Source organism: Durio zibethinus, chromosome 10 (assembly GCF_047325235.1).
Source record: "Durio zibethinus cultivar Kanyao isolate XHJ-2024 chromosome 10, ASM4732523v1, whole genome shotgun sequence".
Classification (NCBI taxonomy): domain Eukaryota; kingdom Viridiplantae; phylum Streptophyta; class Magnoliopsida; order Malvales; family Malvaceae; genus Durio; species Durio zibethinus.
The window spans coordinates 20,398,220-20,470,308 of record NC_143171.1 but is presented as its reverse complement, the minus strand read 5'-3'; the positions used below and the strand labels follow the sequence as shown (position 1 = coordinate 20,470,308).

The following is a 72,089-nucleotide window of genomic DNA, read 5'->3' as shown; positions in this document are numbered from 1 at the left end:
TTAATAGCGACTCATTTTTGTTTTTAAATTTATCTAATGGCCCTTAAAACTATTATAACATCTTGGCAACTCCCTTGGGGACATAATTTTTTAGAGAGTCAAGCCACAAATGAATTAGGTGTTATCCTTTACTTTGATTTAATGGTCTTAATTGGTATTTAATTTTAATTTTCTTAATTTTGATTTTGTTTTTACATAACAATAGTAATAAAAATTTACATGCATTTTATTTTAATTATGTCATTTTTTCATTATTTATTATTCGTAATAAATTATGGGGCATGTAGGATAGAGATTGTGATGTTATTTTCTCTCACACACATGATGACACATTTTATATCATGCTTGAGCTGTATACTTGGGCTTCATCCCTTTTAAGAGGAAGTAAAGTATCTATGCTCTTGTGATGTGATAATCTTCATAATGACAAGTGAAATACTCCCACTCAAATTGAACCATTTCTGTTCATAGCCTATAAAAGGTGAGGATCAGGATACCTTACTAGTCTTGTGTAGATGCCAGTAAAGAACAATTCAGGAACAATTCAGGAACCTTTAGATATATAAATCCTCACTCAATATATCGTGAACCTTAATGGACCAACCTTAGGTAGAACAATGCCAATCCTTTTTATAAAAAAAATTACCTGAATTAGGACATGAGAGAAACATTTCAATACAATCTGTATTTAGGTGTATGAAAAGTGTATATAAAACTAAACTAGTGTAAAAAAAAAGAGAAAAAATGAGAAATAAAAGAAAAATATTCTTTTAATAAATTGATATATAGTTTAATTCGACTAGTGCTTATTCAAAATTTGCATCTTCAAAAGATATTTTCTAAAGAAAAAGAAAAGAGTTTTTTATTTTCCAACAAACAAAAATACAAAAATAATTTTTTTTCAAAAAAAGGGTTTTTTATTATTTCTTTTTTATTAACCGAATAAAAAGTAAAAGCATAAGAAAAAAAGAAAAATTTCTTGAAGTATTGGTAATCTTATGTGCTAATTTTTTCATAGGAAATGTTTTCTTACATTATTATTATTTTTTTTCTTTAAAAAAAGCAAAAAAACAAAAAAAAAGTGTAAATGAAAAAAGAAAAGAAACATACAGAAAAAGGTTTTCTTAATTTCTTTGTTTGACTCATAAAAAACAAAAGCATGAAAAAAAGAGAGATTTTACCATTTTTATTTCATCCATAATTTTCTTTTGAATCTAGAATCAAGTTGTTCTGTATCTATTTTGGTTTTCTAGATCTTTTTTCTTTAACATTAAAAAAATAAAAAGCAAAGTTTTGAAACTGATTAAATTGTCTAGTGGGCCTTACAAAAAAAAACATTAATTTACTCTTTCGCATTGTATTTAAAAGTCTTCTTTTACTAGTTTTTCCTAAGTTTTTTGTGTTTGTTACATGCATCATTTTGGATATAAAGCTAAAAAAAGGTTCTTTATAAATAGTTTGTTAGTAAAGCCATGAATAAGACCTTCTGTTAATAAGTTATTCTTGGGAAGTCAAGGAATGGTCCAAAAATAAGAAATAGGTAGAAAAAGAATAAAAGGAAAAAATGAAAAGAATGGACAGAAGAAAAAAGAAAAAAATAGATAAAAAGATTCATCCAATAGATTTTATTTAGGGTATATTATTTTATTGGTTTAGTGTTTGCTCAAGATTTGCATTTATAGGTTTAAGAAAAAAAAAAAAGAGTTGTGATTTTGAATCCTTTTTTAAGATTATTTGAAAATAAAAAGTATAATATGCACTTCATCTCATACCCAAATGTTAGTGTCAATTTCATTGGATTTGAATTGTACATGCATTGTATCCCATGCATAAAATATGTTAGTGCATCTCATATAAGTATGTCTCATCAATCATATACATCCTCCCATTACTCATGTAGTTTGTCATCATATTTCATGCATGTACATTCATGAATGACATGATTTTATAAAGTGTGCATTATACAGATTGCATTTCATGAAAAACATCTTACCACCATTGTAATATGATGTTGCGTCACATACACATTTACATAGGTGGTATCATTTTGTTACTTAAGCATTGTATGTATGAAAATGTTTATCATCTAAGCATCTATGCAACTTAATAAAGCTTGACACCGCCCATGCATCCATGATCATGTTAGGCACATTCATCATCATGAAAACTAAAGTTAATCTTGTTTTTTTGAAGAATAAAGGTTCAATGCTACTGATTTCTTACTAAATCTTTTGAGCTGATTTAGTTTTGTTCACAACATGGGAGATCAAAAGACTAGAATAGAAAGGATTAAATAGGTTTAAGAAGAGATTAAGGGGAAAGTCATGGAAATACAGCAAGTATTGAAAGATAGTTAATGAATTTGAAATAGATCTTGTCAAGGCTCTTGAAAGGAAAGGGAATTGCTAAAACATCTAGGGTAAGAGAAGAAGTTGTTGTTAAGAAACTAGAGTACCCATCTAGGTTCACACATCCGCATGCTCAAAATCCTTATATTACAAACTTCTAGCCTTGCAATTATACTGTTACTAAACCATCCTTGGTTTAGATAGATGTCAATCTCAAGGCTACCCTTTATGATCCTATCATGATACCCAACTTGGATAATCCTAAAGAACAAAAAAAGCTTAAGAGAGTGCTAGAACCAGTTGAGAATAAGCAAGTACAATTTATTGGAAGAGAGACTTAGCACTATAGAAAGAAGTGATGTCTTTAAGAAAATTAATGCCCATGAGCATAACCAGTTCCTAACCTGGTTATCCCTATAAAGTTCAAGGTTCTAACCTTTGAAAAATATGATGAAAATAGATGCCTTAAGATACATTTGACTCAATATTGTAACAAAATGGTTGGGCATGCCCATACTGAACAATTACTTATTTACATATTTTAAGATAGTTTGATAGGGGTAACTACCAATTGGTATTATAGTTTGGAAAGAGACCAGATTTGTACTTGTAGGGATTTGTCTCGTGCATTTTTAAAACCCCAAATTGATTAACCTTCCGAAACATGAAAAAAAAGCCTTAACAAAAGCTACTAAGAATTTATCGCTAGATGGAAAGAGATAACATTACAATTATGACCACTCTTCACTAATAGGGAGTTGAATTCCCTATTTATGAATACTCTTGCTTTTCCCTACTATGATAGGTGATTGGTTGCGCATTTTCAAAATTTATAGATTTACTATTTACTATGAGTAGAATTATGAATGTGATAAAAAGGAAAGAATTATGGATGCCTGTGCAAAGATTCATAATAAAAGGAATAGAGGTATTTCTGGTAAACATGCTAAAGAAATAATCGTTGAAGGGTGAAATAAGAAAAACCTTAACATGATAATGAAGATTTGGTGGATGGCCATTGGTTACCACACTTGCCCTAACTTTTTTACAATTTGACATCTCAAGCTAATAACTTTTCTCAACCATTTCATCCTTATGTTCAAATGTCCTTTTTTCAAAATCCTTCATCATAGGTATGCACAAAACGAAAGATCAACTCAAGCCATCCATAAAGCCATAAAAGAAAAAGAGTCAAAACACACCATTTGCTTTCAATATCCTACACAGAGCTTTTTTTGTTGCTTGTCAGTAGTCATATGATTTTTCTTATCCCTATAAAGCCTAGAAAGCATCCTTACTGAAAAAGGTATGATCCTAGTGCTAAATATGAATACCATAACGGGGCTAAAACACATTCCATAGAAATTGCATTGCTTTCAAGGACATTGTTTAGTCTTTGATTAATGCAAATCCTGCAAAGTTTAAAGAGCTAGTTGGCAGCTTTGATAACTGATAACGGTGGAATTAAGGGTCAAGATTCTAATAGTTGAAGTGCCAAATAGAGGATTTTTAAGCTTGTATATCATTTTGAGAGCATTATTAAGAATATGAATTTTGAATCAGGCATGAATGTTTACATTGGATGATACGTTATGGTATATCATATTGTCTCATAAATTTATTGACATTGGAAACTTTTAATTCCTTTTCAAGTTTAAAATTTTAAGTTTTTTCAAAAAAATAGTAAATAAATAAAAAATTTTAATTGAATTTGAATCAATTCCTAAAAGTCATAAAAAGAGAAATGCCTTGAAAAAAGAAAAAATGGCTTTTAATTTTTAGATTTTTGTTGATTTGTAAATATTGTTTTCTAACTCTTGTGTGATATAAATTCAAAAGAATTGATTCGTAATTGTTTGAGAATAAAGTCCCATATAAGCGATTTTCGAGATCCTCAAAATTTTTGAAAAAAAAAAGGCTTTTCAAAGGGAAATATACGTTTTCTAAATGGTGAGAATCTCAAAATAATTGGTGATTACTATTAAAAAAAAAACTCATCCAATACCTTCACACATTTCTTGATCACTCCGATGTTTTAATCCTTTTGAATAATTTCATTCACCAATCATAATCTTTTAAGGGGCATGAACTTCAACTTGCGAGCCTTATCATTATTTGATATATTGAGATAATAATATTTTCTAAGACAATGAACAAAAAAGGCTAATTTTGAAATTTCATTTTAAATTTAAAAAGCCAAGCAAGATACTCTTTCAATTTTTTAATTGGTAATTCAATGTATCAAAATTTGCTAATATGATTGAATCATCCAAATTCTTTTAATGACCATAGACATGAAAAATGCCTAAACTTTTTTTCTCAAGTAACCATTGTTTCATGTCTTAAGGCACATTGACTAAAAAAAACAAAATTCCTTCTCACCAAAGACAATTTGTTGCTTGTCTTAATATCTTTTTTCTTCATTTTACCAAAAATACTAGACAATTTGGAATCAAAATAAGCCTTTTTGTGAACTGTGCAATCAAATTTGGGACATTTCATATAACCTGATTTTCACCGTTATAAGAACCTTAAGTAAGAAAATAAGATGGGGCATCAGTCACGTAAAAACAATTGATGGTTATAACACAACAATATCAAAAAAAAAAACAAAGAAAAGCATTTTATCTATTTCTTCAAATAAATTACTTTTCTAACTAAGTGATTGTGTTTGAAATGATGAATGACCATCTTTCTTTATCCTTTGTATATAGAAAAATTATCCACTTACTATTCATTTGAGCCTATTAATTTTTTTATTCCAAAACGAACCCCAACCAAGAATCATCTTTTACACTAGGGAACAAAATAAGAATATCTTTAAAAGACCAACTTTAAAAAAAGTGTTTGATATTGAGAGCACCTAACACGCACCTTGAAGATGAGAGCCTAGTTCAGAAAGTAAAGATTGCTTCAGTTGGAATCCCAATAATTCAAGAAAGTAGTTTGCTAAAGATGAAATCAAATGTTTTAAAAAAATGATAAAGAAAAAAAAAGCAAAGAAAAGAGATATACACCTCAGAGATGAGAGCCTTGGGCAAAAAGTAAATGAGGCTTTAGATGGAATCCTAAGAATTCAAAAAAGTAGTTTGCTAACGATGAAGTGAAATGTCAAGAAAAAAAAAAGAAAAAAAGCAAAGAAAGAAAAACATGCAACTCGGAGATGAGAATCTGGGGCAAAAAATGAATAAAGTTTCAATTAAAATCCTAAGTAAAACTTTAAGAAAATAGAATGCTAAAGTTGAAATCAGATGTTTTCAAAAAAAAAAAAGCAAAGAATACAAGCTCCTTGGAGATTAGAGCCTAGGGCAAAAAGTGAATGAAATAGTAGTTACAATATTAAGAACACAAAATTCAAGAAAAAATAATGTTAAAGTTAAAATAATATGTTAAAAAAAAGCAAAAAAAGAGTAAAGAAAAAAATATGGCTTTTTATTCAGAGAATGCTTCATAAGATCTTTAGCCTAATTACCCTGAATAATATATTTTGAGCCTATTTATCCATTCATTTAGAACCTTGAACCTTGGCTTATATTACATAACTTGAAAAGTTCATTTTTATAAAATGTAGACACTTGAATTGAAGAGCTTTGTCCTTGAAATTTTGTATATGCCTGTTATTTGGTAAGATGTTACCAAGTTCTTCATTGTTAGAAAATATAGCTCTAAGGTGAAAACTTAAAAAAGGCAATTTAGAGCTAAAGCCACTCTTGAAACCCTAAAAGAATTTTAGAGTTTCAAGCTTCTATCTAGAATAGAAAGTAACGATGTGGAACCTTTTAAAGACTTTGCATTTCACTAAATAGTAAAAATAAAAAACTAGCCTTTTTCTCTTCCCAATTCTTTTTTGAAAAATAATGATTAGTTTTGACGTATATTGAAGTATTGTGTTTTAAATAAAAGAAAAGTGTTTTAGAAAAATTATCTCTTTTATAAGCCCAAGAGAATTCATTGCAACCCTCATCGAGTCTTCCTTGAAATACGCCTTCTAGTGAAAAAATTGAATTGTTAATCACCCTATCCATAAGCATTCCAAATAGTAATCATCAATTTGCAAGAGATTCGAAAGTTATGTGTTTTTAATTTTTCTCATTGATGACGAAAACACTTTATACAGGGTAATTTTGTGATTACTTTGAAAAAGTTTGGAGATTAGTTGAACATTTTATACAAAATACCGAGATTATTTTTAGTAAAAAGTAAATATTGAAAATTTGAACAAATATCTTTTAAAAAAAATGGAAAAAAGGCATTTGCACCACTTGCATGTGCATCATGAGAAAGACATTTGATCTAAAAATTAAAAAAAAAAATGTATTTGCATCACTCGCATGTGCATCATGAAAAAGACATTCACATTCGTATCTACACAATGAAAAAGATATTCGTGTTTGCATTACTTACATGTGCATCATAAAAAAGACATTTGCATTTGCACTATAAGAAAGCAATTTGCATTTGCATCATCACATTTCTATCATAAAAAAAGTATTTGTAAAGGCATTTACATGAAAGGAACATTGGCATTTGCATTGTGAAAAAAGTCACCTATATTTGCATCAAGCATTTGCATTTTTGCATTCACATAGACATTTGCTTTCGTATCATTTTATGGAAATAGAAATTTGTATCATAATTTTATTTGTCAACTTTGTAAATATTAGAAAAAAAGAAAAGATAGGAAATAAAAATATTTTAAGTAGTGAAATGAAAAAAAAAGAAAAAAATTAGCAAAAAACAAAGGATAAAGAAGTCTATCATGAAAAAGATGAGAGAGAAATAAGAAAACGAAAATAGTTTAACAAAAAACCAAAATGTCTAGAAGATTTGAAGAGTTGAAAAAAATGACCTACAAAAAGTGGAGAGGTTATTAAAAAATATGAATGAAAAAAGATGAGATACGATATAAGATAAGATTTAAACCCAAAATAGCTAGCACCCAAGCCTAGATTGGCTAGCATTTTAAACCTAATTTAGCTGGCATTGTAGGCTCATACTAGCTGGCACTTTAACCCTAATTTAGCTATCATTATAAGCCTAGATTAGTTGATACCTTAAGCCTAGATTAGGTAGCACTGTATGCCTAAATTAGTTTGCACCTTAAGCCTAGATTAGCTGGCACTGTAAGCCAAAATTAGCTCGCACTATAAGCCTAGATTAGCTAGCATTATAAGCTTAGATTAGCTAGTACCTTAAGCCCAAATCAATTGGCACCTAAGCCCAGATTAGCTAACACTTAAGCCCATATCAATTGGTACCCAAGCCCAGTCCAGCTGGCACCCAGATCAAACTTAAAACCTCTAGGTAAAACATTTTAAAATTTTAAAATTTCAATGCCTTTGATTGGGAGGAGCATTTCAAGATATTGAGATTTATAATACCTCTAGGCATAATCTCCAAGACCTCTAGGCAAGATATTTTACAATTTTAAAGTTCTAAAGCCTTTGTTGGAGAGGAGCTGTTTTCAGACAAGATTTATTTCAAAAGTTTCAAGGCCTCTGATTAAAAAAGCTTTTACATGTTTCAAGATTTATAAGACCTCTGAGTATTTTCTCTAAAAACCTTTAGGCAAGTTATTTTACATTTTTAAAGTTCCAAATCCTTTAATAAGATGAGCATTTAAAGATCTTAAGATTTATAAGATCTCCGGGTATGATCTTGTATTTCATTTTCAAAAATTGTTGAGCATTTGTTTTAAAAAAAAAAAACAAAACAAATAAAAACAAAAACAAATAATAATAAAAAAACAAATAACAAACAACAAATAACAAATAAACAACAAATAAAAAAAATGAAAAATTAGAAAGGATTGACTTAGAAAACCTTATTATCATAATTTGGATACATCATATTGGTTTCAAAAAATACTAGCATCATATAAATTGCATTCATTACATTCATGAATTATATTTAATATTCTCTTCAAAAATATTTAAACTTTGAGATTTTTAAAGATGAATCATTCAAGCAAAAGACCGAGGTATGGGAAATGATTTCAAAACAAGCACAACTTGTAAGACCTTCAAGTCATAATGTCATGAGGCATTTTCAAACCAGATTTAAAAAAAAAAAAGTTTCAAGGCCTTTGTTTGAGAGAAGCAATTTTCAAATAAGATTTTTTCAAAAGTGTCAAAGTCTCCATTTAGGATGAGCCATTTTCATACAATATTTTTAAAGTCCTAGGGCCTCTGATTAGAGAAGTTTTCATACATGTTGAGATTTATAAGACCTCCGAACATAATTTCTAAGACCTTCAGGTAAAATATTTTAAATTTTAAAGTTTCATAGCTTTTGATTAAAGGGAGTCATTTTTAGAACAAGACATTTTAAAGTTTCAAAGACTCTATTTAGAGGGAGTCATTTTTAGACGAGATTTTTAAAGTCTCAGGACCTTTGATTAGAGGAGCTTTCATACATATTGAGATTTGTAAGACCTCTGGGTAAAATATTTTAAAATTTGGGGCAAGATTTTAAAGTTTCAAAGCCTTTGTTTAGGAGGGAGCCATTGTCAAACAAGAACTTTTAAAGTTTCAATGCCTTTTATTAGAGGAGCATTTAAAGATCTTGAGATGTGTAAGATCTCCATGTGTGATCTTGTATTTTATTTTCAAAAGTTGTTGAGCATTTATTTACAAATAGTCAAATTAAAAAAAAAAAGTTTCAAAAGCATCATCCGAACAAAATTATTTTTTATGTCTTTGCATTATTTTTTATTTTCAGAAATATACAAAGAAGGGTAACTGTAAACACCTAATTTTATCCAAAACGATCTGACATCATTAAACTAGGCTTGTTTTATGAAATACTTAAATGGAGATCAAAATGGATGATTTTAACAACCCATTTTCTAATCAAATTAAAAACCCAAGATAACCATCAAATAAGGCTTGAAATTGATTAAAAAAAAAAGGAAAAGTTGATTAGGGGCCTATTTGCAACTCGAGAGAAAATCTAGTTACAAACTTAATTCACAACCCAATTAAAAGCCCATTCAAGCCTAGGGGTTGGCCCATTTAGAGACCTTTTTACAAAGCCCAAATGGAACTTATAATGTAACTCGTTATTTAGCCCATTTTTAATCCGAAAAAGGTCCAAAGATAGCTCATTACATGCCCTAATTCATGGCCAAATATGGCCCACTTATACACCTAAAGCTATTTTTTTTTATGGACCATGTTCTAGTCATGTGAGAGGAGGGAAAACAAAAAGAGTTCCTTTTAAAATGGGGCAAAAGACAAAAAATAAAAGAAAGGAACTTTTTTTGGTTTGAAAAAAAAAAAGGCTGCGAGGAGAAAAGAAAAAGGGGAACGACCATAAACAAGAAGGATAGGGAGTTAAAAAAAAAAGATTTGAGGAAAAAAAATGGAGCTTGGATAAAAAGAAGGAAGTTGTTATCTTTATAAGATTTCAAAAGAAAAGTAGCTCTTTTATCCATTTCCCCGCCTTTTAAGTTCATGTATTATTCATATTGTTTCATTTATGTAATTTGTGGGGATGTTTGGGTAGTTTTCTCAAGATTTCTGTATGAAAAAGGTTTGATGCATTCTTTTTAAACATGAATGGTTCCCATTTAAGCTAAGAGAACCTAAAAGAAGCAATCTTTTTTAGTCTATCATAATAGAATCCTCAAAGCAATAGCAACTGTTCTTTTCTAAAAGAGTTGAAAAAAAAGGAAAAATGAAAGAACATTTTCTTCAGACATCAAACAAGGGAAAGGTTCATAGTTTTCAAAAGCATTTGAGCATTGTATGGGGTAGTACTTATGGCTTGGGCTTGCCATTTTCACCATGGAGTTCAAAAAATTGGTAACTTTGGTTTTAGTTTAGTGCATGGAAGTATAAAGCTTCCACCATTCACGTGCCACATACGAGGTATATGTTATAGTAATGCCACACCTTTCATGTTTTAATATGGTTCAAGAATAAAAAAAGGCCATGGGTAGAAAAAATACTAAAGCTGGGAAAAAAGCTATATAAAGAAGAAAACTAAGCTTTGTCTAAAAAGGGGTGGGGCTACACACGTTGCATGGTTCTTTTAGGATTGAATAATAAAAGAAATAAATAAGAAAAAAAACCATATGAAGAAGAAAACAAAGCTTTGTCTAAAAAGGTGTGGGGACCATGGTGATAGAATAATTGGATTTTATGTTTCCTTTTCACCCTAACATGATTAGAATAATAAAAGTGGAGTGGTAATTTTGAAAACCCCTTTTGTTGGAATTTTGTGATGAATAAAATCTTAAAAAATATTTAAGGCTTAAAGTTTGTTCCCAACAAGGTTTATTTTCACGTGTGTTAATCTTAATTTTATTTATATAATTTTTTTATGTAGTTTAAATTTTGATTACAAGTTTAATTTTATACATTATTAATTTCTTTATTGTTTAGATTCTTATACTCATATTAATTTAGTCTTTCTTATTTTAATTTATTTTTAGCATATTTTATTACACTTTAAATTTATGTTATTAATAATAAATAAAAATTTTTGATGACGAGATTTCAAGGAAATCTGAGTCGTGATTCTTTAAAATCTCTAGATGAGAATATTTTTTAAAAAATATTATCGAATAAATGAAGTATTTAGGAAAATATTCAATACATAAAAATTTTTATTCTTTTATCTTCCTAAAATTTTTTTAATTAAATGATTTTATAAAAGAAATGTATAATAATAATATGAAAAAAAAAAAATAAAGGACCTTAAAAATGTAGGTACTGGGATATATAGTTTTAAGACTTGTCAAAATCCCTTTTGTCATATTTTATGGCATTAAACAAAAATACGATGTTGATGTTGCCACAGAGGCATGAAGTTGGTTGCAAATTCGGTGGTGGAGAGCCATAGTTAAACGTGGGTAAGGGGACCATATCTTTTTTGTTGGCCTTGAATAGGTTAGGTCCAGGTTTTTGTTTTTAGTTGCAATTTTCTAAATGAATTTTTAAAATACGAGGCATAAAGTTGGCTCCTAATAAAGATTGATTTTCATGTATATTTAAGTTTAATCATGCCTATATGTATATTTTTATGTTGTTTTAATTTAATTGCATGTTTAATTTTATATATTGTTAATTTTCTTATTGTTTGGATACATATACTCATTTTATTTAATCTTGCATACTTTAATATATTTTTGGCATATTTTGTTACATTCTAAATAATAATAATAATAATAATAATAATAATAATAAATAAATAAATTTTCAAAGATGAGATTTGAAGAAAGTCCAAGTAGTGATTCTTTAAAACCTCTAAGTGAATGTATTTTTTTCAAATATACTACAAAAGTAATGAAGTATTTAGGAAAATATTCAATAGAAAAGAATTTTATTTATCTATTTTTCTAAAATATTGATAGATGTTAGTAATGATATATAATGACTCTTTTAGTAACAAAATTGATATACTTAAATATTTTCTAAAACTTAAAGAATAAAAATTAGAATTAAAAATTACGATAAATAATTAGATAAGAAAGGAAGAAGTAAATAAAATTTTCGAGGATGGGATTTTAAGGAAGTTTGAGTAGAGATTCTTAAAAAATCCCTAAGTGAAAAAATTGTTCTAAAATATTGTCAAAGTATCAGGATATTTAGAAAAATCTTCAATAAAAGATTTCATTTACTTGTTCCTTTCTAAAGTTTTCATGATAATTGTGTAATAATGAAAAATATTAAAACAAAATTAGGATGAGTAACGGAGATATAATATAAAGAAAATAATATTTTTCGTGTGCATATTCTATTTTATTGTTTACATTACATAATTCTGAAAGTAATGAGAATTTATTATGATGGAAATTCAAAAAATACGAGTAGTGATTCTCGATAATTTTGTAAGTGAGAAAATATTTTAAAAATTATCAAAGTATTGGAATATTTGAAAAAAAAAGTTCAATACAAAAAAGACTCAATATTATCTTTATTTTCTTGAATTTGAGAAGTCTTTTAGATAAAAATATGCTTTTTAAAATAAATTTATGAATAACAATATTGTTACATGTTTTTTTATATTAAAGCAAATAAAAAATCTCCGAGAATGAGATTCAAAAGAAATCCAAGTAGTGATTTTTTGAACTTTCTAGGCAATAAATTTTATTTAAAATACCGCCAATATATTTGAGCATTTAGACTAATTTTCTATAAAGGTTAATGACATAGAAATGAATTTTTAAAAATATTATTTTTTTAAATTATAGATATTATTACTTTATGGTTTTTTTTAAGTATAAAGATTGGAAATAAATATGAGCCATCGAGGATAGGATTTTAGAGAATTTCGGGTAATGATTCTTAAAACTTCTTTAAGTAAGATAGTCCCTCTTAATGTTGATAGAGTATTGAAATATTTTAAGGAATTTTTTAATATGTAAGGTTCTTATTTATTTTTCAAGCGTATTATTAGTATAATATGTTTTTAAAGAAAATTAAGAAAATTAGATTTTAAATTCAAATGTGTCAATTTTTTTATTGGGATTAAATTTTGGTTATCATGTTTTATTATATGCATTATAATTTGAAGATAAATATGAACCGTCGACGATAAGATTTTTGAAAATTCCAAGTAGAGATTCTTAAAAATTCTTTAGGGGAGAAAGTTCCTGTTAATATTGCTAAAGTATTAGAATATTTTTGAAAAATTTTCAATATGCAAGGTTCTTATTTATTTTTCAAAAATAAAAAAATACTAAAAAATAAATTTGTTTTTTACCATAAAGAAAATTAGGAAAATTATATTTTAAATACCAATTTTAAAACCATTTTAGTCATAATTAAAGGATAACACAGAATTAATTGGTACCATTTTAAACGAATGTTGTGGAAGTGCTAATCATTCCCCACGCGTAACCGACTTTCAAATTCAAACGATTTTGTAGACCCAAAAATTATCTTTTTGATAAAATTTTAATTAATTTTAAATTTTTTATTAAAAAGATAAGTTTAATAGGTGATCAATCACACTTAGCCAAAAAAGATTGGTAGCGACTTTTTTTTGTTTTAAAATTTATCTAATAGCCTTCAAAGCCGTTATTGACAATTATTTTAAAAAAAATCTCTTTCTTTTATCATTATATATATAATTTTTAAAAAATAATATGCAAATGAAAACCTTTTTATATTGAATATATTTATAAATACTCTAGTATGTTGGTAGCATTTTAGAAAAATATTCTCATCTAGAGATTTTAAAAAATCACTACTCGTATTTCCTTAATATCTCATCATCAGAAGATTTTCTCTTTCTTTTTTTTAAAGATTTTTTAACATATAGATTTATTTAAGAATTTAAAATTTAAATATGCATATATAAACAAAACTTAACAAAAATATTAAAAAATTTAAAAAATTACCTAAAAAAATTGGTCAAAATCAATCAATGGTTCAAAGATGGTTTAGTCCTATTCAAAAGAGGTTCAGCAAGTTCAAGCTATTTACAGATAGTTTAGCTAGTGATTCGGCAATTTTGAAGTAGTTCACGAGCGGTTCGTTCAGTTCACTAGTGATTCGGTTGGACTAGTCCAAGGCTAGGTTAGCAACAGTCAATGCCAGGTTGGGTGTGCGAACCTTGTGTCGGGTCGGGTCCACATGTAGGTTTTTTGGGTTTTTTTTTTTTAAATTATAAAAGCCTAAATTTTTTTTATAATCATTTCAAACATTTTCAAAAAAAAAAAAAACATTTCAACTCTTTCAAACTCTAAAAGGGTTGGTTATCTCAAACCCAAATTTTGATCGCCATCTTTGGCCTTTGGCTGTAGGTCGTCGACATCGATTGGAGCTAAAATTCCCACAAAAATTTCCTTTTTTCTTACTCTTTTTAGTTTTCCAACTAGTTTCCTCAAAATCAACCTTTATAGCTCTATATCTAAGCCAAAAACTGACGGTTTCAAAACCTAAAAAACCTATATTCCACCACTTCAAATGTCTTTCCCTTCTAGTGTTATAACATATTGATCTGAAAACTCGATTGCTAGATTTAAAAATTTTAAATTGTAAAAATATGAGAAGTCACCATTAATCTTTTTACAGGTGTTATTGCCAACCCAAAAATTTTATCTTTTTAATAAAACAATAAAATAGGTTTAAAGTTTATTAAAAAGATAATTTTGGTCTACGAAAATAGAATTGGGTTCAAAAATCGGTTACGTGTGGGGACAGATTAACACCCCTCACAACACCCATAAAAGTTGATACCAATTAATCATGCACTATCTGTAGTTTTGGATAAAAATTACTTTTATTTAGGATTTAATACTAATTCACGTTTTTTTTTTTCTTAAAGAAAGAAAACTAATTAAAAATCTTTGTTTAAGAATATTATGAAAATCTTTAGATTAAAGAAATATCTTAAATTCTTCAACATATAAGCAGAATTAAAGGGTAATCCTTTTTGTCCAAGATTCACCATAAATTCCTTTAAAAATAAAAAATAACATTCTTAGTAAAGGATAATTGTTGGTAGTACTCCAATATCTAGGGAAAGTACCAAAACTTATCTTCTCCATAATGTTATTTTAATTTTATTTATTTGAAACCAATTTTTTAAAAACTTTTTATGCAACAAAAAAAATGAAAATACTATAATTAACCATAAACATCAATAATAAATATATGTATATGCATAATGAGTGCAACCATTAATCTAAAATGAGATATATGTGAATGTATACCATAAATGATGATAAAATTCATTCAAATTTAAGATCAGGTCTTTAAATATAAAAAAAACATTTAGACTCCTCAATCTTTAGATAGAATATAGGTGCAACTTTTATATTTAAAATCTCATTTTACTTTTATTCTTTATTTAATTTTATTATTTTAAAATATGAAATTATAGGAAAATTCTTAATGAAATAAAATTTCCTAAATATCTTATCATCTAGGTAGTATTCAAGAACAAATTATTTTACCGAAAGTTTTCACATAAAATTTTAAATTTTGGGATGGTCTCGAGGTTTTGAATGGATTAAGATTTTGGACCTCACCTATGATTTAAGGTCTCACCTAAGATTTATGGTTTTATCTAAGGGTTTAGGATTTCATTTTAGGGTTTTACATTAAGGTTTCACATTAGGGTTTCAGGGTTTCACTTATATTTTAGGGTCTCATCTAAGGTTTCAGGGTTTTAGGAATTTACAAACTTTTTTAAAAATCTCCAACATCTAGGCAAACTTTTGGAGTAAGCTTGCTTTTTATGATTTTCAAAAATTAATTTTTATATGTTTTTTTTATATTTTCCTTTTTCATTAAAAAATTATTATTATTATTTATTAATCTTTTTATTATTTTTATTATTTAATAATTTCCTAACATCTAGGTGAAATTATTTTTTTAAACACAAAATTTGTTAATTTCCTCTAATAAATAGGCAGGGGTTTTTAAATTTTATTATTTATTATTGTTATATAGTTATTATTTACTTATTTAAATATAAATAACAATGGAAATAAATGAATATAATCAAAGACAATAAAAACATATCAACTAGTAACATAATATTTATGTAAAAGCATTGAACAAGCAAGATTAATCATAAGTTAAAATAATCATATATTAGTAACAACAATACTAATAAAAAATAATAACAATAACAATGCCAAAAACTATTCAAATATTAATATTATCTAAGTTTTTATCATTATTTGTAATTTGAATTCTTATATTTATTATTTATTTAGTCCCTAAACGCTGACTATTGTCTATTCCTACTCCTAGTTCACTGCTAATTCACTACCAATGGGCATGAACTAAACTGACTCTATTTTTTTTTACCACCCCACCAGTAAACATGTTCAAGCTTCCCATTTTCATTGTTTAGCATGGACATCAGTAGCACTTTAGGTTCCCTCATAGTTTTTCACTTTATGAGCTTTCACACCTTCATGAAGTTTTTTTTTTTTTAAAGAAAAAAAATACCATGCAAATAAAAACAACATCCGCCAATCAAACCCACAGCATGAAGCTTTGAACTTGTGCCAACTAAACTTGTTAGCTAGAACAAATGAAGCATGAAGCTTCCCATACTTTAAACACAAAATGAAACTACCATATGGTCTTTTGTTTTAAACTTCACCCAAACGACAAGATAATGATCTCATGTATACAATCAAATTGTGAGGAATAAAAAGAAGTTTACCTTTTTCTGCTTTCTCTTTTTTATTTTTCTTTGTTTTTTTACTGCTAGATTTTTTTTCTAACTTTTTTTTGTTTCTGTTTCAATTTTTTCGCTTTTCTTCCCTTTTTACCTTTTTACTATTGCTTCTTTCTTCTCGAAAACCTTTCTTTTCCTTTTTTTTTTCTTTTCCTGTTCCCCTCTTTTTTTTACCTCATGTCCTCTCTTATTTTCTGTTACTAGTCTAGTTCCACGAATGTCAGTTTTTGCTTTTTTTTGCTACCCGAAAACTCTCCCTCATTTTTCAGCTCTTTTTTTTTGTTCACATTTTTTAATTTATACTCAGTGTTTTTTTTGTTCATGTTCATGTCTTCTACCCTATTCCTTTGTTTTTGTTTACCGTGCCTCCTCTATTAATTTTTTTTTATTTTTTTTTTGCTTGTTGCCTTTTTGGTTTCTCACGAGCTTCATTTTTATTTTTGGTTTTTCTTTTTTCCTTGTAACTGGTCACTTCTCATCAGTTTTTTTTTTTTCAGTTTTTCCTCCTACAACTACCCTACGTCCCATACATGATTTTTCCTTTTATTTGGCAGTAGCTTTCTTATTTTTTTTGTTTTTTTTGGCACCAGCTTCTACACGTGTTTATGTTTTCATTCCTATGCAAAATTTACTTAGGCCAAATGGGCCTTCTAGTTAAGGGCTTTCAAGAATAACCTAAAGGCCTTGATTTTATTTGGGCTTAGTTTTATGCCATTTGGGTTCTTTTTTAATTATTTTAGATCTAGCTTTTATTTTTATTTGATTTTTTTATTATTTTTCATATTTTTAATGGCCAACAACGAGCCATTTTGGATATTCATTTGAGCCTATGCTATAAGCCTCTCTATAGGGCTCACATTGGGCCTTATCTTTAAGCATTTGAAAATAAACCATGTAATGAATCCAAAAAATTATGGTTAGGGTCCAATTGCAAAATCGAGCCCAAGTTAAAGTGATAAAATATCTCAAACAAAATTAGGTGTCTACATCTAACATGTTTCCCACCTAGCTTTAGCCTAAGTTTTCCTCAAAGATCCGAGCCCAAAGCCTTCTTAAAGTGAAAACTCTTTTTTTATTATTTTGTGTTATTTTCTGGCACTATGATCCCCATCTAAAGATGTGGTTTTTTTTCTTTTTTTGTGTATTTTTTTACGAGTTTTGATTTTTGGCAATATGGTCTATGAGTAAACTAAGATTTTTTTTAGGTAATGGTATGGTATGGGAGGGTTTTGGTTAGGATAGTGGTTTTTTTTTTCTTTGGATGTTATGGTTGGTGGAGATGTGTTTTGGAGTCTAAATAAGGGCAATTTAAAAGTGATGGTAATAGTTTTGGGGATTTTTTGGTTGCTTGACAATGGGGTCTGCAATGAGTTTCAACAAGGTTAAAAGGATGGGTTTTTTTTATAGCATTTTAGTTCAAAAATTAGCTTCTTTATGTTAAAAATTTCTTGGTCTTAAAAAAGCTTTTGGGAATGTAGGAAAAACTAATGAAACATGTAAAAGTCTCGTGGATAAGATGGAGTTTTGTTGGCAATTGATATTCAGTTGTTATGGTGGTTGTTTGAGGTAGTAAAGTGGCTTGGCATGGGTTGTCTAAGGTGGTAGGATGGTTGGGCACTAGTGGAGGCTCGTGGATGCTAGTGCAGAGGTATAGGGTAGCTCAACCTAAGTGGTGCCGTGTAAGGCACCACGTTGTAGTTATTTTTTTTTTTGTTAATTTTTAATTGAAAAAAAAAATTTTGAATTGGATTCCTTTTAGTTTGGGTAGTGCGTCTTGAAGCCCAAATGGCCTCCTCCAAGCTTTCAAGCTCGAATGACCCACATATTAGGCCTATATGGTCAAATTTAATCACAACTTAAATGGTTTAAAAAGGACTCAAATCAGATATAAAAATCGTGATTGATTTTAATTAACTTAAACAAAATTATGTGTCTACACTATATATATATAAACAAAATATATGTACATTTACCTAAATAATATGTACAATTATATTACAATTTATGTACATCGAAGGTCATAAAAGTAATTTTAATTAACTTTTTATTAATTTCACATATAAATTCATTTTACTAATTTTTTTTCATGATATCAAACAATAAATATTTTTATGTACATATAGTTTTAATAAATATAGTAAATAATAATAATTATTTATTAATAAAAAAGAAATGTCTATATATAAAATTAATAAAAAATTCTATATTTATATGGAAATTAATAAAAGGAAATTTCCATATAAATATCGATATTTACTTTTTTTATTAATTTTGCATATATACATTTATTTTTCACTAATTATTTTTTTTATCATAGTATCAAATAATTAATATTTTTTATTATTTTTCATATAAATATAGAAATTTTCTTTTTTATTAAATTTTCATATAGATATTTTTTATTAATAAATAACAATTTCATATATATGTTTCCTTTTTGCTAATTATTTTCGATTATGGTATCAAATAATTAATCTTTTTTATCAATTTTCATATAAATATAAACATTCATTTTTATTAATTTTATGTATTTTTATTTTTTAATAATTATTTCTAATCATAAAACTAATTAATAAAAATTTTTGTTAGATAACTTTTCCCAAAATTTTCTCATTTTTCATGTGAAAATTTTTACTATGTCATTGTCCACGTATCTTGAAATAGGCTAACAAGTCACTAATTTAATTATAAAAGAGCTTAGATAGAGAAAAATAAGTGTTAACGAACTTATTTATATGCAATCATAATATAAAAGATCAATTAAATTGTTTTAAAAATTTTGAAGGCTTTTTTCATATTTTAACCATAACAAAAGTTTTGCACAAAGTATGTTTTAAACCTTAAGCAATACTTTTAATCCACCTTAAACCATTTGATATATTAATGTAGTTAACCTTTTTTTTTTTTTTTTGGCTTCTAGAAGGCTTGTCACATTCAAACATTTAATAAAAAAAAAAAAGCAGTGTGCGCATATTGAATAATTTAATAGAAAATTAGGTTAATATCCTAAACAAGGAACCTTTTAGTTAAATCCATTATCAACAGAATCTCATTCTTTATTCAATTCAAAAGTCAATTTGATCTCACCTTACATTGTCTTGACTAAAATCATTCTTTTCCTTCCCTCAACAAAATTTGAAGGCAAAAAAAAAAAAAAAAGAAATAAGATTGAAAAAGCTATAGGATTTATAATTTAATTTTTTAATAAAATTTTAAATTTTGTTATTTTAAATATGATATAAAAATGATACGATTTAAAATTTTAATAAAATTATATATAAATTAAAAAAAAAAAATAATATGTTTCATCTTTGATATATTGATATAAATTATAACATAATATTTTTTGTGTTTCAGACATATTTTATACGAAATAAACACAACACACGTACACAAGTTATTAGATTTACAAATTTTTATAACATAACGTACTCTCACTAGTCTTATTGGATTAGGCTGTCCATCACGCTTGCTGTCTAACTTGATTTAGATGAGTCTTGATCACAATTTTTCAAATTCGGATTCAAAATACTATTTTATTAATTAAATTTTTTTATTATATTTTAATTGCAAATATATTCAAAATATTAATATAAAAATTGTTTTAAAAAACTAATATTTAACTAGATGAGTTGAGTCTAAGTCAATCATTCAAAGATGTTAAAGTTTGACTCAACACGTATGGACAGGACTATACCACCCATAATTACATAGTGCAATTAATTAATTATAGGGCAAAATATATTATTAGCCAATCAACTATGATTGTATTTTTAAAATGATAATTTAACTATTAAAATTTTAATTTAATTACTAAGTATATGCTTGAATTAAAGGGAAGGGAGGAAAAAAATAGAACACTGGGGAAAGAAAAAAAAAATTTTTCTCTTGTTTGGATATTATTTAAATTAAAATAAGGGAGGTGGATTGAGCGTCACTTCTTTTCCCTTAAATGCTCCATTTACAATTATCCCAAAGAGGAGAAAACGGATGAAAGAAAAGAGATAAAATTTTTTAAAACATGAAATGACATCTATGCCATTATTTTTTTTTTCAAATTTTAAAGAATATGTTAAAAGTTTGACGAATGATATTAATATTTACTTTTTATCATACCCAAACTCGTCCCTCTACCCTTTTTTTTTTCTTAGCCAATAGATAAATTTTATTATAAAAAGCATAGCAATGCTCTTAGCACATCTCCGTTGTAAGAGATTCCTAATGGTAAATCAACATCCACCGATTCAAACTTCTTACAAATCAAACCCCTAGAAGACCACAATCTGTGAAATACAGAGCTAAGACCTGTTTTACCATGAATACCACCAATAGAAAAATAAAGAACAATCAACCCCTATTTTTGCAAATGAATTAGCAATTACCTCCCTGTAAGTGTGAACAAAAACCACAACTCTATGTTCATCTCTAAGTCTATCAACTTCTACAAATATCTTCTAAAGATTTCAAGGCTGAGCTTCATTATCGCGGATCCAGGAAAAAGCCTCCTATAAATCAAATTCAACAACAAAAGGTTTCTTTTGAACCAAAGAGATCTTTCAAAATTTTCAAGCATCGTTTGATGGCACAAATTTCAGCTACATTTGAATCCAGTTCGTCCAACGGGTTATAGGAGAATTAACTCCTTTCGCATTTCTGGGGCCCCCTCCACAACCCGTAGGTCCTGGTTTACACCTCGCAGACCCATTGCCTTCGAACTTTAATACATCTCCACTCGGACAAGGCCGATGCACTCCCACCGTAGGATTCGAGATTACCCAGCACTAATTCAAATCATTGAATTTTAATACAGCCTTCAATTGTTTTGACCTAAATATTGTCCTTGATAAGATCAGAAATTTTTCTCACAAGCCCAGTCTTTCTCATTGAATCACCGATTCATTCCTAGCTAGCCATAATGTCCTAAAAGTTGCATCACACCTAGACAACTACTTTTTTCCAGACTATGGCAGATAGCCATTTCACATTGATACAACACCTCCTCCACCTTAATAAAAAACACCCATGTTAAATCCCCTCATCATAGAACATTGCACCAGACATTCACACAAAAATGTGTACATAGTGCTCCACCATCCATTTACACCAAATACACACAGTCTGTTCAACCTTAAATTTAACTTTAGGAGGGATACTATATTTGCAAGCAAGCCAAAGCAGCTTTTGCATTTTTGGAAGATTTCCACTACTATGATAAACAAATCTGATTGTCCGAATTGATATGCTGATTGTCCAGAAAGTTTACCAATTGTTTAACAGAGAATAGCCCCTTTTATCTGGTTCCCACAATCTTTTCTTCTCCTTTCCACACGGAACATATACATTCACCCTGCAGCGCTTAAAATAAGACCCGACCATATTCCTTTTGTAACAATGAATCTTACCTTGACCACCTCAGTGTTTTTACAAGGAACATTCTTTCTCCAATATTATCAAAAGACCACCAGATTTGCCCTTAGCATGGCAGAAATCACAACCAAATTACTAGGAGGCCAAATCCTCTTAATGATTCTAAAATCACAAGTCTTCAAATTGGTTTCTTGCAAGAGAACCATCTCAAGATTCAACATCCTGATCAGTCCTATCTCTTATACTCCGGAGCCTTACCACCAAAAGTACCTAAAAGAAAACTCTCATACACCAAATTTCCATGAGACTCAACTCAATTCATCAAATATAAACAGAGAAACAATGAGGATTCGAATTTACCTAGCCCTTGTTTGTCTGACATTACCTCTCGCTTCTTCCTCCATTTTCCACCTTCTAATTATCTCTTCATCATTCCCCACTTCCCAAGTCGCCTAAGCTTCCTTCAACAAATCCATTTCTTTTTCTTCTTCACATATTACCCTGAACCGATTTTGAAAATCCCCATCCGAGATTGATCCATTTTGCAATCGGTGATCCCCCATCCATCCTTTTACTTTTTCGAGTTCCTTTCATACTTTTCTTCACGATATTTTTTCCTCTGTTATTAACTTTGCCTAGTAGCTGATCTTCTATGTACTCATAGAACCTCCATTTTATCTCTTTACTCTCAGTTGCACCCACTCTTTTCCCCTGTTCGTGATCATCTGTTTCAGCCACAAAAGAGGTTGTATTATCAGCCTCTGTATTGGGCCCTATCACCCCATTTGTCCATGCCCAAAACCCTATTTTTATGACTTTTGAAAGCCCGCTCCACTTCATTAATCTTAAAGCCATTACCCATCACTGTACATCCTATTTCTTCATTTAAACTCTCTTTGTCAAAGATTGGGAGTACCCTCCAGTCTCATTTGACCTCCTTTCATTCCTTACGGCGGCTTCGCATTCTCCTAAACTTATTCTCTTCCCAGTATCTTTACCCATTATTTTAGTTGTTCTTCCATTAATGTCTCCTACAGCCTCTTTTCTTTCTTCTAAGTCAGCTTTTTCATTGCTAGTACTTGTCTGTTCAGCTTTTACAACTTCATCTTCCTCGTCCAAGGCTTTTTTGCTACTGGCGTCGTCTAATACCTGATTCTGTATGCTTTCCCATGGATGTAAATGCTTAACTTTTGGCTCAATTTCTGATACTTTAACTAGGTGCAAAATATCTCCAACCTGTAACTGGACAATCTCTTCAATTTTCTCCATAAAGTTAGTCATAATCCGAATATACCTTTCGTCTCCCTACTTATTTTATTTTATTATAACTTTCATTAACTTTTTATAATATGGTCACCAAATTTATTTTTATGAAATTTTTTTGTATGTATATTGTTTTTATTTTTTCTTTCTTTAAGTATATATATATATATATATTCTTTTATTCATTTATATAAAAATAAATTTGAAATTATTATTGATTTAGGTAATCAGCCATTGTTCATAATAAAAAGTAATCATATCCTTTATTTTTTAATTTATACTAGTGCCTTATATCTTTTCTATATTTTATTATTATTTCACAAATTTGAGGAAAAAAAAAACATGTACATGAAAAAACACACAATTGGAATATGTCTATTTTTAATGAGCTTGTTAAATTTATAAGAAAATATTAATATAAGTTTATAATTAATTTTATATATTAAGAAATATATAAATTTTTGAATTTTTTCATTAAAATTAATTTTAAAAAAATATAAATGCGTGGAAATAATTCTGAACATATATTTTTTATGGATTACTAAATATTTTTCTCTTTTATTTAATTTAAAATATAATGTCATGTTAGATATCAAGCGTCACGTGGCATCATATATTCAACTAACAAAGTAATAGTGATATCGCGGCTGCTATTTAGCAGAATCAGCATTCACCGTCACTGTTATTTAACCAATATTGGGTGTGAAAAAAATTCACGTCTTTAACGGTTCATTGTGGTCGTAAAAAAATAGCATAGCAACTAATAGTGGCAATAACGGGCCGCAAATGATGCTATTTCTGTTTTTTTTTAGAATAAATGAGGAATCGACTTGATGGAGGAGTTTATACTCAATAGATGGGTAAAAAGAATAAACTTGCTGCTGTGGATCTTGGTGGCAGTGTAATCACTGGTATCCATGCTAATCATCTCGGAGTTTTGACTAGGAAACTTTTTATTCCACTTCATAAGGTCCGAGATAATAACTTTTTATATAAACTTGATGGGGCACCTGTCAACAAGGAAACCGATTCTAGGATTGAAATAATCTTTAACAAGTTGCTTGGCAAAGTCATGGAAATGAGAAAAACATAGGTGGACTTGCAAATCATATTTCTCTAGGATCAGTTCTAGAAAAGCTCTGGCAATTGTATGCTTCAGCTAAAGTACAGAGAAAAGGCAACTTCTAGAATGACATCTTGCTAATTTGGAATATGCAAATGCAGGATGTCTTTCTGACTTATCAGTTGCCTATTGGGATTAGGATGATCCTTATGAGAAGTGTAGAGACCATTTTTTTTTTTAGGAAATTAAAGATTGATAGAAGCATTATGTGATGGATTTTTTTCATCATCAAGCATTAAAATTTCAAAATTTCAATGAAGATTAACAAAGTAAAGCCCTAAAAATAAAAAATAAAAAAAATCCTAGATTTACAATGACTCAGTAAAAAAAAGGTTCAATAAAAAATCAAGAAAAAGTTATTGAAATCAAATAATAATAAAACACTTAAACTTACCTTTTCTTCCTTATTTAAGTGTTTGCAATTTTGTTTTGTATAGAACTTAGAAAAACTTAGATTGAGATTTTGTTTGAAACTTTAAAATCTAAAAAACCCATCTATGAGTACTTTGTGGGCCTGGGTTTGGGACTATGTTGGTTGGATCAAAGAAGAAATCAAATGAGTCATAACATTGATTAGGTGGAAAGTTGGAGGCTGGTTGGCTGCCATGGCTGGTGGATGATAAGCGGGAATGGTAGAAAACAGAGGTTGAGAAAAAAATGAAAAAAGTTTGAATGGAAAAATTTGAAGAATTTTGCATTTTTAATTGAAATAAATATTTGAGTGTATCGGAGAGTTTGGTGGGCATTAAGTTTGGTAAATGCTTGATCAAACAAAAATTAGATTATTTTTTATTTTTTATTTCTTATAAATTTAGAGACAATTGGTTAAAATTGAAAAGTTTTGAGAATTAAATTTGACTGAAAAATTTGAGATGAAAGAGTTTAATGTAAATTTGAAGAGTATATTATATTATAATTTAGATGAAAAAATAAAATATAAAAATGATTAATATATTAATTTGATTTTATTTCTATTTTTATTTGGATTTTATTAATGATTTTATTGTTTTAATATTTGTATGTTAATTTTCTAAATGCGAATATTTTATTATAATATTAAAAAATTGTAAATAATTTTTTATATAAATAAAATAAGATAAGGTGTCATTAATTACTTTAAAAATTATGAAATTTTTTTTATGAGTATAATTATAATTATTATGTTTTATAACAAGTTGTACAAATTTAAAAAAAAAATCACGACTGCAATAACCGTAATGATCATGATGATATTCGTTATATCCGTAATTACGATAAACATAACGTGACTTAAAATGTGTCCACAACTGCAATTTAAATTCCTGTGTGGCATTACAATGTCATCCAATATGCAATATGAAATTATTAATGTAACATTATAAATATTGATAAAAATTAAATTTTGTTAACGCGATAATGTAACTTGACACTTGATAGTTGATATGATATTATTATTATTATCATATTAGCATATTGTTAGAGATTAACAATTAAATGATAAAAAAATAATTATTCAAATTTTAATAATGAAATTAAAAATTTTAATAATTTAATAATTATTCGGAAAATATGATTATAATTAAGTAACTAATGGAGTAATTTACTTTTAATTGTAATTCATTATTATATAGGGTTCATAAAAAATTATGTACAATTCATACTTGTAAAGGATGAACTTTTTCATAATTTTTATTAATTAATTGTAAAATTATAATAAAAAATTATAAATGAAATTACATCTGAACTCAAACTTTTTGAAAAGAAAAAAAAAAAAAGGAAAATAAAGCAGTAATATTACAGGTGCATAACAAAAGTATGAGATCGCCCTCACAAGAACTTTCAGCTTCACCACGTTCCTGATTCTCTGTCTGTCGGTGACAATAGTGAAAAAGTGAAGGCGATATCCGTAATTTCACAATGAAACGAAGCCCCATTCTGAAAACTACCACTAAAATAATCAGTCATACTGTCACGGTGTTACTCTGTTTATAATTCCAATCTATCAATCACTCCGTAATACTTCCCGCGGCTTTGAACGCGGCTTCAGTTTTGGCTTTTTGCTTTTCATTATTATATCTAATCGCAATCTTTTGCGCCCTTCCGAAAATCCAAAATACTTTTATTATTATTTATTAATTAATTTATTTTTGTTTTAGGAATCTGAAATTACAAGAATCAGCTCGTGACTGTTTTCACTTGTTAGTACAGTACACTACCAGTGCCAAGGTTAGTATAAATAATGCGTCCAATCCTTCTTTTTGGTTGCTTTGTCAAATTTTTTATCTTTTTTCTGAATTTAATTAAAAATCTTCATTCTTCTCAAGATTTCAATGCTAGTGTTCAGCAATGATTGAGTGGATCTTGTTTGCTTAGATGGAAGTGGGGAGAAAGTGGAGGGAAGTGACGGAATATGATGAAGTTCCACATATCAACAACAGGGATAAAGAGGGTTAAGATATCCAACTCGAGCGGAGGAGGAGGTAGTAAGGGAGCGACGGTAGCTGCAACAGGGGCCGCGGCGTTGCGTGGACGGTTATCAAGCCGGAAGCTATTGCTGGTGATGTTGGTTTTGGGGATCGCGTTGCCTTTTCTTTTCGTTAGAATTGCCTTCTTGGTTCTTGAATCTGCTTCTTTGTCTTCTTGTTCTTCTCCTATCGGTAATTTCCTATTATTTGCTCACTCCAAATTCGTTTCATGTAAAAATTAAAATAAAATAATTTATTTATTAATTAAAATTATTTATTAAAAGTTTATATTATTTAAATTATTAATATAATTTTAAGAATATAATAAAATATGTAAATTTAATTTTGTGAATTAAACATAATTTTTTTATTTAAAAAAATTGAATTATTTTACATTAAGAGAATAATAATTTTTTTTTATAATTCTATCATTTTAATTATATATAAATTAAATATAATATAAAATAATTATATTATTATTTTATTTAACATTTATACATAAAATATTATATTAATTATTACCTTTTATAGTAGAATTCACTCTGCCCCTCCTTTTAACCACCGAAATGTTAATGTGATAGGAAATTTCAAAGAGAAATAAGCTGAATCTTATTATATTTCACGTTAAAATTTTAATTGTTGATTTTAATGGCATTTGCAGAATGCATGGGATGGAGACTTTTCAGCGGGGCTGACACATCTCAGGTTAGTGTCATTAGTATCAAACTTTATAATGATCAATATGCCCTTTATCAATTACATTTTTCATTCTCATTTACTTTGGATTGAATTTTTTTAAAAATTTTGAGAAAATAGTAATAATGCAAAAAGCAAAGAAAATTGACGTAATCTGAATCAATAATGCTAGGTTGTATAAGCAACTTCTAGTTAGATCTAATAATTTTAAACATAATATGATAATACGATATAAAAATAATACAAAAAAATTATATATGAGTTTAATGTCATCGTGTTTTATATCTTAAATTTGTCGACATGATTAAGACATAATATTATTGGTGTCGTATTTGTGTCAAACAATAATAAAACTTTTAAGACACGATACTATTTAAAACATAAAAAAATTTAAAAAACTATTTTAATTTTTTTTAAAAATAAATTAATAATTGTATTTATTATATCATTTTGATGTTTAAATTAATTTTTAATTTTTTTAAAATACTAATTTAAGTGATATTTTTGCTTAAATAAATGGATTAATCGCGTATATATTCGTGTTAATCGTAAAATGTTATTTGGGTAATTAATCGTATCTAATTGTGTTATTTATATATAATTATGTTAATCGTGTCGTATTATTTGAGTATAAATTAATTTTAATTGTATTAATTATATCGTATCGTGTATAATACATATATTAAACATGTCGTATTCGTATTTAAATTATTCATGTTATTTAAGTATTTATGTTGTGTTCATATTAAAATTATTCATTTTGTGTTTAAAATCGTGTTTTATATAAAATATAACATGATAACACGAATTGTCAGATTTACTTCAAATGATAGATTGCCAAGTGTATAATGGAGGCAAGATTGGAATTTGGTGGGCTTTGTGGTTTCTAGCATTGGGGAACATTTTGTTGTCATTGTCTATACATTCTGATAAATAGAAAGTCCTACAGCAGTGTATGGGTTGCTTGTTTAGCTATGGCTTATTGCCTCCTTATAAACAATTGGTGACTCTGGAATCTTCAAAATTAAAAAAATAAAAAAGAACACAAATCCAATTTTTAAAAATTGGACAATGGGACAAAGAACTATAAATTTTGCCTTTTTTTTTTTTTTTGTCGTTTCTAGCCCATTGCCTGACAAGCACCCTAATTAATCTATATTTTCTTGAACACGAACCAAATTTTGTCTATGTTTAATTTTTGGATAAAATTCAAATCTTAGTCATCAATTTGCAAAATTATGCCAAAAATATGTCGAAGTTTTATGGTGACACATTACCTCTTCTTATTTTGGTGGCACAAGTTGCTCTATACCCACTTCGTGATTTTCAGAATTGGCTTTTTACATTTCCGATTTATCAATTTCATCTTCTTAAGAGGGTATCCAATTATTCATTTAATCTTGCATAAAGGAGGGGGATACATTAAATAGTGATATGTACTTTTATAGGAGACAATATTACGGTTTGATCCAAGATCTTAACTTCAAGTTACCATCTCTTAAATATTTTTTTTCTTTTTGGTATGATAGGAAATATTTTAATTTAAAATCATATTTGGTGTATAGGGTGATGAATAAGATAGGATAATAATCATCATATATTATATTTAGTTTTTATCTAAAGAAAGTGATAAAATTATAAAGAAAATTAATTATCCTTTTAATATAAAATGATTTAATTTTTTTGAAGTGAAGAGAATTATTTTTAATTTATGAGATTGAACGTACATGTACTATTAATAATTTAAATTATGTAAACTTTGAAGAAGGATAATTTGATCAATAAATAAATTATCATATCTTAATCTTTATATATATCAAACATAATATAAAATGACATTATTTAATTTAATCCTATTTATAATACCTTTTTATCTTATCTTACCATAATTTTGTATACCGAACACATTCAAAACTTACTATATATCTATTCAAATTTCATTTTATTTGTCATTTTCTTTTTCATACACCATGAAATATTGCGATTTGATTTTAACAACATCTATATTCAAATTTCATTCCACTCTTGCTACTAGTTTTTTGGTGAAACCACTCTTGCTACTTGAATTAGGTTTAATATATATATATATATATATATATAGAGAGAGAGAGAGAGAGAGAGAGAGATATATATATATATATATATATTAAATTGCTTCTACAACACTTGGATTTAAGACTTCAATGACTTGAAGTTTGAATTTTATACTATTAAAATGTTTTATGTTTCTAATCAACTAAAACAATTAAGAGGTTTTATATATATTTATATATAATATAATATACGAATTTTAGATACGTGCATGATATGCGTTTAATTCTTATCTCTAAAATTCATCTTAATAAATAATTTTTTGATATAATAATAATAATAATAATAATAATAATTTTGATTTTGATATAAGTAAAATTAAATAACTCTTGATATACTTTTGATAAATTATAACAATTTAATTTCTATTTTTTATATTACAAATAAAATTTGCTAACTTTTGATATAATTTTGATTTTATAACCTTTGATAAAATTTTGGTAATCTTCGATACAATTTTGGTAACTTTTGATATTAGTTTGATTACTTGTGATATAATTTTAGTAGCCATTGATAAATTTTTATAATTTTTAATAAAATTTTGGTAACCTCTTGATGTAATTTTAGTAATCTTTTGATCACTTATGACGTACTTTTAGTAATTATTGATAAAATTTATGTTATCATATATTTAACAATGAATTCCAGCAAGAAAACGATTTTTGAATTTTAGTATGAGATAATTTTCTTTTTATATAATAACTTTATTATTTTATTTAAATTATAATTTTTTCACTAATTTTTTTATTTAATAGATTAATGGTAAATTTATCCTAGCCTTCCAGGATAAAATTTGTAGCTTTGTTTTTGGTAGTAATGAAAATTCAATTCTAGACAACTTTAAGTATAAAAAATCTATCAATGATTAATAATTATGTTATCATTAATTTAATATTATTTTATTAGTGATTAATTGTTAAGTTATTAATGATATACTACTAAATTATCAATAATTTATTATTAAATTAGCATTAAAGTACTACTAAACTATGAATGATTTATTAATAAATTATTGATGATTTATTATTAAGTTACTGATGATTTATTATAAGTTATAACTAATTTATTATTAATTTATCGATATTTTATTATAAAGTTATCAATGATTAACTAATTTATTACAAAATTATCATCGATTTACAATTAATTATTGATTTACTATTAAGTTATTAATAATTTATATTTAAATTATCAATAAATTACTATTATGTTATTATGCACTTACTACTATGTGATCACTTATTTACTACTATTATGTTATTAGGCATTTGATTTACTATTAAATTATTATTAATTTACTATTAAATTATCATTAATTTATTATTAAGATATTGGTAATTAACTATTAAGTTATTTTTTTTTTTTGTTAACCTATCATTAATTGACTAATATGTTATGCATTTACAATTATAAAATATAGAATTTAAAAATTAATATATGAGATAATTTTTTTATATAATAACATTATTATTTTATTCAAATTTAGAATTTTTTACTTATTTTTTTATTAAATAGGTTCATTGTAGGTTTATTCTAACTCCAAAATAAAAGTATTGATTTCATTTTTGCTAATAACTAAAATTTAATCCTTGACAACTTCAAGTATAAAAAAAAGTTATCAATTATTGGTAATTAAGTTATTGATGATTTATTATCAAGTTATTAATAATATACTACTAAATTATTAATGATTTACTACTAATTTACGAGTGATTTTCTATGAAGTTATTAGTAATTGCCATTAAGTTATTAATGATTTCTATTAAATTGTTGTTGATTTACCCTTAAGTTGTTGATGATTTATTATAAATTTATAATTAATTTACTACTAATTATTGATGATTTACTAAAAATTATCAATAATTAACTAATTTCTTATTAAATTAGCACTGATTTACAATTAAGTTATTAATAATTTACTATTAAGTTATTAGTAATTTACTATTAAATTATTAATTTGTTACTAAATTATCAATGATTTATTATTATATTTTTATATATTTACTACTTGACTTTTTATTATTTACTACAAAATTATCACTAATTTATTACTAAATTATCTATGATTAACTATCACATTATTATTGATTTATATTAAATAATGCATTATTTACTATTAAATTATAAATTATTTAGCATTAAATTATCATTAATTTACAACTAAGTTATTTATGATTTACTACTATCAGTTAATTACTATTAAGTTGAAATTGATTTACTAATAAATTATTGCTAATTTATTATTAAGTTATAGTTGATTTATTACCAAGTTATCAATAATTAACTATTAAGTTATTAATTATTTTTTGTTAAGTTATCTTTGATTTAGCATTATGTTATTATGCATTTACAATTATATTATAATTGTTTTACTATTAAGGTATTATGCATTTATTATATTATTACTGATTTACTAAAAAGTTATCAATTATTAACTATTAAATTATCATTAATCTACAATTAAGTTATCACTAATTTATTATTAAGTTATCGGTAATTATTATTAAATTATACTGATTACATTTAAATTTTTAATTATTAATTGCTAAATTATGAATTATCTACTACTATGTTATTATTGATTTGTGTATATATAAAAAAAAGGTGACCATAACGTATGTTAGATGATGTAATTTGTATAGTAGAGAAAGTAATAAAAAGTTTAAATGTAAACAACTTGAGAGACATGAGCAAATGATCTTAATTTATTATTCATAGTTTAACACGTAATAATAAGTGAAAATTATAATTTTTTATACTAATGCAATAATCAAAACTAAATTATACAATATATATTAAGTTAATCTTTTTAAGATATTCTTCAACTTTTTTAGTTCATGTTAAAATAGTATATATTAAGATAAGTTTTATTAATAATTTGATTGAATCATTAGTGTATGTATTTTCACATCTGTTAGCGAAGTATAATTGCATAAAAAAATTAAAAATTTTGAAGTATTTTGTTAGCAATGAAAGTAATAAACTTTGTTATATGTTTCAATTTTTAAGCATTTAATTTTAGCCAAAAATTTTGTTATATATATATATATGATAAAAGTAACGAGAACAAATTTATTAAATAAAATTATATATATGATAAAAGTAATGAGAACAAATTTATTAAATAAAATTTATAAAAATTAAACAAATAACAATTTTAAAAATATTAAATTCACAATAATTACTTTTATATTCTTTAGAAAAAAAAATTCTATTACTTAACAAAAAGATGATATATATATTTAATTGTTACTTCATTCTTATTACCATTATTCAAAATAACTTTTTTTATTTTTTTTGTTTGAGACTTTTTTGATATTTTGATGCCAATCTATATCTCTATTTCAAAGAGTAAAAAAATTATAAAGGGTTATAAAAACCCAAATAATATTTAATTTTATTTGATTTTCCTAAATGAGTATGAATTATGGTATATTTTTCAAATAAAATCGTTGAAATATTTTTCTCAATCCATATAGTAGTAACTTGATCAACAAATGAATGATTATAAACTCATTGATTTAAATTAACATTTATACTATATGAATTTCTAAATAATCAAAAGAAGATATATCTTTTATTCTTTGTAAGATTTGGGCGTAACGATTTTCTTCTAGAATTATCATTAGTATTTCAATCACTTTCACTCTTAAATTTTTATTTTGTTGTGTTCTCATTTTATTTTAAAGTTTATTATTGATGTCATAAAAAGTATAGTTAAAATAATATGGATTAATCAACTTAAATTTAAAATAATTCTAAAGTCAAATTAAGTATAAATAAAGTTTAACTCATTTTACATTTTAATTTAATTAAAAATAATATAATACACATAATTATAAAGAGGAACTAACTTGATTTGATTTTAATTGCTTTTAAGAAGTTAACAACTTAATAGTTATTTAAAGCTCAAAATAGTTGAATATAACCAAAATTCAAATTGAAATAGTAACCCAATTAGAATATAATATTTCTTATTCATCTTTATATAATAATTTAAAAATTCCTTATTTAAATTTTTTCCCTTCATCTTCAGTGTTTTTTTTTTTTAACTATTTTTGAGGTTTAATTAATTAATTTTAAGAGTATTTTTAAAGAAAAATTGTAATTATAAGTAATTGAATATATTTATTTTTATTTTGATTTGTGACAATTTAAATTCAGCTTTTTAAACAAAAAGAGCATGCAGTAATTATTTAGTTAAATTTGCTTAGATATAAAAGTGAATAATATAATACACTATAAATAGAAATAGATGATAAAACTTGATTCAATTTAATTGGTCACTGATTATAAGTTTAAACTCCAACTTGAAATTATGAATAGTCAAAATTCAAAATAATTAAAATATTAAATAGATAATTAAATAATGATTTATAAAATAAATTTTGCTAAGTAATATTGTGAATCACTTTTAAGTTTAGTTCAATTATAATTTATATTAATATTTTTATATTAAATGTAATAGTGATATTTAATTTGATGAATTTTAATTTTTTTGAACAAATATTACCTAAAATAACAACTTTAAAAATTTTGATACAATAGTAAACAATCTTCAACTGATATAAAAAAGAAAATGAAAGAGTATACAATGTTTCTCTTAATAAAAGAATTTTATATTAATTCTAAAAAAAAAGTAAAATCAATATAGTTTTATATTTTTATTGAAATATCATATAGCACTAAATTTTTTTATCATAATGAAAAAGAGTTGTGCATCACTAATCAATTTTTTGTTTCATTTTTCTACTTAAGATAATTTTCCATTAGTGTTTCTATCAATTAAATGAAATTATACTTTCTACCAATTGAAAGCTTAATTTTTCTTTTATTTAAAAAATTTATTATATATAAAATTTTATTATATAAAATATTAAAATACATAATTTAAAAATAAAAATAAAATAAAATAAATTGCTAATCTTGGTACTTATCATATTTTTTAAGAAAATTTCAATTCTCAAAAGAATAAACTTGTTATCTAATATTTATAAAATTTATAATGATTTCATTTTTATCATTAATAACATAAACTTTCACGAATGAACATAACTTTGGCATAAATGCATCAAAAAAATAGTTTCAATGAATTTTTTCACACTTTAAAATAATTAATCAAAAACAATTAATTTTACTTCACTTGATAATTATGTACATAAAATAATTCACGTTAGGTCGTTCAATCATTTGAATGACCAAAAAAAGCAAATAATTTAATATAATTGAGAAATATTAAATAATCTTGAGGTATAAATTAATTATATTAATATTTTTATATTAAATGTAATAGCAATAATTAATTTGATGAGTTTTAATTTTTTTAAAACAAATATTGCCTAATATGACAACTTTAAAAATTTTGATACAATAGTAAACAATATTTAACTGATATAAAAAATAAAAATGAAAGAGTATACAATGTTTCTCTTAATAAATAAGTTTTATATTAATCCTAAAAAAATTTAAAATCAATGTATTCTCGTATTTTTATTGAAATATCATATAACACTAAATTTTGTTATCATATGAAAAAGATAGAGTTGTGTATAACTAATGAATCTTTTTTCTCATTTTTTTACTTAAAATAATTTTCAATTGGTGCTTCCATCAATTAAATGAAATTATACTTTCTACCAATTGAAAGTTTAAATTTTTTTATTTGAAAAAGTTTATTATATATAAAATTTTATTATATAAAATATTAAAATATATAATTTTAAAAATTGAAATAAATTAAATTAAATTTCTAATCTTGGTACTTGTCATATTTTTTGAAGAAAATTTCAATTTTTAGAATAACAAACTTATTATGTAATACTTATAGAATTTATAATGATTTCATTTTCAGCATTAATAATATAAATTTTCACGAATGAGCGTAATTTTGGCATAAATGCATAAAAAAATAATTTTAGTGAATTTTTTCGTACTTTAAAAGAATTAATAAAAAATAATTAATTTTAGTTCACTTGATAATTATATACTTAGAATAATTCACATTGGATCATTCAATCATTTGAATGATCAAAAAAAGCAAACAATTTAATACAATTGAGAAAAATTTAATAATTTTGATGTATAAATTAATCATACATATATGTATATTGAGATAAAAGTTAAAAGAAAATTAAATCAATTATTGCTTCAATCAAGGTAAACAATTCTTATAGTAATTTGACTGGACCTAATCTTAAGTTATTAGTAACTTCACTACCTCCTAAATCATTTAATTTTACAGGTGAAAAGTCTAATTAAAATGTTCAATGAATCATGTAGTGCTAATTGTTAGTGAAAGATGTGCAATTAATTTGTATTTGATTTGATATTAATTTTTGTTTGTGGGAAAAATAATTATAAAATTTGAAAAAAATACAAAAGAGAAACTAATTATAGAGGTCAAACTAAACTGAAAGAATGATATATTAAAGAATTATTTTAATGGACTAAATAGATTTAATTATGTTATCAATAATCAAATTAAATGATTAATTCACAAAACATATAAATAATAAAATCATTCGCCTACATATATAGTTAACAAATCTATTAAAACAAAAAAAAATGAAAGGCAAAAAATTAAAAAAAAAATTCTTCAATAACTAAATGACGATTACTTGAATGAATTTATTTATCAACATAAACTATATATACAATTATTTTTACAACAAATGAAAAACAAATTTTCTATAATTGTTTTAGTTTTATGCACACTAAGTTTTAATATTGTTCTATTTGTATTTTTATTTTATGTGAAAAATCATTTTAATTATAAAAAAGAGTCTAATAATAAAAATCATTTAAATTAAAATTTATAAAAAAAAACTAATAGTATTTAATCAATCACTTTTAATATTTTTGAAATTAAAATTTTGTTAAGGTAATTTTAATCAATCATTTTTAGCACTTTTTTAGTCTAATTATAAAAAAAAGTCTAATAATAAAAAATGCATTTAAATTAAAATTTATAAAAAAATTACTAAAAATATTTTCATCAACCACTTTTAAATTTTTTGAATTAAAAATTAAAAATTTAAGTTAAAATTTCACATAAAATTTATTTTTAATTTTAGTTAATTTAAATTAAACTTAAATTAATTAGTAAAAGTTATATATTTAAGGATAAATTTATTAATTTCAAATTCATAAAAATATTTAGGCTGATCACTTTTAATACTTTGAAATTCACACTTTTATATATAAATAATATATATTAGAAAGCATATCTTTAAAGGTTGTTAGTAAGCAATTTTTTAACACATGTTTAACAAGTGTCTAATGTGTCATGGTTATTAAATATATATGTCACTCCATGACATGTATAAACTTAGGTATCTGAGCTTACCGCTAACAGACATGTAAGAGTGAATGTGTCTAAAAAACATTGAATTACTACCAACATAAAATAGCTTATATAAAGAAAATGAAAAGTGATTGAATTATAGTTCTATTGTCCAAAATTTCTACTTGCAACTCTATAAAAATCAGGTTATCTTTTCATTACTTTAATGTTTTCTTTTGTATACTTTCTTTTATGCCCACATATTTGTTAAGAATGTATAGGTATGCGTAGAACATTGGGTTGCATTGTCATATTTTTATTCATTCTTTTTTACTAAGCATTTTGGTTTTTTCAAAAGACAATGAGTTTTTATTGTTTTATTCATCAAAGAGAACCCTTTTAAGTTGAGAAGAGTGGACTGCATTTTTTTTAGAAAAGAGAGTAAGTTGTTGTAAAAAAAAATATATAAGTAAACTAGAAAAGAAAATGAGAGAATTAGGAAGGAGAATGAGAGAGTTGTTAGTTTATAAGTGGTTGAAAAGAGGTCATTGTTTGAGTTAAAATTTTCTTAATACATTCACGATTCATTGTTTTACATTTTGAATGGTAAAGATTAAGTTGAGAGTTCTCTACAAATAGATCCAGAATATATTTGTTGAATCATGTATTTGTTAAGCTCCATGGTTACATTAAACCCGATATTAAGCTCTATAATAGTCATTCAATTGAATATATCTTGAAAATCACTTAAGTGTTCTATAATAGATCATCCATCCTTGTACTTAGAGTTGCAAACTTCTCAACAAGCATAATTTTATTCATCATTATTTTTCTCTCATACAATGCTGTTAATTTTTCTCAAATAGTATGGACATTTGTCTCATGCATTATATGATAGAACACACTGATATTGGCCGATTTTTTAATTATCCAGTGTGTTTCCACCTAGCTTCTTCCAGCTTTTGTATTTCATTTTTGTTGGTTTAATTTAATTACCTAATACTAATTTATATAAATCGTTGTAGTGTAAATGATTTTCCATCATTCGTTTCCAAATTAAGTAATTGTGGAATATTTATCAACCTTCATGATCTTAAGTAGAATTTATTGAGTTGCTAGAATATTTTATCGAGAGTTGCTACGATATCTCTATCTTGGGTTGCTACCGTACCTTTATCTCAGGTTGCTACAATACCGAGGTCTTGAAAATAACCTGACTTCGATATCACTTGTAGAGTTTCAAGTGACAAATAGATATATATCACAATAAATCCACAACAAATAGAAAGCAAATTCACAGGCCAATAATAACAATCAACAATGCAGAAAAATGAAGCACACCAACATATACTTTAAAAAACCTTATAATGTAGAGGAAAAAAATTACAAGCCATAAGAAAAATCCTCCATTATCAATTAATGGGTGTACAAAAGCTATACGATAATTAGAAAAAAAATTGAAGAAACCTCACAACCAAGTGACTCAACAAATACCTTTTAGATCTATTCGTAGAGTGCTCCAAACTAGTTTCAATTTTCCCTTTATGCCTTTGCATACCTAACAAAAATAAGTCTTATACAAAAAAAAAAAAAAAAAACTTTGTGATAGCGGCACAAGAAATTTGATTATTTTATGGTGAGTCAAAGCTATAAGAGAACAAAAGCGAGTTTGTATGTCAGAAAATTCCTAGATGGTAATTTCATTATATTCTTGTTATATGTTGATGATATGTTAATCATGGGAAAAGATTTTAGTATGGTTCTAAGTTGAAAGAGCAATTGTCTAAGTCTTTTGATATGAAGAAATTAGGTGCAACAAAGTATATTCTCGGTATGGATATTATCCAAGATACTCGGTATGGATATTATCCAAGATAAGAGAGTTAGAAAGCTGTAGTTGTCACAGAAAAAATATGTTGAATAGGTACTTGGTAGATTCAACTTGCAACATATTAAATCATTTAGTACTCTTCTTGCTAACCATTTTCTTTTGAGTAAAAAATCTTGTCCGGTGATTAAGGAAGAGTAGTTGGCTATGTCTAATATTTATTATTCCTCTATAGTCATTTCTTTGATGTAGCTTATGGTTTGCATACTACTTGACATTGCTAATGTAGTTGGTGTAGTAAGCTGATTTATTTTTAATTCGAAAAAAGGTTCACTAAAAAGTGATTAAATGAATCTTCAAATATTTAAGGGACATCTAAAAAAAGTGCTTGAGTTATGGAATTACACAACTAGTTCTAGAAGGGTTTACTAGTATTAACATAGTAGGTAATCTTGATGGTAAAAAATCTACTTTAGTGTATTTATTTATTTTTGTGGAAGGAGTTATATCTTGGTAGCCTAAATTGCAAAAGTGTGTTACCTTGTTGACTAAAGATGTTGAGTATATTGTAGCAACCAAAACAGATAAAGAAATGCTTTGGATGAAATGTTTTTTTTTTTTTTAATTGGGATTGAATCATAAAGAGTATGTGGTGTTTTGCAATAGCTAAAGTATTTTAGATATGAGTAAGAATACCATTTACCATGCTAGAAAAAAGTACATTGATGTTAGATATCACTCATTACGTTTGATGATTGAGGAGCAACAAATGCAGTTGAAAAAGGTCCATACTGATGAAAAAGTGTTGATATGTTAACTAAGATACTTTGTACACATAAATTTCAAGTTAAAAATTAAACTTGAAAAATTGGAGACAAATAATGTTTTTATTTATTAGACTTATAGAGTACAATCTTTGAAAATTCTTAAAATAAAGAAAAATCCTTTTATTCTTTTCTTCAAAAGAAATTCGCTTCAAGGGTCTTGATGAGTCGATCTTGAATTGAATAAATTTGATCTTCATTTCAATGGTTTTTGATGACTTGATTTTAAATTAAAAAAATTGTACTTTACTTCACGGGTCTTTGATGATTTAATCTTGAATTGTAGAAATTTAAATTTCATTTTAAAGGTATTTGATGACTTGATCTTGAATTGAAGAAATATGGACTTTATGTCATGGGTCTTGATGACTTGTTCTTGAATTGAAGAAGTTTAGACTTTAATTCAAAGGTCTTGATGACTTGTTCTTGAATTGAAGAAGTTTGGACTTCACTTTAAGGGTTTAAATGACTTATTCTTTAATTTAAGAAGTTTGATCCAAATTTTCAGAAGACTTGAAATCTTGGATTTTGGTCCTAATTTAGGGATTCTTGAATCTTGATCCTAATTTAAGGATTATTGGAATTTGGTATCAATTTAGGGATTCTTGGATCCTAGTCCTAAATTAGTGATTTTTTTTTATCTTCGTTCCAAATTAGGGATTCTTGGATCATAGTCTCAAATTAGGGATTCTTAGATCTTCAAACTTGATCTTCAAATTTTCCTTCTTGGATTTGTTCTTTTGGAATTCTGGAGAGATTGTTCTTTAGATATTTATTATTGACATGTATGAGCTTTGGAGACTTTGATTCTTTAGATCTTGTCTTCCTCATTAGATTTTCGATCTTTATTACCCGAGAATTATCTTTTTGATTTTCAAATCTTCGTTCTCCAAGAATTGTTTTCTTGACCTTAAGATATTCATTCCTCAAGAATTATCATGGTTTTATTTTCTTTCTCAAGAATTGTGTCAAATGGAATAGAAGAGCTTTTTATTTACAGTGCCAGATGATGTTGGGTGAGATAAAAGATGATAAATCATGAATGAAATTTAATTGGATGACCTAAAACAATTCTTGAAATTTGATTGGTCAAAAGTTGAATTTATTTCAAATTTATTTTAATTTAATTAATAGATAAATTAGATGATTCATAGATAAATTTTAATTGGCCACGTTAGGAGTCATTGAGTTTTGATTGGCCAGATCAAGTGTATTAATCTTCAATTGTTATATTTAATTAATCATAAAATTAATTAATGATGTTATTATTACAAATGGCAATAATTTGTCACTTGAAAATTCTTTAATTAATTATTTAAAAGAAATTTCTTTAGACATGTGGCAACTTGTGATTGGATAAAATTTTCTCTTTCTACCCATCCTAGGGAAAAGATCTAGTTATATAGTAACTTGGACAGATTCATTAGCTAATGTAAGTTCCAAATAAGATTGCTATTGTGATCAATCTACTCCTAATGGAGAGGAAAAATCTCACCTTTTAAACTAGTATTTGTGGTTAAGAAAGTTGAAAATCACCTAACAGTTTTAAGTCCTATAAGTTTTTCTTCAGTTTGCAAACTAGGTGTTCAAACTAGCTACTAATCTCACTACCATTTGAATGGAACCCATCTTCACAAATAGAGAGAAGCTCTTATCAAAATTAAAGTTGGATTTATGACAAAAACTTTTCACCACCAATTGAGCTTTATACCTTAGTAACTTGTCATCATTTATTTTTAAACTTGAACACCAATTTATTTTACAACGACCTTTTGCTTTTTTTAAGCTCAACAAGATCATGTGTGTCATTTTTCTGCAATGACTCCATTTTTTCTTCTTTTATCTAGTTCTTTCTCCCTCTTATTTAAAACTCTTCTTAAAACTGATTGCATTTGACTTGTCATGTTGACTGACTTGTATCTCTAAGTTCTATATCTGGTTCATTTCCACCATTTATGACTCCTCTAGGTGGAACTATTGCCATTGTCTAATCATAACACTCAACAGTTACTTATGTAGTGTGCTCATTCTTTTCAAAGTTTACTATGGTTTCTTGTTCATGGAAGACCGTATCTTTGTTTTTGACAATCTTTTTTTCATTAGATCTCATAGTATGTAGCCAAATTCCTCATTATCATATCGGGCAAATACACATGATATGCCTTTATTATCAAGCTTTGATCTTTGCTTTTTCAGCATATACATGAATGCTTGATACCTTTGAGTGAGAATATGAAGCATTTTTTTCTGTCCATACTCTTTTTGAAATGTTAAAGCCCGAAGGAATTGATGATGATATGTTAATCAAATAGCAGACTGTGTTAATTGCTTCACCCCAAAATAGATTTAGTAATTTTGCCATCTTCATTATACATCCAAAATTTTCTACAATGGTGTGGTTCATTCTTTTGACTATACCATTGTACTACGATGTTTCAAGTTTTGTCATCTCATTTCAATCTCATACTTTGAAATTTAGTCTTTAAAGTTTTTGGATGTATATTTTTCATCATTTTTAGTCTAAATATACTTCAAGGATAACTCTATCATTCTTTTCATCATGACATGAAATTTATGAAAATACTTACATCTAACTTTTGCTTTTCAACATATACATCGAGGGGTTATAATGGTTCGAATTGAATTCAGTTCAGTTTTTTTGGATAATATATAATATTATGAATTTTTAAAATTTGATCCAAATTTAAATTAATTTTTTTTTTAAAACCAATTCAATCCGAACCGAATTTTATAGGCTCAGTTCACCGGTTTTTGAAATTTAATTTTTTTGTTTTTTATATTATTTTTATATAATTTTTTTATATATTTAAATAAATATTTAAATATAAAATAATTATTTTTATTTTATAAAAAATTATAAATATATAAAAACTAATAAAAATATATAATTTAGTGTAATTTAGTTTTTTTTTTTTTTCGAACGAAATCCAATCCAAATCTAATATATATATATATATATATATATTTAATATTCAAACTTAATTCAATCAAATAATAAAAAAGATGATTTGAAACCAAATCAAACATTACAATTTTAAATTGGTTTTCGGTTTTCTCAATTTTTTCTCAACCCTATATATTCCCAAGTCTTGTGCAAAGCTTCATTAATAAAAATAACTAAGTATCCACTATCACCTATTGGCTTAACGTCAAAAGGATTGATTCTCAAGTGACAAACATAATAATGCAGAATTAATATATCACACTATAAACTCACAACAATCAAATTGTAAATTCACTAATCAATAATAATAATAAACAATGTGAAAAAAATAAAAAACATCACGATATACATGAAAAAGCTTTCCAGTGTAAAAGTTAAAACCAGAACCATCGACCTCTTCCACAACTGATATGCAAAAACCCTAACAATTTCTACTTTCACACATCGGCCATGAGGGAGCGCTTCTTTGCCCGATGCATGGAGAGGTGCCAGTAACCTGAACTTTGATACCAGTGTTAACTGAATTTAAGCGTTTTCAACTTCAAAAACTAGTTCAAGAGGTGAAGCTTTTTCTTGCATTTATAAAGTGATCATCAGCTCCTTCCAACAATATTTGCATACCTTAAGAATGAAACAGTGGGGACGTTGTAGCAAAGGGAATATATGTTATAACTCAAATAAAAAATATATTAGAAAAAGAAACCAAATGTTCAAATGATGGGTACCATTTTTATTTTTAAAAACGAACAGTGGTGGGTTACAGTTTCTCTGTTTTACCTTTGTTTTTTCGCCCTTGTTTCAACTAGATTTCTATGTACAGTTGGCACTCAAACCAAAAGATATACTAAGTACTTTCATTAAAAATAATTCTGATTATAAATCTAGGACCTCTCATAGAGTTTGAGATACACACATTTAGAAAAATCTACAAGGGGCCCGAAACAGGGTGGCATTTTGGTCAAGAACCAAAAAATTTTGGAAACAATAAAATTGCTATTAATAGAACGTGGAGAAGCACATATGGGAGACCGGGACTGGGAGGAACTGTCGGTATTTCACTTCCATTAGTGGTCCTGCTATCATCATCATCATGTTATTATACTCATCCACTTGGACGAGAATTTTTCCACTATGTTCTCAATGAAAACTAGCAAAAGGATAGAACTTTTTCTTGGTTTAAAAGAAGTCAAGAGGAGTCCTGGAATCTGCTCATATTGTTGATGTAACAACGTTGTTATCACCTTTAGTCATCATATATGTCAGCACGGTTTGGTGAAATCAACGGTTTGAAAGGCATATAATTGATAATATCTGATTTAGTTGTATGGTTTTATCATGATCGTGCATGTACTGTAAAGAAACTCAGAGAAGAACTTACGCGGGCACTAACGGAGGTAAAAGATGACAACATTGTTGAAGGGCGAATAGAGGGTTCATTGGAGTCATTCAATGAGCGTGTGAAGGAGATGACATCAAAACAACAAGACATCAAGGCCTTTGCTTTCAAGACAAAGGCTATGGTAATTTACTCCTGTTCAATTTATAATTGTCTTTATATACGTGCATTTTCTTTTCTGCTTTTTCAGTCATTAGTATCAATTTATGACTTAATTTTTTTATTTCTCAAGAAACTGTGGCTCAATTCCGCTAACACAATGTTTCTAAAGAATAATTTATTATTTTGTGGTATAAAGCTGTAGTAGTATATTAACTCCAACATCCTAAGTAGTGATTTGAGTTTGCATTATGCTCTTTATCTTCATTTTTAATTGATAAGAACCAAAGGTAGGCTTACTTCACACTCTACCTTAGTAATTAAAAATATGAGGAATTTTTGTTTTTACATTATAGAATCTAGACTTTAATCACTTGCTACATGATTATGTCTTATATGACTTTCGTAGTAAATATCACACTATAAATTAAAATAGAGAATGGAAGAGGAAAAATGAAAAGAATGTTCAAAAGATTGAACTGTTAGCCTTCTTCAAGAGAGAGGGGAAGGAAAAGGACAAATCTAGCCAATTAGAATTACGAGTTCAACTCGTCTAGAAAATTTTCAAAGGAAACTACCATTATAATGTGAGACCAAATTCAAATATCATTTTGTTACTAGGTATATGGGGAATGGGTACCTTGTGACATAAAATGGATGAAACATGAGAGAGGGCATTGGGACTAAGCAATTGAGACACAGGTAAAGTAGGGAAAAAGGGGAAGAGAAAAAAGCATACGCCTTACCCATACTTTACGATAGGACACTAGGGCATCATATGCCCCACAATTTTCAATGGATGTAATTAAATTGTTAGATTGGCTTGTTGGAAATGAAGGTTTAGAGCGACTTCATTAATTTTATAAGAGCCAAAATCTTGTTTGATCAACTAAAATTTATATAATTTCAGAAATCAGTGGAATTTTTTTAATTACCAAGATGATTATAGTTTCATTTTTCATAAAATAAAAAATCTAGTTCATGTACTTTCAAAAGGATTCCTGGCGATACATTAGGTTTATAACTCCGGACTAATTAAATTAGATGTCTTTACAGTCTGAAAATTACTTATGATATATGCTTCCATGTGGACAAAGATGGTGGGTTGTGCTTGGTTTGGCCGTTTGCCATTTTATCTTGACCTATGTCTTTATTGGTTGTTTGCCCGATCCAAACAGTAAGACGTCTTTTGTCATCGGATAACATTTTGGGGTTCCACCAGATATTATATCTCATTCAATGACATAATTTTTACTGATCATACTACCTTGCCAAGCCATTGGTATCAATCGTTCTTTTAAGTGTTGTCCAAGTAGCATACGAGCTTTGGTCTTACGCTCCTGTTAGCACAAAGTTTGATGTCTCTTCCTACCAGTGATTCACTGGTTTCGCTGCAAAAACTAACTATATAGGATTAATATATCACGGTAAAGGAACATGGACAGGGTTCTTGCTATATAGGTATATTCTCAAAGGAACGATGGTCTCATGTGCTTTGGTTTTTTCTTTTTTAGGGTTAATTACCCTGTTAGTTTCTTAATTATGGTCACGATTTTTAAATTGTCATTAAACTATTAAAATTTTTAATATAATCACAAAAATTTGAGTTAGTGTTTTTTTTCACCTAACCGTTAGTATCTAATGATATGTTGAATGTTACATCAGCTGTCAAGTGTCATATGATATTATCATGTTAGTAAAATTTATCTTTTTCCAAAATTTAGTGTCACATAACATTAGGTAAAGTGATAATGACATATGACACCTAATAACCAACATAGTATTGTCATGTCAATATGTTGTCACAGACTAATGGTTAGATGACAAAAAAAGTTTACTAATAGTTTATTAACTAACTTAAAAAATTTAATAGTTAGATGATCATTTTAAAAACATGTCCATAGTTGATCAATGGTGTACTTTATCCTTCCTTTACATCATTAAATTAGTGTAAATATTGTTGTTGAATTTTTCTTGTTCCTCTGAAATGCCAAATTTTTAGAAATAGTTTTGACAGGAATTTCTCCTTTCATTCTTTTGAATCATGACGAAGATGCCAAGGGTTCTTCTTTGATTTTTGTGTTTGGAATAAATTTTTATTTTCTTACATATATATATATGTGTATATATATATATATATATATATTCCTGGTTTGATGTTACTCACTAAACCTTGTTTGTGGGTGTGTTTACAGATTTTCTTGTAGTTTGTATTTGATTGTATGTGCTTATGTATGTATACGGAATCAATAAGTGACATAAGAAACTGCTATGTAGAATGAATGGAAACAGCTGAAATGAGGTTTCATTGATAAATTATATATTTTGAGTCATTTGTTCAAATGTAACTTACAATGTGTGCATCCATTTCAACATTCCTCTAATAAATCAAAGTACTTTCATATTTTATTTCCAGCTATTAGGTATGCAGCAGAAGGTCCAGTCAGCAAAGAAGCGTGAGTTAATGTACTGGTATTTAGCTTCACGGGTTGTCCCAAAGAGTTTACATTGCCTATGCCTGAAATTGGCAGAAGAGTATACCGTAAACGCAATGGCCCGCTCATGTTTACCTCCACCTGAACAAGTTTCACGTCTTGCTGACAAATCCTTTCACCATGTTGTGCTTCTGACGGACAATGTCCTGGCTGCCTCTGTTGTCATATCCTCTACAATTGAAAATGCAGCAAATCCTGAAAAATTGGTTTTTCACATAGTAACAGACAAGAAAACTTACACCCCAATGCATGCATGGTTTGCAATAAATTCTCTCAAATCAGCAGCAGTGGAAGTTAAGGGATTACATCAATATGATTGGTCACTGGAGGTGAATGTTGGAGTTAAGCAGATGTTGGAAATTCATCGCTTGATTTGGAGTCATTACTACAATAATCTGAAAGAAGAAGACTTTGAATATGAAGGAGAGTATACAAATTGTTTGGAGGCTTTAAGCCCTAGCTGCCTCTCCCTTATGAATCATCTTCGCATTTATATCCCTGAAGTAATTACTCTAAAAATTGCATAGAATTTTCTGATAACTGAATTGTTCTGAACCTTAAATTTCAGTGGACTTTGACATGTTCTAACTTTCATGGGTTACACAGCTGTTTCCAGATCTCAACAAGATAGTATTCTTGGACGATGATGTTGTAGTTCAACATGACATATCATCTTTGTGGACAATGGATCTCAATGGGAAAGTTGTTGGTGCAGTTGTTGACTCATGGTGTGGGGGCAACTGTTGTCCAGGAAGGAAATACAAGGACTACTTGAATTTTTCACACCCAATAATTTCATCCAACCTCGACCAAGATCGTTGTGCATGGCTTTCTGGTATGAATGTCTTCGATCTTGAAGCTTGGAGGAGGACCAACATCACAACTTCTTATCATAAATGGTTGAAAATTGTAAGTAAATTGTTGTGGCTGATGAGCTATTTGCCGATTAATCTTGCTTTAATGTCCATTTTATTGCAACCCAAACATCACCTAAATTGAGTGCATAAGGCAGTTTCTATCAGCGTTCGTTTGTTTCTGGAACTAGTAAAGTGTAAATTAAGGGGAATTAAACTTTATTTATTTATAAACTTCAGGGTAATACAATTTTCATACTGCATAATACAACGTACATGATACTGCTTGGAATCTCAGGTATGTCTATCAGTTCACATGTAGAACGCTTGTATCCTTGAAAAATTTAAACACGATTTCATGTAGATGGAGTCCCCTGACCCTAGTTGATGATTGGAAAAATAAAACTCTTTTTATTTTTTGGCTTTCATTGGTTCATAATGATCTTAATCGTAAAATCAAGTAATTCCTCTTTTTTTTCTTTTTTGTTATGTATCTTTTTACAGAGTCTAAAATCTGGGCTGACGCTATGGCAACCGGGAGTGCTTCCACCAACCTTACTTGCTTTTGAGGGTCATGTGCACCCTATTGATCCTTTATGGCAATTGGCGGGGTTAGGCTATCGATCCTTGTCGTCTGCTCATGGACAGATGCTGGAGGCTGCTGCTGTTTTGCATTTCACTGGCCCTGCAAAGCCATGGCTTGAGATTGGGTCTCCAGAAGTACGAAGCCTGTGGAATAGACATGTAAATTTCTCAAATAGCTTTATTCGGAAATGTAGAATTTTGGGGTAAGAGGACGAAGTTCTCTCACATTTACATACTCATTTCGGAACCAAAAATGGCATTAACAGTGTGGAACCAGAGGGAAGAAGGTTTTGCCTTCAGTCTCTGCTCATACTACCACACCGGTAATTTTCATGTCCGTAATAGAAATAGACGGAGGTAGTCCGTCATATACGGTATAGTAAGGATCTTCAAGCGTCAATAGATATAATGATTAGATCAATGTAGCTCTTGAAAAACAATGTAAATTACTCAAGTCAGTTAATTGAAATTACTTATCTCGATGGCAAAACTCTTTTTTTTTTTCCCAGTTTAGTTAAAGGGTGTTTTGCTTCACACTTTTTTTTTTAGCTGGGTTAGAACTCACGCTCACATGTCTTTCTTAAAGCCTCTCAACCGCTAGATCAAAAGGTAAAACACATTTTTGCTTCGCATTGAATTCATATCCCATTGCTATTTATGTATATCTATATCTCGATACTCTTGGTTTGATGCATGCTTTGGTTCTTTAACTTCTCGTTGAATGAAAGATTTAATATTTTTTCTGGCATGTGAATTTTTGAATTCTTTTTAAGTTGGTCCCCCAGAAAAGTCGTCTTTTTTTTTTTATCTTTTTTTGAATGATTGATTGGTAGAAATATTTCATTTCTACCAAATTTTGTTATATAAAAACAAATAATTAATAATTGAAAAAAAAACAGAAAATTAATGTTATTCCATTTACTTAACTGCATATAAATTAATAAAATGCTAGATGTGTAACATCTATATACAAAATAGTAAATTCAAAATAAAAATAAAAACATACAAATATATTCAGCCCAACTCAAAAAGGTTTACCCTAAGCTCATTTTACTAATATATAAATCTTTACAACTTTGAGATTTTTAGAATAAAAAAAGTTATCAAAAATTTTTTACTCAAAACTTAATCCGAAATTTAATTATACACCTTTTTAATAGCTTATTCATTTAGCTATTTTTTTTAGTCTAATTATCTGAAATTACCAAACTAAAATCAAAGTATCTTATTTATATGAGTGAAACTCCTTATATCTTTATAAAACTCTCGATGCAGATACAAGATAAATTCTCAATTCTTATACTTCACTCAACTTTCGATCTAAGACTAAGAGATTCAAGATAAATTTCAACAAATCTTCCCTTGATTTGAATCTCCAAATACTTCAACAATATCTGTAAAACTAACATGCTTGCCTTTCTTCTTATCTTTCATCATAGGAATCCCAATAACTGAGCTTCCATCAAACATGTACAAATAATTTTTGACCCTATTCCCTTGTAAAATCATATTACCATTCTTTTACATTTTGCATCAATTATTTTGTCTATAATATGTATATTCACAATAAGCTAACTCACCAAAAACAATCAAATTGTAGTTACAACTAGGCACATACCTTATATGACGAAGTGTCCTAATAACACCATTTTGAGATTTAAGGCAAACACTTCCAATGCTTTAAATTTATACATTTTCATTGTTGGCAACTATAATATCCACATACTTATTCTCTTCCAACTCCACTAAGCAATTCCTATCATTGCAAATATGGACTGTAGCAGTTGAATTTAAAATCTAACCTTCATCATCTTTCAAAGTTTAAGTTTTATCCACATAAATCATCAAAATGACATCATCATCATCAGACAAAATAATAGTAGTATCACTTTTTCTTTCAACTGATTTTTGTTAGTCATTCATCATTTTGAAAGCAGCCATATCCCTTCTTAACTTCTTGTAGTATATTTGGATATATTCCTTTTTACTACAATAATAAATTTTATATCATTGTAGTCTTTATCTCTTAACTTAGATCTCTCTCTTGATCAATCAATTCTCTTTTGAGTTCTTCTTCAATCATAACCCTTTACAACAAGTGCACTCACTCTAGGTGATGAGTTCTGTGTTCTCATAAACCTTTCGTTCTCATGCAATATAGCAGTCATATCATCCAATTTCAAGGCAGACCTACTCATCAATAAAGTCTAAACTAAAGGTCTATAAGACTTAGGCAAATATGACAACAAAATTAAAACATTTCTTTCATATTCTAACTCATCAACAGAAATAATCAACGATTGAGAAACTAACCTATTAAACTCATTCTGATAATTATGAAGACTTGTACCTTCTTTCATCCTTAGAGAATATAGATAATCTTCAAACATGATCTATTGGCCAATGACTTTGACGTATAAATACCTTTAAGCTTATCTCATAAACTCTTAAGAGTACTTTCAGTCAACACTCTATATTTTACTTTTAGAGCTAGTGCAAATTTAATAGTACTAACAGCTTTTTTTCTAATTCTATTTCAATTACTGTCAAATATTCCCTCAGACTTGTTACTCTTTTTTATAATGCTTGATCCAACTCTTATTGTACTAACAAATCTTGAATCATATTTTGTCATAACGTAAAATTACTCTTTCCATCAAATAAAGGAATCTCAAACTTAGGCATGGGCATAGGCATATTAAACATACATTCTTTAGATAATTTGAAATACTTGTATTATCTTCATGATTTCTTGGGCCTATTTCACCTCTTTTCATGTCTTGAACCTCGCTCTAATATTACTTGTTAGAACATTAACACATGTGCAACAATCACATACAAAATAGTAAGCTCAAAATAAAAATAAAAACATAAAAATATATTCAGCCCAACACAAAATGGCCTAATTAATTCACTAACAAATAAATTTTTATAACTATGAAACTTTTGAAATGAGAAAAGTCATAAAAAATTTTTTATTTAAAACTTAACTTAAAACCTAATTATGCCCTTTTAATAACCTATTCACTTAGCTATTTTTTAATATCTTTAAAATCAAAGTATCTTATTTATAAGGATGAAATTTCTTATACTTTTACTAAATTCTCGATGTGAGATATAAAATAAATTTTCAATTTTTATAACTTCATTCAACTTGAGATGTGAGATTAAAAGATTTAAGACAAATTTCAACAAATGATTACCTCTAATTAATTGACTCGAAAGTCAATTGGCTTGCCCCTAGAGATGTAATAGGTTTCTTTGTTTCTTGGCAATCTTCGCCGCCTTCCAAAAATAGCGAGGGGTTCCAGAGAACGCTATTCTTTGCTTTAATTTGGTCCATTTGGCTTCATTGAAATGATATTCTCTTCAAGACAAAGTTCCTTGATCTTATACAGCTTGCCAATGTTATTAAAGTTCGCCTTGCTCAATGGTGTCGAGCTAAATGACCCTCCTTTGTCGCCTTAGTCAATGATTTTTCCTTAACCCAGCTTCCATTTCCCCTACAACTTTTACTTCTATACCTCGTCCAATAGTATCCTGGGTTCGCCCTCCATTTGGTTAATGTTGATGGATTGACTACGGGAAAGCCTGCTGCTGTTGGTGTTGTGTTGCGAGATTCTTGAAATTTTTTTTTTCTAAAATCTTTTGGGGTGCAGGATTGCAACTTGGTAGAATTCATGACAATTAAGGAGGGTTTTGCTTTATTTTCGTCTTCTATTTGGGTAGCTCTAACAATATTATAGGTGAAAGTGATTTGAGCTAATATCCTTTTTGCTGACACCTCGCCCAATCGGGAGATGAAACTCATATCCAATCAAGTTGAAAATCTTAAATCTAGATTGAAAGGTATTTTTTTTTTTGGATTTATATTTAATACACTATCAACATATAAAAATTTTATACATTATTAATTAATATGATAATGTCACCTCATTAATGAGTAAATTTTTTTAAAAGTATTAATTTTTGTATTTTATTTTAAACGTTAATAATTGCTCATTAATAAGGTGACTTCATATGATTTACTAATGGTATATAAATCTGTATACTAACAATGTATGAAATATAAACTCTTCTTTTATTCATATTTTATAAGGCTAATTCAATTGCTGGTATGCTTGCCAAATTAGGGAATTATCGATTTAATGAACTTGTAACTTGATTGTAATTGATTTTGACCTTTTTGTTATCGTTACTGTTACCCTCCATTTTATTTTTTTAATATAATAAATTTATATTTGACTTTCAAAAATTTTTTTGACTCTTTGGTAGTGGAATATTTGGCAGGAAACAACAATTAACATATAATGAGGAACATATCGTATTTGTTTAATCAAATATCAAAAGTTTATCAATAAATGTCAAGAGCGCATCTGTTGAAGATATGCTTAATAGGATATAATACTGCCAGAAGGTTTTTTTATTCTTTTTCTTTTTGTCACAAATAAATGTATTCAATGTGGCAAACATGATTTATATTGGTTCATTGAGCTGTGCAATTACCAAGCATAACAATTTTGTTACCTACTAAGATTGTGGTTGATTTATGTCCAGCATTACTTAATCTAGTTTATGAGTTGAATCAACCATATTACTTATCAAGTGTTTTGGAAGCACATAATACAAGAATAATCCTTTCTGCAATAAAACAGTTAAGAGGAGTGCAGTACTGCAAACCTAAGTTCACTTTCATGATGAGCAACTAGTTTTCAACTATTTATATACTATATATACTTCCAAAGCTGATATGCTTAAGCAGAGATGAAGTTGGTAGAACGTTAGTTGCTACTTGTATATCAGCTGCACAAAAAGAAAACAAAAATCCGAAAAAGAAATATGTATCAGAATATGAACATATTTTTACGTACTACTTTATTTATGAATATGGGGATGATCAAGTAGCATTATTTATTCAATACATATGCGACGCAGTCATGCAGAATCACATTATACCAGCTTTAAAAACAACAAAAAATTGCAAGAGATGAGGCAATAGCATCCTTTTCAAGTTTTTATGCATGGTATATAGGTTCTAGGGATTGTTACCCAATGCATCAATGTTGATCCAAACATAATCCGACTTAAGCTGAGTATTACACTTTTAGTTTTCGACATGTTATTAGTCATTCCATTCAATTTGCAGCTCTTGCCTTCATACTTTCTGAATAACTTTTAAGAATATCATATTCCTAGCAATTAACTAGCAAACGGGCGGATCCACCTCTTGAAGTGATTGGAAACTTTTAAAAAAATTTGAAAGAAATATTTTTCCTAGATACTCTAAAAGTTTCCTTTGGATACCTTTTCTATGACAAAATTAGTAAATCTGTCGACAATTTTTTTCATATATATTATAAGTGCACACATTAATAAAATTCTAAATCCATCACTGCTAGCAAATGCATATTATTTGATGCGCTAAATCTAGTCTTCGTTAATGGTGGTAGTGTCCAACATTTTAAAGTAGATGGAAGAGAGAACCTTATACAAGTTGGAGAGCCGTTTGGTCTTGGTTGGAGTAATCATGACTGGGTTCCAGGAGGTTTACAGGGAGAAAGTTCCGATTATAGGGCTGTGAAGTCTCAGTCTGGTAGACAGACCCTTGTATCAGGCTTGATTGTTGTTGTGCTCTTTCATTTTCAGCTATCTGCATATATCATCCAACATTCACAGGCAGAGCTATGATTAACATATAACCTCTCCATACGTTTATGATTGAAAAAGGGCAAGAGAGCAAGAGAGAAAGAGAGAGTATACCTTTGCTCGCAGGTACAAATTATCATTCTGCAGCTCAACTTCCTAGAAAATATGCAATTACAATTGTTAATTAGAGGACTTTGATTTAACCATGAGCATTTGATCTATGCATCACATGCAATATAGAGTTCAATGTACTGAAAATCTGGGTCTAACAAGGATGTACAATTCCCCTTTAGGACTCAGAAATTAATTAATTCATTAACATGTTACAATCTCATGCTTCCATCTTAGTTTTAATTTTTTCTTTTTTTGTTTACATAGGAAGCCGCAGTCTTAAAATAGAAGAAGTTGCGGCTACTGTAATTCTAATATGCATAGTAATTATAGAAATAAATATGTATATAAAAGCAGGGATGAAAAATTACCCTCTTTTGCATGAACTCGATTTCTGCAAATAGTAATTCGTTCTGGTAGAGTGTAAGAATGTCAGTGAAGCAGCAAATTTTCTTCAATGAAATAAATAAATAAAGAAAGAAAGAAGGAAAAGAGAAAAGATTTTAGTATATATTCTACCACCCCCAAGGTGAATGCACAAAACCTTTTTGGATCTGATTCTACTAATTCCTTTCTCCAGTCTGCCCTCCAGATTCTTGAGTTCCTTAGAGGTCAAAGAGCCAAGAGACTCACCAAGGATATGCCTGGAAGAAACATCCATCATTGATGACATGAAAGTTTTACAGCAGAGAATGTATCAAGAAGGGAGTGAACGAGAAAATAAGGGAAAAAACAACCATGGATAACACGTCTTTGAGTGATGATATAACCAGTACCTGTTCATGTTCTGAACATCACGAATTTGTCGTCGGAGTTTCGTGGCTTCTTGCTGGTAAAACTGAACGTTGATTTATAAATAGAGACAGTATCAGTGAAGTATCAACTTTTAAAAATATATATAAGAACTTGCTAACCGTATGAATCTGTGCACTTGTCGTTGAAAGTTGTTTTTATTTTCAGAATATGCAGCAGATTGACAGAAACTAATTGCTTATTGACCAAATATAATATAGTTTCTTTTCACTAAAAGTATGTTGAATTTCTCAAGATTTTTTGTATTTTATCTCATAAACACCGACATTGTATAAAAGCAATTTATTCTTTAAATCCTCGTTGAAAATACTACAGCGATACGTGGTTTGTGGTGAAGTTAAGAAGCTTAGGCAGTTTATGCAATAAAGTAATGTAGTTTGATGATTAAAAGTATACTTAACCACCTTGTATTTTCCTTTAATCATATTTGCTCTTTATTTGTCATGTGATTATTTTATTTCCAGAGAAACATTTTTTGATCTATCCATTTTCATCTCAAACTTCTACAATTTTCCTTTTTTTTTCAACTATTTTGAAGATCCGCCACGTATAATAAAAGGTGAAGTTGAACTCCTTACTTTCTCGCATAATTTTTTTTGTTTGGTTTCACCATCATACACATCATGGATCAATATTTAATTTTTTTAGACTTTTGGTGTTTGATTTCGAGATTTACTGATAGCAACATAATGGATTTGGGTTTGATTGGTATATGAAGGTGAATTTGGTTGGGTTCAAAGGTTTCCACTGATGAGATTTGTGAGTTTTCTTGGTTGCAAGTTAGAAATTAATTTGGTTTAGTATTTGTGACTTTTTACTAAAATATAACAAGAAATTGAGTTGAAAATTAGGGAAACAGATTTTCTTCTTCCAAAAATTTTAATACATAAAAAATGGAAAATAGCAAAAGAAAAAAGAAAAAAAATCCAGTAAAAATATTGAGATAGTTCTAGTTATCATTTCATTTGCATTACTTGACATGGCAAGCTTCTTTTAATTGACAAAATCGACATTTATATATATTTTTCAAATAATAAAAAATCTCGAAAACTAGCTTGGATAAGGTAAAAAAAAAAAAAAAAGGAATGAAAGGCCTCAGCTATGGAAGGATTTTTACAAAAAACCTTGGAAGATTAAAGAGGAATAAAATTTCTGGTTTTAGAAAGAGTAACAGAGTCCAAAACTTATTTGGAATTTGTTAATAAGAATTATAAAAAAAAAAAAGAAAAACTTTTTTGAAAAAAAACCAAAAAGTCACGATCTGGAAAAAAAAAATAAAACAAGTCTTAAAATAATTGTCAGTTTTTAAAATATTTAATCTGCTTTAATCATAGTGTGCACCTTTCTCTTCTTTGTAAACTAAATACATTATCACACATCAATTTTGTGTACTACATATAGCACATTAACTAGTGCTTAAAGATATTGGTTAAACATTTTTCTTACTTTTAATCTATACATGGAAGATGCATACTAACCTCTTTTTCTTATATAATAATAGGCATGAGCATACATAAACACTCATGTACTTTAAAATTTAAACAGATCAAATACCCCACTCTACTCACTCACTTATTCTACAGATGCCTTACCGTTATCATTTCATATTAACGAAAACCAGCTCTGAACTGTGAATGAACATTATCATTTCAGCATTTAGGTAGAACTCATGCTTGTGCTTGTAAAATCCTTTTGATTTTATTTCCTAATTGTAGACTGTGGTTGTGTAGGCTTAAGGATAAGAAAAAAAATCATGGGATAGAGTGAAGACAAAGAGAAAACCAGAAGACCACGTGTCACCATTACTAGAAAGGATGAATCTTAATTAAGATTTTCTTATATATGAAAGAACGTGAGCCATTTGTTCAATGAAAGACCATTTAATTTACTTCATTAGCTGCATTGAACTTGCCTGAGTGTTAGCTTCAGCAACAGATCCTGGGTTTGACGCATCTGCACATGCTTTCTTGTATCTGTCAATTGTTGCTCTCACGCTGCAAAATTATATCAACACTACTTCAGGTTATTGAAATGAGATTCTACATTGTCTGACTCTGAACACAAAAGCACCATTTTGTTCACCATGCATAAACTAAACACCTTACCTGCCCTTGACATTCACTGCAGGTACATATATGTAACAGAAGAAATCAAGTTGTTAATATTCTTTCATAAACCAATAGATTCCTGAATTCACTTGGAAATTAAAGTAAATTCTTTTACAATTAGATTATCTAAGAAAGTTCAAAAGTGATTCCTAGGAATATATATAACTCTATAGAATTATTAATCACATACTGCACATGTTGGACTTAGTTTCCTACATGTGGAGATGGTCTAAAATTAAAGTTTATTCACCAAGGACTTTTTAATCATTTCATACTTGGTTTTAAGGTTTTAAACCCTTATATGACTGAAAATAGAAATAAGAAAGTATGGCACTAAAATAGGGAAAAAAGAATAAAAGAGAGTTTTTATATAGTTTTGGTCAAATAGTTTGATCAAGATCAATCCGTTATTCGATTGAACTGAAATTTTATCAATATATTTATAACTTATTGTTCTTTAGTCTGAACTATGGAGATTGAGTTTCAAGTTTCCTACCTATTGATTTCATGGGTATTCATTAATCCCTAAATTTGTTAAGACTTTTCTAATTTTCTATTGCAAGATTATTTATTTACTAAGATTGTTTGATCTTGAAATATTGTGATTATATGCTTCTAATTTTAGTTAGAGAGAACTTTATATTCCTATTATTTTGATAGTGGAGATTATTTGTTATTACTTATAGTTTTTATTCCTCGTTTTGGGGAAGTTTTCTACGTAAATTGTTTGTGTTCTTGTGCTCGTGGTTTAGTGATTTATTTGTTAGCTTTATTTATTTGATTTTTACTAAATTCATACAAGAGAGGAATATTTTTTTTTCTCTATATGATATATTCGATTTAAATATTATTTTACCCCATTGGCTCAAGCATCTACGGTTGTATATAGGAGTGTAATCGAGTCGAGTCGAGTCGAGTCAGTGAGAAGCTCGAGCTCAAGCTCGACTCCCAACTTGTGGCTTGATACTCGACTTGAACTCGATTGAGTTTCATTTTTCTAGCTCGAGCTCGATTTGTGATAAAAATTGAGCTACTTGAACTCGCTCGATTAAACTCGATTAATATATTAAAATAAGCTCGATTCTTATACTCGACAAGAGCTCGATTATTTGTGCTCGAGCTCGAATTCGAGATATTTTATTAATTAAAATAATAAAAAAAATTTAAATATAAAAACTCGATTAGACTTAGGAGCTACTCAAGTCGAATATAAGAATATTCGAACTCGGTTCGATTGATGAATCGAGCTATTCGAGCTCGAGTTTGACTTAATAATAATCGAGCTAAATTTGAGTTTTATTCGAATCGAATCCGAATAACTTACAAGTACTAATGTATCATTTACACCCCTAGTTATATATGTATGTTCATGTTTACAAGCGGAAACTTTTGAAAACTGGCTTCTTACACAATAATAGCAAGATGGAATAAGAGTACGAACACAATGAACGTACAACTTTGCAGCAACTTAATAAAGGGTTGAAAGAGACAACTGCCTGATTAATACTCCAGATAACTTCAACTTCTCTATATCTTATACATTTCTTATTAGAAATCCATGCCTTAGAATGAGATTTTGAAATCATTCTTCAGGATAATTTGAAGACTTTTTTGTGTGTATATAGACTAAACAACGTAAAAATGATGCAATATATTTAGTTTTTTTAGTAGTACAATATCTAAAAAAAAAAAACAAGATAACTTCATATGTAAGGGGGAATATTATAATGAATGAGGCTTAACAAACATGTATACAGAGAATAAAAAAGAAATAGTGGGAATTGAACATGCTTGTTCATAGGAGTTAGGATTTGTCTGCACAGAATATGTTTTTCTTTAGCATTTGAAAATTCTTCTTTTTTGCTATTCATTTTGAAACTAAATGTAGTTTTCTTTTCTTCGTATACAAGAATCATCTTGGACTAACCTCAAGTTGATACCACTCTTTCTATAATCTTATCTAAAATGATTTTATACCATTAATATCTATGTGAAAGGAGAATGGGTAGGTTAAGGCATTGGTTTGTAATTCGAAGTCGCTAGGTGGTTTAGGAATTTTTGATTTGGCTCACAAGAATGTTGCATTGCTAGGAAAATGGTGGTGATGATGGTTTTGTTGAATGGCTACCCTCTGTTTTACATCAAGAGAAGATGTCTAGTATGTGGAGGAATGTAATATCTATTACGAGCATTGAAAACATTGATAGATTGGTGGGCTTTGGTAGTCGTCGATGGATTTTGGGGATGGTGTTTCTGTTTACTTCTGGCTGGATAAGTGGGCGACTGTTTCCCGAAACTATTTTCCTCGGCTGTAGACGAAGAAATAAAAGTGACTGAAGCGGTAAAAGAAGTGGGTAGATGGGAGATCAGTTTTAGAACACAATTGAGGGAATGGGAGAAAGAATCCTTAAAGGAGATACTGGATGAGCTAAAAAGCTTTCATCGTTGAGCAGTAATTGTGAAAGGCAGATATGGGAGATGCAAAGCAATGGCACGTTTTCAGTCAAAAAATTATTCTCTATCTCGGAGCAACAGGTATGGTTTATCTCAATTTGGAAGTATAATAATCCTACTAAAGTGCAGTTCTTTTTGTGGATGGCGACGCTAAATTGTATTCCAACTAAATCTTTCTTGAAGTTTAGTGGGGTCCATTTTGAAAATGGACAAAGTTTATGTAAGTGGTGTGAGATGAAGGAAGAAGATTATCGTCATGTTTTGGTTTCATGTCCTTGTTCCTGGAATGTACGGTGTATGGTTTTTAAGTGGTGAAGCTTAAAGTGGGTGATGCCTAACTCTGTTAGCTTAAACTTTACTTCAGTGCTACTCTGAAAAGACAATGGTTAGCAGTTTGTGGAGCTATATTCTCGTCTTTATGGCTGTTTAAAAATGAAACTGTCTTTAATAACAAGAAATATGATGGGGGAAGGTGTGTTGTTCTTGATTAAACTAAGGAATTTACATTGGATCAAAGCCATCCAAGGCTATTAAGAGATTGATGAATCCATTTGGTGGACAGTCCCAATTGAATCGGCTCTAGTGCGCCTGTTGGTAATTTGAGATAAATTATTCAACGTTGGTGGATCAACTCTTGGGTCCACTGGTGTGGCTGGAGGCGGATGGGTGTTGAGAGATGATGCTGGTATGATTTTGCGAATTTTCTGTGGTACCCTCCAATTATGCGGAAATTGTCGCTATTAGAAAGCTCTATTGATGTTCTCTGAATCACTTTGGGTAAAGCTTAAAGAATTGGTAAATGAGTCAGATTCAAAGGTTATCTTGGATGGTGGCCTCCGAATTATTGGCTAAACTTCAATAAATTGGATATACTTATAAGTGAAATAACAAGGGTTGAGTTTAATCACATTTCCAGGGAAGCAAACTCCTTTGCAGACTCATTAGCTAAACTGGGTGGCAGCAGAACTAAGTTGTTTTATGCTAGGATTTAGATTTGTATTTCTGATTCAAAGGTATATGTTTTCATTAGTTTATCTTTTTGGAGTCGTGCTTGCAGCTCTTTACAGCTTTACTGATGCAGCTTTGTAATTATCTCTTTATAAATAAAATTAAATCTTGGTTGAGAAAAAAAAATCTATAATGTGTATAGAACATCAATGTTTATAAAACCTTTGATCTTAGTATATTTTTTATAAATATTAATAAATTTTATTCAATTTATAAATAAGAATTCTACTTTTATTGAAAGATTTTCTTTAAATAAATTTATTTAATAAATAAAAAAATTATAGTTTACGTTGATTTTTTGTATGTTCAGTTCACGATCACATTACAAGCAATCAATTTTATACTAATCTATATATTTTGTACATGATGACAAATCTTAAATGTTAATATGCATTTTATTAATTTAAATTACATTTACAATATACAGCTATATTTTCAATAATATAAGTATTATTTAAAAATCAATTAAAAAATAAGTATTTAATTGCAGGTGACAACAGATATTATTTGTTGGTGCACTTAATGTATAAATCTACATAGTATGAGTGAATCACAGCTCTCAATCTCACAAAGATTAAAGGCTTTTAAAACTTTTTATTAATCAATGCAAATCTTGAGTTATACACCAATATAAAGCTTTCCCTATAACTTAAGTTGTTCAGATATCTTGCTATGAGACAAGTAGGAGAAAAGAATGAGTAATTATTAACGTCTAACTAAAATATAAATATAGATATAAATAAAATATATATATATATATATATATATATTGAATAATCTCTAAGAAAAATTTTTAGTCAATTTTCATTTCTTGAGATAATGAAAAGTCTTTGCATAAGGTATGCCTCTAATGAAGAGTCAAATCACAAAAAGAGTGTTTTCAACTTTTCATGCAAACTACAACATTGTTTGTTTCCCGTAAGTTGATATTGAGAAAATATTTTTTTGGAAAACATTTATATTTTTTAGTAAAATACTGTTATTTGAATGATTTAATAAAAATATTTTTTATTATTTAGTTATTTTTTGAATTTTTTAAAATAATGTTGACATAACTATCTAAATATTAAAATTTATTTTTTATTAAAATATTTTGAAATTATAAATTATTAAAATTATTAATATTAAAAAATAATTATACTTTAATAATAATATTTAATATTAAAATATTATATTAATATAAAAAAACACTTTAAAAAACTATTTATTATTGTTTATACTAATATTTTAAAATATTATTTTTATTAATATTGTAATATTGAAATAGTAATATTTATTATTAAAATATTAAAAATATTTATACTATTAGAATATTTATTTTTATATTGATTAAATCATAAAAAAATATTTTTACTTATATTTATTATTAAAATAGTAATAAAAATACAACAATAAATAAAAAATAAAATAATATATTTTAAACTAGAAAATATTAAGAGAATATTAAAAATATTCATATTATGAAAATATTATTACATTATTTAATATTAATTATTAAAATAATAACATAATACTATTTATTATAAAAATATTAAAAATATTTATGATTAATAATATACAAAATAAAAATAAATGTTAATATTTCAAATTTTGAATTAAAATTAAATAAAATATTTTTATTAATATAACAATATTTCAAATTGGGTCCAATTAAACTTGAACTTAAAATATCATGTTCAAATTCTTACTTAAGTAGAACTATAAAAATATTTAAAATTAAATAAAATATTTTTAATATTGATATTTTAATTTTTTAAGTAAAATTAAATAAACATATTATTTATTAATATAATAATATTTTGAGTTGGGTCAAATTAAGGTTGAGTTTAAAAAATCATATATAAGATCTAATTTGAATAAAATTATATTCAGACACATTGATAAGTAGTCATATCTATAGATTCTTTTTGGAAATTGTAAAAAAAGAAGAAAATTTTCAGAAAAATAATCTCATTTTTCATTGATCAATAAGTTATTTTTTATTGACTAACTATTTTCTATAAAAAAAACACAAAAAAATACATAAATCATTTTTCAAAAATCATTTTTCACGAAACAAAAGAAACCTACATTAACATGGAAGCCTTCTACTGTGGATTTTCTTTTCTTCTTTTTTCTTTTTTTTTTATTTAAAGCAAATTATTTCTACTTGAAAAAAACAAATGATTTCTTCAAGTGGTCTACAAATATCTAATGACCTATTTAAAAAGACAACTTCAAATTGATCTAACCTTTTTTATGTTATAAACAGCACTAATACTTTCTACTTCACGTTATTCCTCTATATCTTATATACAAAATAATATTCTTAATTAAGTTGTCTATATTTTTAAAGTATAATAATAAAAAAAATCCCTAAACTAAAATTAAATAATCATTCAAGCCATTTAATTGCAACCAATTAAATTCTTAAATATTTATTTTTGGTAATTAAGCTCTTATTAGACAAAATTTGAGTAATCATTAGCATTCATTTTCATCTAATTGAAAATTCAATTGAATGAAAATATATGTTTAATGGTTCAATTAAGTGAAAATAGATGTTTAAGGACTTAATTAGATAAAAAAAATTTTTGAAAGCTCAATTAATTTCAATAAAATGATAGAGACTTGAATAATTATTTAATTTTTATTTAGGGGTTTTTATAGTTAACCCTTGATTAACTTAAAAAAAAACTATGTTTGTATGTAAATCATGTTGAGTTAGAACGACTTGATGAGGACGTTATGTCAATTGTAAAGGGAAGATTTAGAAACTTTTAACCTCAAGTTTAAGTGCCACCACGTATAGGTTCAGTCCAACTTTATATTGGCTTTATTTGTTATGTTTGTTTGATTAGTTAGTTTATTGAAGTTTTTATTTATATACTATTTGATATAATTAAAGTTATTTTCATATACTTGAAATTTGTTTAAAAAATTTTCCAATGCCTCTTCATCTCATAAATATTATTTTAATTTGACTTTTTTTTTTAATTTTCAACTTTAACCTTAATTATTTTAAATATCTTATCAAAATGAAAATCTTAACAGCATATATAATTGAAAACAACTCTATTCAAAATATTTTTAGTATTTATGTTTCAAATTGTAATTAATGGCAAGTTGAAAAATAAAAAAATTGTCAATTTTTTATTAAAAGTAAATCTCAATCTAGGACATTATATGTGGGGTGAGGAAATTAGCTTCACATCCTTAAATCTTATATGCAGTCAACAGATTTTAACATGCATTTCTATACTTAGAACTATATGGGGATCAAGGGAGATGTAGGAGTATAATAGGAGTAAAATCATTTCTTTTACTGTATCCATAATCTGAAAGAAAATAATGATAAATCTTAGTTCATCCTATGAAGATTAACAATTGAATTTGGATTAAAGGAAGAAAAAAAAGCAAGGAAAGAGAGCTGCGGAAAATAGTGGCCAAAAGGCAAGGCAGGGCCAAGCACTGCAGAATAAAGTAAAGCAGCACTTTTTTTAACTCATAGAAACAAGGCATCTGTTTCCTTAATTTTGTCGAGCTACTACTAATTGGTTGCCTCTGCCACAGGGGCAAAAGATCCTCCAATATGATTGGCTAGAATCCTTTAACTTTATCTTAGATGAAGAGTGTAATTAAGGCATTTTGCAACATCTAATGACCACAAAAATCCTGGAATACCCATTGAAGAGACCAACCAATGCAAGCAAAACCCAAAAATACTTTTAAACAAATATCCATTCCTTCGTTTTATGGTATTAAAGTAAATTAAAATAAATATGGGTTTTTTTTAAATGATGAAAATGCATGAAAAGAAAGAATTTGTAACTTTGGGTGGGTGTGAAGTGTGAAGTATAAAGTCTGACTGACTGATTTGTAATAATCAGAGCGAAAATTAAGCAGTTGCAGGCTCAATGCTGCACGCTCCAAGAAAGTGCAGAGAACCCCATTGGTTCGTACCCTTTGTTTTTCCCCCCTCTCCCCTCGCCTCCCCATCACTTCAACTTTTTATCTCTTTCGCTTTCTCCTATGTATAGCTGGTAGCATTTTCTCTTTTCTATAGTGTTTATATATCTTACGTATTTATACCTAATAAAACAAATGCTTGACTTTTGTTGATGTTATTCGTAAATTTGTATCAATGAGTTTGTTTTAAGATCTTTTTCAAATCTTTCTTTTAGAGTTTGTAACATACAAATGGTGAAGCACATCAAGCCATTAACTCACAATTTTGTTTTCCAAAAATATGAAAGCCTTCGTTTCTTGTTCCTTTTTCTTTTTCTCTTTTTCTCTTTTTCTCTCCTTCCCTAATTGAATATAATATGAAAACACATACAAAACTGTAAATCTATAAAATTTGTTGGTTATGTAGTATATAATAATTGTTCTTTCCAAAAAAAGAAAAAAAAAAACTTGAAGATTTTGAGGCTTTCGCTTGGATTTATGAACATTATAAACTTGAAGCAGCATCTTGTCACGTAAAATGAAAGCAGACTCTTTTTTCTTTCTCTCCTATATTTACAAAAAAGTAAGGGTGGAAGGAAAGCAAAGAAATCTGAGTTGGAGAAACTTAAAAAAAGTGATCAAAGAATATTTTCTCTGTTTGAGATTAAAAAATATAAAAGATAAAAGATAAGCAAGAGCAAGCAATGAGGTAAGAAGAAGAGAAGCCAATGAAATAAAAGGAATCATTGACACCAATATTGTCAGTACTGACGAACGGAAAAATCTTGTCTGACGTGACCAAAGATTCCTATATGGTGTAACTAAGAGAAACACACCTAAGCTTAACAGAAGGAAACCCTAGCTTTATGCACCCAAAACATTAAAGAAAAATGGAGTAAAATTCCCTTTTAATTTGTCAAAAAATTTTGTTTTGGGGAACTTAATACAAACCCTAATCTTCAAATTGGACACCTTCTTTTACCAGAAATCATCTAATAAGAATATATTGTTGTTAGAGAGAGAGAGAGAGAGAGAAAATCCAGGTACCGAAAATATTAGTCTATAAAAACCTTTTTTCTTTATTAAAACTCCTTTTGACAGACTAAGTTTAGATTTGTTGAGAGAAATACCCATTTGGGAAAAAAAACCTAATCTAAGATCTGATTGAGTGACTGGTTTTGTCACACATCCATGAGACCATTACCTTAAACTCTGTCAGCTGATTGAAGTTTTATTTGTGACGACAAGGGACACAGATGACTAATCTATATAAATCTGGGTTTTGAAATCTGACAGGAGGGTTCGTTTTGACTATGGTTTTGTTGAACTAGCATTTTTTTAAAGAATTATATATATATATATATATATGTAGTCAAGACATGGAAGATATGAGGAATGGGCAAATGAGAGATTGACACAGTTTTTGTTTGTAGCAGACTTTTCTGTAAGCTGTGAGTAATGGATGACATGTGGAGAGAGAGAAAGAATAAGAAAAGAGACTCTGCTTTCACAAATCTGCTGCATATATCACTAAAACCCTAGGTGTTGCTCTTGCAACGACCACTACTTTAGATCATCTCCATATCTAATCTATCGAACAAAGGGAAAAGAGAGATGAGAAGAAAGGAGAAACAAACCCAAGGCTTAGAGAAGTACAACAAACAGAAAATAAGAAACCAGGAAGGAAAACTAAGTAAATCTTTGTTAGAGGAAATTAATCTTCTTACTTTAAAACCCAAGAAAAGAAATTTCTCATCTGCAAAAAAGAAATCCTTGTGTTTAAATGCAAAAGAAAAGGTCCATGAAAAAGATGTCTTTAACCATTATCATACCTAACTCCAAACATGAAAAGGAGAAGGAAAAAAGAAAAAAACTCTGGAAGTTGTTGATGAATTAACTGAAAAATGAAAATAGAGCATATATTAAGGACAGGCAAACCTGTTGTTAGCATATTCATAGAGACGGCCACGGCTGGAGAAGACTATGAGAGCAACCTCAGCATCACAAAGCACAGACAATTCATAGGCCTTTTTGAGCAGTCCATTGCGGCGTTTGCAGAAGGTGACTTGTCGATTAGTGGTGTTGGCGATCCGCTTAATCTCAATTTTACCTCTTCCCATTTTTTTCTGGGAAGAGCCTTCCGGTTCTTGATTAGGAAACTCCGTGGTTGAAAGCTGAAAAATAATCAAACACAAAATTTTGGTAAATTTGATTTGCACAGATAACTACCTTTTGAGAGCCTTTGATGAATTTGGGATAACACCAAAAACAAACAAACCACAACTTCTACTAATCGGTTACGTTTGATTTTGGTTTATAAGCTCTAACCTGGTAAGGAAACCAAGGAAGAATTATAGGGAGAAGTTCTTATTAAATTCAACTCTTCTCTTTCTTTTGATGAATATAGTTTAATTAGAGCAACAGTTTTGAGTTGAAAAAAAGGGAAGTTTGCCTGCTTTAGCAGATGGGCATTTATAGACTGAAAATTGACCCTTTAACAATCAGCCAACACAAAATGTGTATATATAATTTTGTTGGGTGAATTTGTATTGGAGAAATAGAAAAAGAAAGAAAGGGAGTAGGAATGCTAAAGAAGGGTGCTTGATGTTCACTTTAAGATTCCATTAACCATCCATTTCTCCTTGTATGGGAAAAGGAGAAGGGTGATGATAAGGGGTACTTTGGAAAGTGACTAGCAGGGGAGGAGAAAGATTTGAAATAAATTTCTTAGATGAAATTTTTGTAATTTTTTACTAGAAATAATTAAATCAAAATCAAAATCGAAAATTAAAATCAATAAATTGAAATATCTTATCGCATACATCAAGTATGTAACATTTGAAAAAAAAAAATAACAAATTTTGATATATTTTTTAAATAATTATTTTTAATAAAAATATTGACCGAATTTTTATCATTTAATAAATATGAATCAAATTTGAATTATAAATGATATTTTTAATGATTAATTTTACATATTTTTAATCATCATATTAAACTCTGTTAATCTATAACTTTAAATTTTTAATTAAAACTTTTATTAAATCAATTTAACAAAAAATTTATAAACTTCAATTAAAAACTTTATCTAAATTTTGTCCGACTAGCAATGGTCTTGAATGAGACGTGAGTGCTTAGTTGCTCTCAGAAAAAGAAATACAATTTAATGTACTGGAGTAGAGCAGAAAACCTATCAAAAAACAAAATTAGATGACCTCCCATGTTATAATTTGCCTTGTGAAATTTTGGGGTTGGGCCCTTTATTCTAATTTTGTCATCTGACCCTCAGCCCTCTTGGTTCAAAGTTTTTCACTATCCCTGGCTCCCTCTCTCTGTCTCTCTCTTACATTATTAGAATTTTTATTAACGTGATCTGCTGCTAAGGGCTGTGAACCACAGCTTGTGACGTAACTGAGGGTGACTCCCATGTGAAGTTCTGCTCATCTTCTATACTTGGGTTCATTTATGGTAAGAATAGAAGAGGCCCTTTGATAATTTTGCTGCACTCTATTTCACCTGTTTGGTTTAAGGGAAATGTAGAAGTGTGGGTTCCCCCATTCCCACAGCCCAAAATGCCAGTCCCCACTATCATTGTTATGTGCACCATGCTCAAGCAGGCAGCTAAGCACAGCCAAAGCTAACTGATTTTTTTTTTTTTAAGTATACAGTTTCTTTGTCAATTTTGCAAAGCATTGAAGCTACAAATTCATAAACTATTATTCACTTGTTCTAGTATCTAGATTCTAGGGATCTAGTGTAGATGAAAATATTTGTATGTACCACGATTCTTTTCCTTCAATATTGTACACAACTAAAAGGCCTGGCAATTTTATATATTCAAATTGGAATGGTCGGTTTCAGTTTTGCAGAGGTCAATAGGTTAGAAGCCTTAGGATGGTGCTTATTGATGGGGATGGCCACGAGTAATCATTTCCTTTTCTATTCAACAAAATGTATGTACGAGTATGACTTCTTCTGCATATAGAGCTTACTGCAAGGCAAATGTCATATGTTGGCAGATCTAATAGGAAAAATATAGTAATTATCATTATAATAATAAAACTCTTTTTTAGAGATTTTTAAAGTGTTTATGATTCTTTATGATGTTTTTTACATATGAGAGAAAAAGTTATGCACAATTTTTAATTTTTTGCAATTATAGTAAAATAGTCATATTTAATTAGAAAGGAGTTAATTTTTATCTATAAATTTTTACAAATATGAATAATTAACAAAGCATAACATGATAAATATAAAGCATTTATATTTAATAATATTACAACATTAAAAATATAATAATTTAAAATTTCATCTACTACAAAGTATTGATTTATATTTTAGTTTTTACCACACGGTGAAATGGTGAGAAGGAACAAATTCTTCGCCTTCACTCTGAGAGCCATCCAAACCCTATCCCTGTGGCATTTGTCCAAAAATAAGATCATTTAAATTAAAATAGTCTCCTTGCTTTTGATAAATTTGGAGTTGATAGGGCACATAATAATTAAGAAATGACGAAGGCTGAGATGGACAATAACTAGGTGGAGGTTGAAAATGTGAAAGGGGTCTCGATGGATAATAACTTTGACTATTTGTTGAAGATTTACTGTAATAAAAAATTATTAGAATTTGATCTCCAACGAAGAGCCTTTAAAATTATTATATTGGAGCTTTTTGCTTTTTTTTTTTTTATCAAGCTTTACGTTTGCTTTTATTTCTTTTAGATTTAGTAAATGAATTTATTCTGTATTTTAACATGTCAATAAAAAGTTTTTCAATAACAACGAATTCATATTCTCAATCTAAGTGGGTTAAAAAGTTTTTATATTTTCACCCCTATCATTGTTAAAATCACCATCACTACCATACACTATCATCAATACTGTCATCCGATAAATTTAAAACTCCCATCATCATAACTTTGATTTGGTATTAGACTTAAACTTAATTGAAATATATTTCTCTCATAAGATTCATGTGATTGTTCAACTTTTATTTGAATATCAAAATTATAATCAATCAAAAATTTAATTATCTAATAAAAGATTTTTTCTCTTGTAGTCATTTTGAAAATAGATGATTATCTTTCAGTACATGGCTCAAACTAATAGGACTAAGGTTATCATTTATCTCGTCAATGCTCAATTTTTTTATGTCTCACTTATAGTCTCATATTATAATAGGTATAAATTAATTTATGAAATCTTTCAAACTTTAATCTATTTTTTGATTTGGTGCGAAATATAGCTAAATAGAGTCTAATTTCATTTTCAATTTGATGCAAAATGTTTGTCATTCTTGCAATCACTGTTTCTGGTAAAATCTTTTTTGGCTTAGAAAATAAATCAAAAGCAATGCATCAAGCCATGTAATTATTTTCCAAATGCATTATAAACAATATCAAATCTGAATATATAGGAACAAAGCAAAATACAAGGAAAGATGAAGTAGATATCCAGGCTTTCACTGATTATGTAGGTGGCAAGAGATTACCTTTGAGCACCCAAAACAATTACCAATTGTCAATTTCATCAAACAATTGTCAATATTTGGGGTTCTTTTCTTCAATAGTGAAAATACAAACATGGAAAAATAATACCCTTTGTTGCTTTATTACCTTAAAATATTCAACTAAGCATTCTAGGTCCCACCAGATTATAACTACAAAAAATCGATATTGTTCCTATATAAGAAATCATGATTGAGAGAAATTATACCCTTCAACTCCCAATAAGGAAAGGCTCTCTCCAACATATAAGAGGAACTAATGCCCGGAACAAGCAGAAAACAATAAAAAAAAGAATATATAGAACAGAAAATAAAATATTACTTTTCAAGTTTACCGTATTAAAATCTCAATCAACTTGCAATTTTGGAGTTTTGGGAGGCGTTTTCGGAGAATCCGTAAGACAGAGAAGATGAAGAAGCCCACTAAAAGTCAATTGTTTATAAGTTTATGTAGTCCAAAATAATTTTTTGAAAGAACAATGACTGAGCGAGTTCTATATTAAATGATAAGTAACTCTCTATCTAGTTATTCCATTTGACAATTTTTTGTTGAAAAAAATATATATTAAGTAGTATTTATTAATAGTTATCAAATGCATTAAAATAATAAACACCAAAAATTTTAATTTTCAATACATTTAAAATTTTTAATGTGTTTTTAATAAACCCTAAATCTAATTTGTTTTACCTATTGATCTTCATGGTTTATGCAATTAATTAAGCTTAAGTGATAACAAATTAATTTGTTTTTGCAGCAACTAGATAGTATATATACACTATAAAGAAATTATGTTTAGTAATGATAAATTTCATTACAAAAACCACATTTATCATTGCTAAAACACTTTACAACGGCAAAAAAATTGTTGCAAGGTCATTGCTTCTACTTCCATTGTTAAAAGCTAATGCAACTTCTATAATTTAAAATGTTGTTTTAGAAAATGCCTATCGTAATGTCATTGTTGTATGAAATGTGTTTTCAAAAATTTAATATGATACTCTAAACTTTATTTTACCGACAACATATTTGGTTGTCAAAATTTATCGTAAACATTGTAAATATTTTTACACAACATTATTTTTGACATTGCAACTTTTTTTATATTTTTGCAATGCATTAATTATTTATGATGTTCAATATATTTATAACTTTTTATTTAAATGCAAGAAAACATAAAATAAAATTATTTAAAATAAAATTACTATTAACGTAAAAATAATTATTCAGTAAAGTCTTCAATTTTAATACATCTTTTTTAAAAAATAGTACTATAACTACAAGTACTAACCCCCTCTTGAAATTGCATGTTTAATATAGAAGGAAAAACCCCCACTCTACTGTCATTCTTGGGCTAGAACTAGAACTAAAACATTCATTCCTTGCCTTTTGAATCGTGGACTTTAAGAGTTAAACCTTCATTTGGGATATCGGTGGAAAATAGACATGTATTATAGAACAATTTAGCATTTAACCTGAAAAATTAAAATTTACCACACGAACAAAGAGCATAAATTTTGACAGCAAAAGAATCATAAATTACTTGCAATAGAAGACCAAAAGAAAGTGATTATATGGTAGAAAATGAAACATGCTAAGTGAGATTATTTTAGCAAAAAGTCAAAAGTTACAGGTTGACAGAAAATAACTATTAATGTAATTTTTTGTAAAATTATATGATTATATAGCCAAATACTTTTTTTTTTTTTGAAAATTGAATCAGAAATTTATCGAGAAGAAGCTGTATACTATAGCCAAGCGATTAAGTCATGTTCTCGAAACATATCCTGCTTAGCAAGGGAATCTGTGAAATTGTTTGCTTTCCTATAATTGTGAACAAAGGAAAAATTTTCCAATACATGCTAGTAGATTGAGAAATCAATTGATAATTGTATTATATCGCCATGGACTTTCACTTGTCTTCTTAAGTCACGATCTTGCAATGATCGAATCACTTTCGACAATTATTTCTGGCATCGGATGTGGTTTTGCCTCAACAATGATCAATATACCCTCAACAACAGCCAAGAGTTCTGCCAAATTTGAGTCTGCTAAACCAATATGCTTTGAGAATATGAGGATTACCTTGCCAAACCAGTTTCGAAGCACAACCCCAATGCCTGCTGGGCCAGGCTTACCTATAGTTGATCCATCCACATTAAGCTTCCAGCATCCCAACGGAAGAGGAAGCCAGGTAGCATGCTGTTGAGGAAGTCTGTTGGCACCTGAGATGTGAAGCTCTTGCATGGATACCTGCGAGTTTAATGAGTCAGGAAGTATTGAAGGGTATTTCGTTTTTAACCACCACCCTGCTCAAATACAAATTAAATAAAAAATCTAGTCATGAGAGAAGAGTTTTTTGGTTAAAAATTTTCTCGTTTCTAGCCAACCAAATAGACCATGTTACTGCAAAAAAGACTCCTAAATTGCTCTTTGATCCTTCATTATAGAGGCCAAACACCAAGATTGAAACACTAGACTGAACAAATTAGGAGTAACCTAGCTAATATTTTCATAACTAACATGATGAACAGCATGTGAGAAAAAGATGATCAACAGCTTCCACATCGTCGCAAAACATACATTTGTTGCTGGGGAGACCATTGCATCCTCTTTAATGAAGAACATCACGCACTGACAGTTTTCCTTTCATCTCCTTCGAGCAAAAGATTTTGACTTTTAGAGGTGCTAATCCCTTCCAAATG

The 72,089-nt window shown here is 27.7% G+C and overlaps 2 protein-coding genes and 1 long non-coding RNA gene across 6 annotated transcripts; 1 reads left to right on the top strand and 2 right to left on the bottom strand.

The window, feature by feature from the left end:
* Nucleotides 1–20,856: 20,856 nt before the first annotated feature.
* LOC149516534 (uncharacterized) lies at nt 20,857–23,213 on the bottom strand. Its single transcript, XR_016345973.1, has 2 exons — nt 22,227–23,213; nt 20,857–22,136 (listed from the first exon to the last, which is right to left on the bottom strand). It is a non-coding gene; the product is annotated as an uncharacterized LOC149516534 (long non-coding RNA).
* Nucleotides 23,214–26,193: 2,980 nt separating this feature from the next.
* Nucleotides 26,194–48,301, top strand: LOC111292555 (putative galacturonosyltransferase 15). 3 transcript variants are annotated; one of them, XM_022884993.2, is made up of 8 exons: nt 26,194–26,244; nt 26,388–26,457; nt 26,556–26,888; nt 27,358–27,401; nt 43,741–43,902; nt 46,294–46,875; nt 46,979–47,281; nt 47,731–48,301. In XM_022884993.2, the coding sequence occupies exons 3-8, from the start codon at nt 26,642–26,644 to the stop codon at nt 48,016–48,018; spliced, it is 1,626 nt and encodes a 541-aa protein (XP_022740728.2). In that variant the 5' UTR covers nt 26,194–26,244; nt 26,388–26,457; nt 26,556–26,641; the 3' UTR covers nt 48,019–48,301. The 3 variants fall into 3 exon arrangements, with proteins under 3 accessions (XP_022740728.2, XP_022740727.2, XP_022740729.2); XM_022884992.2 differs by lacking the exon at nt 26,194–26,244 and having other exon boundaries at nt 26,250–26,457; XM_022884994.2 differs by lacking the exon at nt 26,194–26,244 and having other exon boundaries at nt 26,317–26,457; nt 26,605–26,888.
* A 4,082-nt stretch (nt 48,302–52,383) lies between these two features.
* Nucleotides 52,384–66,568, bottom strand: LOC111291761 (agamous-like MADS-box protein MADS1). 2 transcript variants are annotated; one of them, XM_022883732.2, is made up of 9 exons: nt 66,207–66,568; nt 65,817–66,052; nt 56,294–56,375; nt 54,345–54,406; nt 54,113–54,212; nt 53,940–53,981; nt 53,572–53,613; nt 53,296–53,461; nt 52,384–52,614 (listed from the first exon to the last, which is right to left on the bottom strand). In XM_022883732.2, the coding sequence occupies exons 2-8, from the start codon at nt 65,996–65,998 to the stop codon at nt 53,297–53,299; spliced, it is 675 nt and encodes a 224-aa protein (XP_022739467.2). In that variant the 5' UTR covers nt 65,999–66,052; nt 66,207–66,568; the 3' UTR covers nt 52,384–52,614; nt 53,296. The 2 variants fall into 2 exon arrangements, with proteins under 2 accessions (XP_022739467.2, XP_022739468.2); XM_022883733.2 differs by lacking the exon at nt 66,207–66,568 and having other exon boundaries at nt 65,817–66,200.
* Nucleotides 66,569–72,089: the final 5,521 nt, after the last annotated feature.

Excerpts from the sequence above, each read along its gene's own strand:
- LOC111292555 (XM_022884993.2), top strand. The coding sequence starts at position 26,642 with ATGATGAAGTTCCACATATCAACAACAGGGATAAAGAGGGTTAAGATA. Across the intron at positions 27,402-43,740 it reads GCGGGGCTGACACATCTCAG|AAACTCAGAGAAGAACTTAC; the intron begins GTTAGTGTCATT and ends TGTACTGTAAAG. Across the intron at positions 46,876-46,978 it reads TTCGCATTTATATCCCTGAA|CTGTTTCCAGATCTCAACAA; the intron begins GTAATTACTCTA and ends TGGGTTACACAG.
- LOC111291761 (XM_022883732.2), bottom strand. The coding sequence starts at position 65,998 with ATGGGAAGAGGTAAAATTGAGATTAAGCGGATCGCCAACACCACTAAT. Across the intron at positions 54,407-56,293 it reads TTGCTGAAGCTAACACTCAG|TTTTACCAGCAAGAAGCCAC; the intron begins GCAAGTTCAATG and ends ATCAACGTTCAG. Across the intron at positions 53,462-53,571 it reads ATTTGTACCTGCGAGCAAAG|ATAGCTGAAAATGAAAGAGC; the intron begins GTATACTCTCTC and ends TGATATATGCAG.